The sequence below is a fragment of the Periplaneta americana genome, chromosome 4, assembly GCF_040183065.1.
Source record: "Periplaneta americana isolate PAMFEO1 chromosome 4, P.americana_PAMFEO1_priV1, whole genome shotgun sequence".
NCBI classification, from domain to species: Eukaryota; Metazoa; Arthropoda; class Insecta; order Blattodea; family Blattidae; genus Periplaneta; species Periplaneta americana.
The window spans coordinates 41,406,557-41,475,716 of NC_091120.1; the positions used below are offsets into that span (position 1 = coordinate 41,406,557).

Sequence of the window (69,160 nt, forward strand, 5' to 3'; positions counted from 1 at the left end):
TAAATAATTTGGGAACCTATAACGAGTAGCGAAATCCGATTTCATATGTCAGCTACAACGGCTCTGGGATCGTGCTTACCACACGTTACCCGTACTGACGTGATGATCTTTTATAGCAGCCGACAGAGCTGTCGCCATGGATTTAGATTAGAGAATGCCTTTCATGAATGCAGTCCAGAAAACAAAACTGTATCTTCTTATTTTGTTACACAGTAAATTATATCACATACGAATGTCCTTTGAATAATTGTACTAGAAAAGAAATTGCAAATTGTAATTTCATTACCGAAATTATAAACGAACTGAATTACTGCGAAATGCATAAAGCGTATAATGAGAAAATACGAAGTGGGTCAAAAGTCGCTTTCACCAAACACTTCCTTACATTTAATTACATTCAATTTACATTTGACTATACATTCCTTTACAGATTTTGTTCAAAATGGAGGCCCTGTTTCTCGATACACAATTGACAACGTTTAATCACTGATTTATAGTTGGTAGAACATAACTCACGATTTTCACGAATGACTGTTCGATTATTTGTCGCAACTGATTCAGATCCTACGGTTTCTGAGCACCAAAAAAAAAAAAAAATTTCAACGAAAAATCATATGGCGTCAGGTCGCATGATCAGGATGGCCATTCTGTTGTGCCACGACTGCCAATCCATTCATGGAATTGCTGGTTCAAGAAGTCCCTCACTCCTACACCAAAATGAGGTGGTGCTCCATACTGTTGCCATATTAACTGCATTTCGGCAAAACGAGGGCTGTTTTCGAGGCATAGGATAACATCGGAAAAACAGTTGAAGCACGAACAAGGGTTGTCAACCCACCACTTAATACACCAGCTATTAGTTTATTCAAGTTATGACATCTGTATATGTGTACAAGTATGACACCTAACAACGAATATTGGGGAAAGCGACTTTTGACCCACTTTGTATGTATCATTTTCGCCTATATTAAAGATTTCTGACTAAATTCGATAAAATTTTAAAAGTAAAGAAAAATGTATATTGGCTTTTTATGCATATTTTACAGTTTCTTCGACAGAAAACAAGCAAATCTGTAGATAGAAGATATAGAAGTAAATTTTGGCGATGATCGTTTTAAAAAGCTTGGCCATTGAAAATTGGGGCACACTGTAGCCTAAGCTGGGTGGGGTCGGATGGATGAACGGGTAACTCGCGGGACCGTCAAGAGTTTTCATGGTTAGAGAAAGGCGGCGTGGCTTACAGATATGGCTTGGCAATAAGGCCTGTGGCAGACAAGGTTGAGGCAGCGGGCAGCGCTAATCGCTTCGACCTGCAGACGGGGTTACGGAAGTTCTATTCATGTGCCGCAATAGTTACACTCAGTGTAGCGCCGGTAGAAAAAATGCCCCCAAGAGTTTCTACACCGATAATTAGGCCTATATTCGTTAGGGCTGCAAATTGAGTGCGGAGGTTTACTGTGAATATTGTTTCCATAATCAATTCATAGTGTCGTACGATGTCTTCCGATATAAAAACTATTCTTCAGCTTGTTATTCAATTCTCACAAATGAGTTCCCGGAAACATCTGACTTATATACAAGAGAATAGAGTGATCACAGTCTAGTATATACAGTCACGAAGCTCAATACGTAGTAAATATTCATCCATAGATAGTTGCTAACCACTAGGATCGCTAATATCGCCTTATTACAGACAATTCGAAGTAGTACCGGCACAGTCAATTGTTCCTAGCACCCTCACAACTCAAGCTTCGTGACTGAATATACTAGACTGTGGTGATACTACACGAAAAAGAAAGTAATACATCACATCACATTGCGTGGAATCGTGTCAGATCAAGTCAGGTACATAACATCACATCAGTCATGAGTCATATCACATCAACTCACTTCAATCACATAAAATTACATCACGTCAACCACGTAATATATGCCATATAAACATCAAATTAATTGCATATCACTTCAATCATATCAAGTCAATCTCATCACAACGCATCAATCACATCACGTATCATTTAACATACATAACCTTAAACACATACGCTAGGTAATCTCGGAGCTGATACACCGTCGTTAAATAACTAATTAAAAACTTCAGTCATATAATTATATCATTCATGTTACATTTAGGTGTGTCTTTACCTCAATCACATACGTTACTTCACTCACATGCCATCATGTTAACTATCATATTTTCTGTCATCGAACATATTAAATTAATCATATTATCAGCAAACAGAGCATATTATTCGCTACAAACTATATTTAGATCCAAAAATATCCACAGAAATAATAAAATAGGGCCTACAGTTGTATAAAACCCGTTCTATGCTATGGATGTGAAACTTGGACATCGACGCAAACATTGGAGGAAACACGCAATGCATTCGAAAGGAAAGTCCTGAGAAGGATTTATCGACCAGTACTAGATAATGGACGCTGGCGTCTAAAATACAACAAGGAACTGTATGATTTGTACAAGGACATAAATATAGTCGATGACATAAAAATCAGAAGACTAAGATGGGCAGGTCATGTTGTAAGAATGGATGAAGAAAGAATACCAAGGAAGACAGTAAATGGGAAATTTTATAACACCAGATCAGTAGGCCGACCAAACGCAAGATGGGAGGATGCAGTCCAAAAGGACACAAGAGAACTGTTGGGAGTACGGGGATGGAGACGTCAGGCTGGAGACAGAGAAGAATGGAGGCGACTTCTAAAGGAGGCCAAGGCCCAGTAGGGGCTGTAGCGTCATATGGATGGATGGATATTAAATTAATCACTTAGATCACATCAAATATATAACATCATATCAATCACATTTCACATTACCTCATGTCAATCAAAACAACTTACATTAATCAGATGACATCAAACACATCATGCATTAATCATGTCACATCACATTGTTATCACATCAATTTTACCATAACACATCACATCACATTACTTGACATCAGTTATACCAATGATTCAAATCACACAAAATACTTAACATCACATCAATCATGTCACATACTGTAACATCACATTACATCAGTAATATTTTACACCAATACAACAACCGCATAGCATCACATGAGACCACTTCGTATCATGTCAACCATATATTTTTACATCACGTCGATCTCATCGCATTGCGTCATATAATCACGTCATTTAATATTAATCATACATTACCTCATAATCACATTAATACACTTACATCATATCACATCGCATCACTTCAATCACATAACATCACATCAGCGTTGACAGAAATGTGTAGAATCAGACATGGCTGCCCGGAGATTGAAACTTTAGCACATGTCTTGGGATTCTGTGAACAGGGATTGCTCTTGAGGAACTCTAGACATCATCTTGTAAGATCCAAAATTGCTGCCGCATTAAGAAATAAGGGCTGGATAGTAGAAGAAGAAATCTCCTGTCTAGCTGAAAATGGGTCAACGAGACGAGTAGATATTTTAGCGCACAATGTTGACACTAAACAGGGCATCATTGTGGACCCCACGATACCGGTACGTTTTCAAGTAGAATGTCATCTGTCAGCCGAGGTCCACCTTGAGAAGAAGTCGATCTATGAGCCTACAGTCAACTATTTCAAGCTGAAATATGCCATAATTCACGTTGAGGTATTCGGCTTGCTCATAGGTGCTCGAGGGACTATACCAGGTTTTTTCGAAGAATTTCGACGGCAGTTTGCTCTGCCAACATCTCTGAGAGATGACATTGTGATAACTGTGTTAAAAAAAATCCTGCCAAATCCTAATTAATCACATGGTGTCTCATTAATAGCAATTGTAATTTTATTTTTCAAGCCCTTTTCTTTGTTTCCCTTCTTTAAAATTTATTATCTATGTTTACATATGTATAATAATTTTTTTTTGAGGATATACTGAGTCTCCGTAAGGGCTACCCTCAATGGGGGACAGTTTAATATTATTATTATTATTATTATTATTATTATTATTATTATTATTATGTTAAGCAAAAATGATTGTGTTGAAATCTTCCGAATTCCCTGTCATTATTCCATAACTCTTTTATATCTTTTTTCAATCATTCCAATCAGTTATGCAAAAAAGAACAGGAAACTGCTTACTGTATCATTTTTTCCAAGTTCATCGGCATAGAGTTCCTCAAGTTAACTTATTCAAACCGATTAATTCTTTTAAAACAGGTTGATAAGAGCAGTGCCACTATCATAAATATAGAGCTTCTTAATTAACAACAGCGAATGGAAATTTCATTTGTGATGAAACCTCAACCTTTGTCTGGAATTGACACTTAAATTTATTCTGGAGAAAGTAATGTCGCCACAGCACCATATTTGATAATTTTTATTCTTCGCAAGACTTTTACTGCAGTCTGTTCCACATAAGTGGATCCTTTTAAAGAAACATTTACCTTCAGAATGGAAAACACCCGCATTTCACTGTACAAATTACTTAGGACGTAGGACAAAAGAAGGCCGAAAACTTGAAAGAAAGAAATGTTAATTAAGTTGGAATTGAGAGTCTCTCCTGTGTAATCCATGAAATTATGACGATGATGGTGATAATGACGACTATGAAGATAGTGGTATAACTGTTAAGATTGAAGGAGGCAATAGAATACATTAGAATAAATGAAAGTCTTATTATGCGTTTGTAATTAAGATCATGATTAAGTAGAAAATTAGGCTGAATGTCTACGTAGTTTTGCAACAGCGCTTCGCCGCTCACGTACGAAAGCGCACACGCAAACGTCTGAACAAAAGAGTTCCGTCCCTTAGTCACTACACTAGGTTTTCCGGACTTCCTAATGGCAGGAAAGAACGATAGGTGCTAATCCAATTTGCAAGAAAACCGTCAATTTTATTGAAAAACTGCAAAAGAATCATTCCTTATCAGTTTCTCTAATGATAAGAGAAAAAAATCAGGTAACGTCACCTATGCTACCTAATACTGCATATCGAATAGCCATCACGACCAAGTTTCGAAGAAAGTTGTCTCAGGAATTGTTCTTCTTCATGACAATCTAGGTCCCATATTTGCGACTGCCACGATCACAACTCTGCGAAAATTTAGATGGAATACTTTCGAACATCCCCCTTACAGTCCCGATTTGCCACCCTGTGGCTTCTATATCTTTGGATCAATGAAAAAGTGTTTGAAGGAACGTCGGTTCAAGTCCAATCATGAAGTGAAAGATGCGGTGGAACAGTAGCAACTGGCAAGGTTCTTCGCAGCTGGTATAAAAAAACTATTACATCTTTGGAACCATTACCTTAATGATGAAGGGAACTATTTCTAGATCCAGCTGTGTATGTGTACTAACATGTTCTAACAAAAGATATATAAAAGTCTGAGTCTATGTTTCATTTAAAGGAACTATTAGGTTTCATTCTCCTAGCTTGTACCGTTCCTGAGTTATTAAGCTTTGGACAACACTTACAGTGCAGCGTTTTCATCGTGGTTTTACCCAGAAATATACATTGTATGTACCTCGCAGATACAGTAGACTATTCGCGTCAAAAACTTTCATCCTGTTGAAGGCAATGAGGATCGTAAATTGCAATAATTTTACTTTCAAATCCCAAGAAATGTTCAGATATCTGGACATTACAATGTGATTAAATTTAAACCTTAATTACCACATCAATGTATTCTGTTAACTTATTTCTATACTAACCAGAAATAAAATAAAAACATATTAACACGATGTAGAAAGATATAAACATATTACAAAGCGAATTTAAGAACATGGTCGTACACTTGCAATTAAAGCATAAACTCGTGTACCTTTTATTACAATTAAAAAACTGGCCTATCTACATTCATGTTGACCAGTAAACGGGTTACTTTTTATGTAGCGGCTTTGAAACTGTATTCAGGGCCGATTTCACCAACATGTTACTAATACACAATTAACTAATTATGATTTAACGTAAATACTGAAGTTAAATCATATTTAATTCATTTGCATTTTACCAAACTTTAAAGTCAATTAATTTAATTCCCAATTAAATCATCACGGCCTTCCGAATCATAGTAAAGTAGTAATTTCGAACGCCATGTGCCTTGTTATTGCAAGCAGTGGCCTTCATAGTGAGTTCATTTGTTATATTACGACTATAAAATGACGTCATAAACAGAGGTAATCTCAAAACCTATTAAAATCATCGGAAACAAAAAGGATAGGTAGAATTTAGAAGAAAAGAAGTAAGATTTGTTTGAAAATATGTATACATCAATTTGGGACACTCTGTATGATTTAGGAGAATATACAAATAGAAAATTCGATCAGTCACATGACAAAAACTGCTATTAAATAAGATATGATGAAAATATTATTATCATGAAAATCTGGAAATCTGTGTTTTACAGTGTCGGATGATTTTTATACTCAGCACGTAGGAAGTAAAAGTGATTGTGCATTGGCATTGCAAGTCTTAAAACAAAATATATATCTTACAATTGAAAGAAGGACCTAAGCAAGAACCATAATGTTTCTCTTGTTAATTAATACCGATGCTATCTACAACATCGTAAGCTATACATGGTTGTGCGGAACGAAACGGCTCGGCCTCCTACATAAATTACTGCAGCCCAGCAGATCTATTAACAATTAGCGAGGTATCCCGTGACAAATTTGAATTCGCAGCTTCTGGTGGCTTACATGATTCATGAAGGCGACACTGTGGTACCGTGACGCTAGTTAATTGATGGGGCTTTGGACAGACCGCCCTCCCACGTGGCTGGCAGGCTAACAGGAGCGACAACTTCCGTTTCCACGTCCGCACGAACTATTGAAAGACAGGGTTACACATTCTCGCAATCAGGCACTTGATTTGCTGCAGATTGTGACCAGATATGATGAAACATATATATGAAATGCATTACAATGTTAGTTGGAATAGTTGATATCTCGTTTATGTCATTTAGAATTTTATCCAATAGGCTACTGTTGTTTAGAACTTACGCAAAATAGGCTATATCTTGAAAAAAGGAAAATATTTGTGTAAAACATTTGCCAATAAAAGTGGGTTTTGTAAGTCGCTGATAATTGATCTTATCTTGTGAATGCATTATTTCCCTGGTGATAATGATAATAATATTATTAGAACATTAATAATTTTGTACAAGACACAGGTTAGATGATTCAGATCTCCATCCATCTATTCTCCGTTAGTCTCAGCTGTTGTAAAAAAAGGAGTTCGTTATTCATGTATTACGGTCTTCAGTGCACTGCCTAATTGTATTAGAACTTTGAAGTACTGACAGTAAAAGTTTAGAATAGAATTAACCAAATTTCTCCATAGTAATATATTTTTCTTAACTGATTAATTTTTACGCTTGTAAATTTAGTTAATCTATTTGTTATGTAGGCCTATTGAGTATTTTTGTATAACTTTTGGCTTGAAAAACATCTAAAACCTGCAATGCTGATATAAGATCTGTGGAATGAATGAATGAATGTTAGCCATGATGTCCCATGTTGGGCACAGGCCTCCTGTGATGGGGTTAGAACCCCTCGACAGGGATGGCTCAAGTGTACTCGCTTGGTGAGCCAATCCAGGCGAGCTTGTCGTGTATACTACTTTTGTGACATGGTTAATAACCCTGTTAGACTTTAACTAGTCTCAGCACTCTGTTCTTTATTCATTTTTTCTTGCACTACACACATTATACTAACGCCAGCACTTTGACAAACACTGACTGCTATTTACACTATTTAACTGACACTTTCTCAACACTGACTTTACTATTTACAAAATTTATCTCACACTTTCACTAATACTGACTTTACTATTTACAATATCTTAACACTGATTACGTTATCTATTTACAATGACCTTCCCTAGTTCTTTCCACAAAACTCTGCTCTTTGCTGTCCTCGACCATTGTTCCCCCGCCTCTTTGGTAAACATGTCAGACCATCTGAGCCGTGGTCTTCCCTGTCCTCTCTTTCATACGTAGGGGTCCCACATCGTGACTGCATGGGTCCATCTTGTCTGATGTAGTCTCGCCACATGTCCCCCCAGGTCCACTTCGTTGCCGTGGCTCGTTCTGCTGCGTCAGTAGTGTTCGTCAGTCTTTGTAGTGTTTCGTTTGTCATTCTGTCTCGTAGCGTGGTGCCCAGTATTTTTCTTTATGGAATACAATAAATAAAATGAAAAGTGTATTCCCTTGTTCTTCTTATAGTCCCCTTGTTCTCCTTGTTTTCCTTGGCTTGTTCTTGTATTCCTCTTGTTTTACTTTTATTCACCTTGTTATAATTGTATTCTCTCTTTTCTCCTTGTATTCCGTTTTTTCTCCTTGTATTTCATTTGTCCCCTTTCGTTGCCTTGTGTTGTCGTCCCCTTTTTCTCCTGTATTACCCGTTCCTCCTTGTATTCCCTCTTCTTCCCCTTGTATTTCTCTTGTTCTTCTTGTATTCACCTTGTTGTCTTTGCATTCCACATGTCCTATTTTTATTCATCTTGTTCTCATTGTATTCCCCTTGTATTCATCTTTTACTCCTCGTATTCCCCCAGTTCTCATTGTCTTCCCCTTGTTGTCATTGTATTTTCCGTGTTCTGCTTATATTTCACTTGTTCTCCTTCTAGGTTTATTCCTCTTCTTCTCTTTTTGTATTCTCTCTCTCCTCTTGTCCTCCTTGTCGTCCCTTTGGTCCCTTTGTATTCTCCTTGTTATCCCTATGTTTCTATTATTATTGTATTCCCCTAGTCCTTCTTCCCGTTCCTTTGGTTCCTTTGCATTTTCCTTGTTCTTCTCGTATTTCCCCTTTTTTCTTTGTATTCCCTCTGCTCCCCCTTGCATTTTCCTTGTTCTTCTCGTATTTCCCCTTTTCTCTTTGTATTCCCTCTGCTCCCCCTTGCATTTTCCTTGTTCTTCTCGTATTTCCCCTTTTCTCTTTGTATTCCCTCTGCTCCCCTTGCATTTCCCTTGTTCTCCTTGTATTCCCCTACCACTGCTTGTCGTAATCTCCTTGCTCCTTGATTTTTATTATATTTGTAAGTTTAATATCAATTTATTGTAATTATAATTGTAATTGTATTCTTAATATTGTAGTTGTACTCCCCTGGTAGAGGAGAAGAGAAGGCCTGATGGCCTTATCTCTACCAGGTTAAATGAATTTATATACTATACTTCTACTGCTCTATTTTTATTCACCTTGTTCTATTGTATTCCACTTTTTCTCCTTGTATTCCACTTATTCTCCTTTTCGTCATCTTGTCCTTGCTGTCCCTTGTTGCTCTTGTCTTCTTCTTCTCCTTGTATTCCACTTATTCTCTTTTTCGTCCTCTTGTTGTCCTTGTCCCCTTCTCCTTGTATTCTTTCTGGCTCCCCTTATATTCTCATTGTATTCTCCTTATCCTTGAATTTCCCTCGTTCTACTTTTATTCACCTTATTTTGATTGTATTCTCCCTTATCTCCTTGTATAGCTCTTGCTTTCCTTGAATTCCCTTGTCCTCCTTATATTCGCCTTCGTTCTTGTATTCCCCTTGTTCTCCTTATCTTTCCTTGTTTTCTTTGTCTTCTCCTTATCCTCCTTGTATTACCCTGGTTCTCCATGTCGTCCCCTTGTTTTTGTTCCCGCATTGTTCCATTAATCACGTAAAGACGCCCGGAGACCTTTCCACTGACAACAGACCAAATCATAACCAAAACGGGATGTTTAACAGTCTATATATTACACAATCTGGCTGATATTTTTCACCACGGCGCCTTTGTACTAACTGCGATTTGTTTGCTAAGATTTCAAATGTGGACTCATCACTAAAACATACCTGAAAAGAAATGGAGAATCATTATATAATTCAGTTTAAGAGTATACTAACTAAAAATAGACAAAAATATACTGTAATTAAATTTACCGATTTCCAGAATTCCAAGTTATTGTATTTCCGTTCTTATTGTTTTCTCCTTGTTATCCGCATCCATACGTAATTCTACGTAAAGTTATGAAGCATCGGAAAGCAATGAAGTATGCACCTTTTTTGTTGGTCTGGAGACGAAGGTAGAATCAACCTTTTAATCGCATCATTTCATCATCAGCAATGAAAAATCGATATTACGCTTCTTCTGAATAAAAGCCATTATATTTTTGTCATATTTACAATGATTTTGTTTGTCACTAAACAATACCGAACTATTTATAAACTCTGATACCTTTTGAGCAAGTTTCATGTAGGTCAGTACTTAATTATACAGTACTGAAGTTCAAGTATTGTATTATTATCTAAGAAAGGGTAACAAGTTACTAACTGCTGCCAAAACGGATGCCGATCCAGTTTGTCTCCTATTAAACAAAGCCGTCAAGCTTCCCACGTAGAACATGAATATTTAAATACAGTATATTGCGGTGATTCATGTACTAAGATATTGTTTTGGATGTGGTCATGGTTCGATCGGAAGGAGAACTTCTACTAAAGATGTTCGTCATCTGTTTGACGAAGACTGCCTTACTGTTCTAAATAATTTCCATTTCCTTTCAAAATTTGCCTCGTCTGTGTTCTAGCGCTGGCTCCCTGATCTTACATCTACGCAATCCGAGTTCGATTCCCGGCTTGGCCCGGGTTAAATTTGTAGTGGACAAAGCACAAGTTGCAGAAGGTTTTCTTGAGGTACTCCTGTTTTCCTTCCTCCAGCGGCACTAACCACTGCCCCTCATTTCATCTATCATCTGCAGTAGTTATTCGTAAAAATTGGCTGAAAGTAAAGTGTAGGTGATCTCCGATGCTGATGTAGGATTTAATGCAGGGACTTATTACTTACTCGTCTGGGGATAGGATCTAGCTTTGTCAGATCAATCTGTCTGCATCGTATTAACGAATGCTTACTAGACTCTCTTAATTCGAACAATCTAGGACGCACAAAGGACCAACAATTGCCTAGATGCCATGGTCCGACCCTCAAAAAGCCAAATCAAGTCAAGGCAAGCCTGCATAAACATTTTTTATTACTGAAAATTCAGCATTTGAATAGTGTTTCTTGAAATTCCTTTCTTTCAAATGTCTTTATAGAATGTTATTCTAAAATACAGATATTTCTAGTTATATTTTCCTAATTTATTTCATAATTGAAGACTTCCCTGGAAGAAGGTATTTGATATTTGATATTTATTTGTCAGCCAACTTTACAATTCGTAATTACGGTAGACCTTTACATTTCTGCTTTTCGATTGACCATCCCTTTAATATATACCACCCTTTTATGTTAATATATTCCTTTGCCAAGAATTTCCTGGTTATTTCCTATTCTTCTGTTTTAACTGAATTGCTATCTATCCTTCCCTATCTATCCTCTTCTATTCTCTCTCATACCTAGATGTCTCCTTTCCATTTCTCGCTTTTCTATTTAATATTACATATTCCTCTCCTTAATAATTTTCATTATTTATTTTTTTTCATACTCTATTTTCAAATCCACCTACTCTTAATCATTCTTTTCCATCTATTTTCTCCAAAATTATTTGTCTACATTTCCATTTTCTCTGTTCTCTAACACATCACGTATTATTTCCCTATTATTCTATTCTCTATTTATTTAAGTACCGGTAATTAGCTATTTCTCCTCTCTTCACTCCTAAATTTCTATTTTATTGCCTGTTTTCGTAAATTTATATATATATATATATATATATATATATATATATATATATATATATATATATATATATACTACTCTTATAGTTATAATACCCCTGATGCTACTCTCAGCCCACAACAATGAATCACATAAAAGTGTGTACTTTGTAAATTTGTAGTTTTGTAACGCAGTTTTACTCCTGGTTGAGTGTTAGAGAAGGCCTTATGGCCTTAACTCTGCCAGGTTAAATAAACCATTATTATTATTATTATTATTATTATTATTATTATTATTATTATTACTATTATAAAATATCTAATTTACTTAATTACACTTTCAATTTCTCTCTCTTCCACTTCTTATTTGTGCAAATGTTCTTTCGCTTTAATTCTGGAAGAAGGATCTAACATCAAATTATGGAAACACGTGATGTACGTGGAAAAGGTATAATTTTTAAGCATTTATATACATCTTGATTACACAACTTTTAACACTATATCACTTCGGAATATATATTATATGTCTTTCTCATGTTAAATATTATCGTACCTGGTTAACATGTTTCGGTCTGTTATTGACATTTTTCAGAACTGGTTGTTGCTGATCTTGGCGCCCTTTGTTTTGTTTCCTGTGGGGGTGTGTTTGTGTAGTGTAATGTGGGGTCAAAGTGTGTGTGTGTGTGTTCTGAAATTGAGTTGTGTGTTGAGAATTTCATTTGGATGTGTTTTGTGTGTCTGTATAACACAGGAAACAAAACAAAAGGTGCCAAGACCAGCAACAACCAGTTCTGAAGAAGGTCAATATCAGACCGAAACATGTTAACCAGGTACAGTAATATTTAACACGAGAAAGACATATAATACATATTCCGAAATTTATTTATAACAATAAATTATTGCGTTCCAGGCTGAATAATCTTGTAAGCTTGTTTAGTCAAATGACTATGAGAGTAAATATAGGCCCAATGAAATATGCCCCTGAAATAACTTTTATTTTCCTTAAAACGTGAATTACAGTTTTGTTGGTTACATCCTTATTTCGGGGAGGTCTTCAATATATTAAAGACACTTAAGGAATAAAATGATTTTATTAATCTTGTTTATATACCCGTAATTATCAAAGTAGATATCTCAATTCGTTTATTAAAATCAGGATTTACCAGTGGCGTAGCCAGCGAGTGGGCCGATGGGCCCAGGTCCACCCAAAAAATTTTGCGAATTTTTGCATTTTTTTTAGGAAAAACACTCAACATTAAAAATAAGCCACATATCCAGAGCAATAGTTACAATCGATAGAATTAAGATAAGAAGTCAAAAATGCGTTCATTTCTTCAAGAATCAATTTAACTGTATTAGATTGGGCCTAAAAATTTGTCTGGCAGCGATAAAAAGAAGGAAGCTGTGGAGACTACTGGATTGTTACATCAGCTAGAAAAATCTGACACCGTATTTTAGGCTATTTGGTATGTTTAGACGGTATTCTTGCTCTTGCAAAGTCATTATCGGAAGCACTTCAGTCTCCAAAAATGAATATTAGTAAATGTTCGTCCCTCATCAAGACAGCGATAGATAGTTTTCCAAAGCTCCGAAACGAAGAAAAATTCGAAGAATTTCATTACAGTGCTGCATCCGCAAATAGGACTTTTTCTGCTTTACGACGAATAAAAACTTACACCAGGACAACCATGTCAAACACAAGGCTTTGTAATCTAGCAATTTTATCCATCAAGAAGGAGAAAAGTTGTGATTTGTTGAAGGGCTCATCATCAGTGATCGACAGATTCGTTGCTAGGAAATCTCGACTACTCCAGCTTCACCTTATGAAGAGTTTGTATAGATATGCTTTGCGTGATTGTTTATCATAATTTTACCTGTTATTAAATAAGACTTCCGAGAATGAGTTTCAAGAGAGTTGACGGCAGCGGCGTTTTCAGGAGATGGGTCAGGTACTTTCTAAACCCTGCATATCTGGCCCACCCAAAATAATTAGTCTGGCTACGCCACTGGGCCATGTATTGTGGGTCGCTATCACCACGGCATGGCGCGTCCTCAGGTTGCGGATTGAGGAGACGGCCTCCAGATATCGAGGGTAGCTGTGAATATATTGAATAAGCAGTCACGGACAGCCGATGAGGGGTGGTCCTCCAGCTTGGGGGTTGGGCGAAGGGCTAACAACCCATCACCGTAAAAAACAGCTTGTTACGAATCTTTCAAATAAGGTCTGCTGTCAAAAAATCTTAAAGTTAGAATTTATAAAACAATTATATTACCGGTTGTTCTTTATGGTTGTGAAACTTGGACTCTCACGTTGAGAGAGGAACATAGGTTAAGAGTGTTTGAGAATAAGGTTCTCAGGAAAATATTTGGGGCTAAGAGGGATGAAGTTACAGGAGAATGGAGAAAGTTACACAACACAGAACTGCACGCATTGTATTCTTCACCTGACATAATTAGGAACATTAAATCCAGACGTTTGAGATGGGCTGGGCATATAGCACGTATGGGCGAATTCAGAAATGCATATAGAGTGTTAGTTGGGAGGCCGGAGGGAAAAAGACCTTTAGGGAGGCCGAGACGTAGATGGGAAGATAATATTAATGTGGATTTGAGGGAGGTGGGATGTGATGATAGAGAATGGATTAATCTTGCTCAGGATAGGGACCAATGGCGGGCTTATGTGAGACGGCAATGAACCTCCGGGTTCCTTAAAAGCCAGTAAGTAAGTACGCCACTGGGATTTACGGAACATTAAAAATAATGAGTCTTCTTTGTTGTAAAATCAGAATGACGTAAACTTACTGAAACAACAGAAGACAGACATAAGTAGGAAGATAAATCTGTCGAACGCGAGTTCGTTGAATTTGTAGCCGAGGAATACTTCGCAGTATTTCAGATCGACTACGTGTTTTACTTAAAGAGTAGCATAAAGATTCTGGAAACCTAGAAGAGCAAAGCACGCTCTGATAATTGGTTGACTCACTTGCAAATAGATTCGTTAGTTGCCTTGGTGGCTACTACAGGAAGTCGTACTCAAGACATAAAGCCACACACTGATAATTGGACCTGTCATGATGCCGGAGTTCCACACGTCAGCTACGAAACATTATTGCCCTCACTGTGTAACTAACTACATGATACGTTCAGTCACAAACAGGTACTAGCAGCCGGCGACGGCAGAACAGGGCTAATAACGACAGCGAATTATTGGGCAGCAAGCGTGCTAGGTTTACCCACAGCCGAGCATGGCTTCAACGCTATTCCGAGCACTTAATTTGTGTGGCGAAGATTAAAGTGATAACTAGAGCCCGGATGTTTGGCAAAATGCCTTTTTTACTCGGTGGAAGTAAATCATTATTTGCATAGATTTATTTTATTTTATTGGGTTATTTTATGACGCTGTATCAACATCTCAGGTTATTTAGCGTCTAAATGAAATGAAGGTGATAATGACGAGTATCATCACTCCAGCCGAGGTCCAGCACCGAAAGTTACCCAGCATTTGCTCGTAATGGATTGAGGGAAAACCCCGGGAAAAACCTCAACCAGGTAACTTGCCCCGACCGGGATTCGAACCCGCGCCACCTGGTTTCGCGGCCAGACCGTTACTCCACAGGTGTGGACTTATTTGCATAGATATAAATGTGATTTGGAGTACATCAAAGTGATAGGGCCAATTTTTATTTTGCCTGTTTTGCCTTTTTAATGTGTTTCTTACTAATAAATGCCTTTTTTGTCATTTTAAAGCAATATTTCTTGTTTATTTGCAATTTTCTAATTAAGTGTAATGTAATGTGTATGAAATTGAAATATTTGAAACAATGACTAACTTTACTAACAATATTAAATAAAAGTAATTTATTTCGGTGCTTAATCTGCTAATAATCATGCTTTAATACTATTGATGTAATATGAATAATGATCGACAATCCACAGTTACAAATATAATATTGCTCGGGCGCGGGTTCGATCCCCGCTTGGGCTGATTACCTGTTTTTTTTTTTTTAGGTTTTCCCCAACCGTAAGGTGAATGCCAGGTAATCTATGGCGAATCCTCGGCCTCATCTCGCCAAATACCATTTCACTATAACCAATCTCATCGACGCTAAATAACCTCGTAGTTGATACAGCGTCGTTAAATAACCAACTAAAAAAATATAGGCCTATATAATATTGTCATGTCTTCACGATACCAACAATCAGCTTTATAATTTTAAATATTAAGCTCGTTCTCATGGAAGTTGTCACGTAGCATTTCCAATTGTTTGCTTTCGTATTTTCAAATCTTAGTTACAATTTTGTGTTACACGTGTTTATTATTGTTGGAGAAAGAAATTTGAGTGAGGAACAGTCAGTTACTGTCGGGTGACAGAAACTATAAGATCGGTAGCTAGAATGCCTAAATTCAGTAAACCGCTGATTCATGCTTACGTTAGTGAATTTGGTGCCCATGTATTTTCAATCGATGGAACAGTTTTGTTATGTAAGGTTCGTGAAAACACAGTTAATCACGAAAAAAAAATTATTTTATAAGTCAACATGTGTCACCTACGAAGTAAATAGGCCTATGTGAGTTATATTGACATAATTTACATTTATTGTCTTATGCCTTTTTAAAATTTATAATGCCTTTTCCAAAGATTATTGTGCCTTTTTTACGTTTTATTGCCTTTTTCCCTGCTTATTTTAACTGTTATAAATGCCTAAACATCCGGGCTCTAGTGATAAGATACCATGACGTAGAAGAAAAGTGTAGTATGTTACTAAATATGTAAAAATTAGGAACTAACTTAGCAAGTTTAAATAAATAATTACATAAGCAAGAAGGCGGCCATGAGCTCAGTTTGTATAACAACTGGCTTCGAATTTCAAGGTCCCGGATTGAATCCCAGATTGTGGCAGTATTTCTTTCGTTCCTAAAACTTCCAGAACGTCCCCGAGGTTCACTCAGCCCCTTATTAAATTCATTACTGGGTCTTTCCGGGGCAGAAAGGTGGTCGGAGCGTAGTACCGACCCTACCACCTCATTCTAATGTCATTATGTATCGGATTTCTTTGCTTCGGAACCAAATCCTTGTCAGCTAAGCCAGAACTTATAAAAACATGTACTGTAAACCAAGGTGCATTTTAAAATACATTTTACTAGTATTGACTTGAGAAGTATATTAATTTATCAACGCCTGCTTCGAGAATTGACAAGTTCACCCGTCCTCATAGGAGTTAGCGGATAGTATGTAAGCCATGCACCTGAGGTTTGCTGGTTCAAAGCCAATCGAGGGTCTTTAATTTTAAAAGACGATATAATCCGTTTCATAGAAATATATAGGGTCTCGTTTCGTACTTTCACGGCACATTAACGAGAGCTATCAGTTACAGGGAGCTGTAGGAAAAATAGAGCATGTTTGCCTTATCTTGTCTACGTTGAATTTCAATACTGAATAACATCTGCTCTCGTGATCCGATGCTGTACTTTGTCGTGGGACCGCTTGGACTGATTAGCCTACCTGGGTTGTTTTTTTTTCGAGGTTTTTCCCAATGTAAGGCGGAAGTAAGGTAATCTTTGGCGAATCCTCTATGTATCTCATCTCTCCAAAATACCATCTTACTATCACAGATTCCACCGACTCTAAGTAATAAAACGTCGTTAAATTGTCATTAAAATAATTGCAAATAAACTATTACCACTGTTACCATTGTCACTGCTGCCACTACTACTATTATCTACCACTACAAACACCAGTACTACTGCTATTACTACTACTTCTGCTACTACTACTGTCACCGCCAATACTACTGCTGCTACCACTACCACTACTACTGCCAGTATTACTGCTGCTACCACTACTATTACTACTACTGCTATTACCACTACCACTACTACTGTCAATACTACTGCTGCTACCACTACTACTGTCACTACTACCACCAATATTACTGCTGCTCCCACTACTATTACTACCACTACTATTACTACTACTGCTATTACTACTATCACTACTACCGCCAATACTACTTCTGCTACCACTGCTACTGCTACTACCGCCAATATTACTGCTGCTACCACTACTACTACCACTACTATTACTACTACTGCTATTACCACTACCACTACTACCGTCAATACTACTGCCGCTACCACTACTACCACCAATATTACTGCTGCTCCCACTACTATTACTACCACTACTATTACTACTACTGCTATTACCACTACCACTACTACCGTCAATACTACTACTGCTACCACTACTACCACCAATATTACTGCTGCTACCACTACTACTACTACTACTATTACTACTACTGCTATTACTACTACCACTGCTACCGCCAATACTACTGCTACTACTACTACTATTGCTGCTACTACTATCGCCAATACTACATACTGCTGCTACCACTATCATTACCAATACTACTGCTGCTACCACTACTATTACTACTACCACTACTACTGTTGCTAATACCACCACCATTGATAATGCTGCTACTGCTACTACTACTACTACTACTAATACTACTGCTAATACTACTGTTACTATCATCACTAATATTACTACTACTGCTACTGGCACCACTGCTACTACCACTATTACTATTAAGTACTGCTACTACTACCACAACTACTGCTGTTACTACCACCACTACTACTACCACCAGCACTGCTATATTACTGCAACCAATACTACTATTACCACTACTACTACTGCTGCTGATACTACCATTACTACTACTACTAATACTACCATTGTTAAAGCTACGACTTTCTACCAGTACTGCTATTACTACTACTACTACTACCACCACTACTACTACTACTACTATCACTAATATAACTACTACTACCACTACTACTACTACTGCTACTATTACTACTGCTACTACTACTGCTACTGCTATTACTATTGCTACCACTACTACTGCTACTAATATCATCACTACTACAACAGTGCTGCTACTATTGCTCGTACTTCTGATAATACTGCTTCTCTGCTACTACTGCTACCATTGCTACTATTACTGCCACTACTACTGCTGGTGTTGCTACTGCTACTATCGCTACTACTACCAGCACTACTATTATTACTACTGCCTGTATCACTACTACTATGACGACAATTAAATACAAGTACTACATTAAAATTATCGGATGTTTGCTTTTCTGCTGTTCTTATCTAGTATTTCTGTCGATCTGACGTTAGATGTACACATGGTTGAACTCATTTACGTGGGACCGGTGCGACGCCTGGCATCTGCATACTATAGTTCACTGCCTTGGTTAGGAATATATGTCAATACCTATGCAGAATTCGAACCGATTGAAGTTGTTTTACTCAGCTTTGCGTATATCGCTGTTGGCATCTGCATGGCTATTAAATCGAATCATGTACTAGATGTAAAATGCACTACATCTTTGATACAATACTCTCGCTTCAGCCTAATGTGATCAGTCCAACTCCTGAAGACTCCGTGAGGCATATTTCGTAAAGATTTTGTGTCGTTCACACGAAGGAAGCCTCAGAAAGACAGGTGGTAATAAAGCAGCCTACCCCGACTTCGATCACCGATACGCGCAAACCTGAGACACCGAGTCGATGGTGATATAGAATTACAGCCGGATATACGACTGGCGTGTAGAGGAATTCCTAACCTACGCACGCACCACTGTCCGCCTCTAGTGGGCAGCCCTGTCTCGGCCCGGCCCGAGGGGGGGGCCACGGCCCGCACCCCGGAGCTCGGTCTAGGTCACGGTTAACGTCTCCCCCACCTCCCTGCCATTCCAATGAGAAACGAAAAGAACGGCCACTTCAATTATTGAAAGTGCAAAGTTAAAAAAAGGCCTGTGTCCAGGGAATGGGTATATAAGGTGCTTAGATTGGGCTATTCGGTCACAGTCGCTCCTAACTTTCGCTGAGGATTAGCTACCAGCTAACGCAACAACAATGAAGTGTCTGGTGAGTTGGACTGAGGAGTCTTGGAGCTTCAGTGGTTTGCATTTAACTTTCGGACATGGGGACCTAAAAATTATTGTAAAATTCGGAGAAAAGCAAAGCTCCTGTAATTAAAATCACATCTTTTGTTAATATAATTTATACTAGATTTATATTTAATGTTATCTAGTTGTATATAAATCTTTTTAGTATTCTTAACATAAATTACAGCAGTTTAATATTAAAAACGAAAAGATTTTGGAGACATGTCGATTCAAAATTTTTGGTAACACAGCTTTCCATTGGAAGGTTTAACGATATACCCGCCGGCCTGCATGAACGAGATGCATAATTTGAAAATTAATAGATGTAATTTAAGCCCAGACCACCTAGTGGTTTAATTTTGTCAAATTTCTGGGTGTTTGCAGTGTATTATAGATCTAAAAATATGGGCTTCATTATCGGGGAAGGCAGAGTTAAGAGAAATATTCTCTTGTACCTCTTATCAATTGTTATTCTCCAGGATTACCAAATTAAATATCAAATCTCAGATTTTAGATTTATTTCTTTTAATTACTGGAAATTGGGATCCAACCAAAGTATAATTCCAAAAAATGAAATAAATATTAAAAATCTTTGTACGCCGTAATTCTTAAGACTTCTCTCAATATTCCTTTGAATGCTTAATGTCTGTTTTATAGGATAGCTTAAATTTCATTCCTATTACATGCACATTAAAATTTTGGGCCTTATAAACCGTTCCTCATTTAAAGTTCAAATCTTACCAGACCATCTTTACTCCGGCCTTTCACTACTTCTCTTGTTAATCTTGTCTGAATCATTTTACATAATTTTACATCTTAAATGGTTCTAGTTTCTTGTAATTTTTCTGAATAATATGTATATGTATTTCATTAGCGTAAAACTGCTGAAGATCTGAGAAATTCCATTTATTGAGCTTGCAACTCTGCAGTTTCTCTTGTCGAACCAAAGCTCCTGAATCATAGCGCTTAAACTTCATAATATATTTTACGCTGGACCATGCCGAAATGTAGTAATTATACACCTGGTAGCAGCCCTTTAATAGACCTCATTAAAGTACACCTATTCATTAAAGTTCACGTGTTCCACCAATCAGAAAATACCATTGTAGCAATATGAAAGCGCAAGTATCGATTATTCTCGGATAAGCAATCGAAAGACAACTAGCGCGAGATTAGACAAAGTAAAAATGGCGGACACTAGTGATAACGAGTTGTAACTTACACCGTCGGAAATTTCGACAAAAGCACTCGATGTGACTAATAACTTATTAACTTATGGTCGAGCATAAAAAGTCGTATGGAACTTGACTATAATGGTAATTAAGACGCTCGTATGAAAATTATGGAACTCGCGCTCGTTTCATAAACATACTCGCGTCTTAATTACTACCATTATAGGCTCGTTGCATAATGTACTATTCTAGTTTATAGTAAGATCTTATAATGATAAGAAAAAAATAGTATACATTGAAATCAGAGCAAACCGGAGCACTATGAAAAAACCTACTCTTCAGTTGCATTAAGTATCATAAATCCCACAATATGTATCAAGTTCGAGCCAGAACTTTGGCTCAAAATCTCAAATTGACTGAACTACAAATTAAACTGCTGGCGACTAGTTTATTAAGTCATAAAAGTTTACTGTCAGTGTTTAACAAATAACGATTCTATCCGCAGCTCATATTTGGGGCCTGCTTTCCTTACTTGAAAAATGATTGAAGTAAACAATGTTAACGCAGAGTTACATCTGAAGGTCCGCTTTTCTATAAGCACAACGTGCTATTACGATCTTATTCTCGAAACATGATCCGCTTTGTTTCCAGTTCCGCTAAGCAACATACAATACCCCACCTTAATTACACGAAATTGACCTTCAGAGTGATTAAATTTGTTTTACATCTCCAATAAGATTCTTACAGTTCCTTCCCCTCAGACGAGCCACACCCTATCCAGATGGCGTTGTAAACACTGCATTACGTTAATAATCTACTTCCGGCATCGAAGGTGCCAAGAACTTAGGTGGGAGTAGAAAAGATAAAACAACTGCGTTGACAGAAAAGTGACAAAAACAAGTATCGTAAACAAAATTTATGCCGCTGTTTTCACTTAGAGGTAATATTAATTCTTATGTTGAATAATAAGTGATCGCTATTAGAAATTTTATTCAGTGGAAATAAAATTCTCTACTTTTTCGTTACCCGAAGAAATGCAAATGAGTGAATGATTTGAAAAGCAGTAATTCAAATTATCTAAGGAAAAAATGTGCATGAATTTCACTCATTAATAAAGATATAATGCACTTTTATCAAAATTGTTAGGTTGCTTCGAGAAACTGTGAATACAAAACTGTAACTAAAAATATTTTTGACCGTAAATAACTTATAAATTCGAAATTAAAGCAACTCACTGCAAATATCGCATTAGAAGCTAGAGATTCAAATATTAAATTTATCCTCTTCGTCAGATCTGTAAAACTAAGATAGTAAAGTCGACTATTTTAATAAGATTGTATCCTTAGTTCTCTTTTCCTCCTGCATTTGTCTGTATCGAATTCACAGTAAAGGTTTACATTACATATTTCCACCTCTTTTATGGTATTTCTACTTGTGTTATTTCTCTAAGACTGTACCGATATCTGTATTATTTGAACTATTACATCTTGAATTTTGTCGGTGTACGGTATATCTTTACTGAGCTCTGGAGATTAAAGGCTAGTTTTCCTAACAAATTTACATCGTTCTTAGAAAGTAGGGCCCATAGAGATTAAAAGCTATTTTTTGTCATATGGCATGTTATTTTCAGCTATTTTGAAGTGAAGTATTTTTCTTCTCCTTAGGGATAGAATTACATAGGTAGTTTCCTATTTTACTATAGATGATAATAATAGCTGAAATTATGGAATTCAAAGAAAACTATTCCCACGCTGCAAATGCTCAAAATCTCCCTGTCCTCCAGACTAACAAAATGAACTTTTATGAAATCTGATGGAGTACCGTGAGAAATTATGATTAATTAAATATCAGTTAATGGCAATTCTCTTATTAACATAAATTCAGATCGTGGAGTTATAATACTAACCTGCAAATTACTCCTTTCTTTAAAGAGTACCTTCAAAGCCTTGGTTTTTCTGAACCGACGCATGCGACGGTTCAGAAAAACCAAGGCTTAACAGTGTACTTGTACTGCAGACGTTGTTCTTATTCGGTGCTTTAGTAAAATGAAAATATCGAGATAACTTATATACTTTACGTTCAAGAAAAATGTACCACACCGCAAATCTTTACGAATCTTTTTGGTGAAAAGTAAACTGCCCCTTCTAGGATTGGAACACGGGAAGGCCAGGTGCTAGGGTGACAGATTTGACGTGCGCGTATGTTCTCTGTACAGGTGATCGTCTCCTGCCTTGTGGCTCTGGCTGCCGCCAAGCCCGGCTTACTGGGTGCCGTGCCCTATGCCGCCGGTCCCGCCGTCGTAGCCGCCCCCATTGGTGTGGCCACCTCCGTGTCCAGCCAGTACCACGCCCAGGACACACTGGGACAGTACAGCTACGGCTACTCCGGCGGCCCATCTGCCAAGACCGAGACCCGCACCGCTGACGGCATCACTCGCGGAGGCTACTCCTACATCGATGGACACGGCCTCGTGCAGAGCGCCAGCTACGTCTCCGATCCCGTCAACGGCTTCCGTGTGGCTGCCACAAATCTTCCCGTCGGTCCTTCCGCTCCTGCTGCCCCCGTTGCTCCCGTCGTCCACGCCGCCCCCGCCGTCGTGGCCGCTCCAGCTCACTACGCCGCAGCCTACGCCGCTCCCTACGCCATCCCCGCCGTTCACGCTGGAGTGCCCCTCGACACCCCCGAAGTAGCTGCCGCCAAGGCCGCCCACTTCGCCGCCCACGCCGAGGCTCTTGCTCTTCAGGGCCGCAAGAAGCGTAGCGTTGCCGCTTATGCCGCCCCTGCCGCCGTTGCCACTTATGCCGCCCCTGCCGCTGTTGCCACTTATGCCGCCCCTGCCGCCGTCGCCGTTGCCGCTCCCAGCTTCGGCTACTCCACCGTCTCTGCCCACGCCGCTCCCGTTGCCGTCGCCGCCCCTGCCCCCGTCGCCGTCGTTGAGCCCGTGAGGAGTTTCGGCTACTCCACCGTCTCCGCCCACGCCGACCCCGTCGTCGTTGCCGCCCCCGCTCCCGCTCCTGTCGCCGTCGCCCACGCCGCTCCCGCCGTGGTCGCCGCTCCCGCCCCCGTCGCCGTTGTTGAGCCCGTCAGGAGCTTCGGCTACTCCACCGTCTCCGCCCACGCCGACCCCGTCGTCGTTGCCGCCCCTGCTCCCGCCGTCGCTGTTGCTCGCGCCGCTCCCGCCGTCGTAGCAGCTCACGCCGCCCCCGCCGTCGCTGTTGCCCACGCAGCTCCCTACGCCGTCGCCGCTCCCTACGCCGTTGCCGCCCCCGCGGTGTCCGGCTCCAGCCAGTACCAGGCTCAGGACACCCTGGGACAGTACAGCTACGGATACGCCGACAGCAACTCCCAGAAGCAGGAGGTGCGCACCGCTGACGGCATCACCCACGGCGGCTACTCCTACGTGGACGGCCATGGTCTCGTGCAGAGCGTCAAGTACCACGCTGACGCCCTCGGCTTCCGCGTGGCTGCCACCAACCTGCCCGTCGGCCCCGCCGCCCCCTAAATCTCCGTTCCTACCCCGGCTAGACCTGTCATTAACAGTACCTGCTGCAGTCTCGGCAAGATTGATCCACATTGAAGAATAACTACTAAAAGACAAACCAACTCTTACGTGCAGCTCACTGCGGCACTCAGCAAGCCGCCCTCCTTGGTGAGTGTCCAGGTCTCACACTTAAGAGTTGTCTCAGGTTTTTAGGCTGATTACAAGAGCCAGTCAACAGGACAATTGAACCAAAGTTCCAAAGTGCGATAGTGTCAGAGTTTCAATGTGAATCGGACTTAGAACCGACGCGACGCAACTAAGGGAGACGATCACATCAGCCCATTCTGGAGCCCTAAGGGAGTCCAGAACGTAAGGGCGACTCTGTAGAATATCCGGAAGGGATTTCCACCAGAGGCCACCATTAGCAAGTTAGCGAGCACTGTGCCCGGTGGCCATCAGCTGGGCGGACTAGCCTGCCAGAGCTATGGCCACCACCTTTAGGTTCTAAGATTTATTTAGTCAAAATGAGTGAAAAAGTATTGTTCTGTTCTTGTACATCTTCGTGAACACAAATTGTCAGGGCCCTCTATACACTCTTCTCTCTTAGACTCAGTTCTTCTTCAGTGTTATTGTTTTCGGGATCCCAACTGTGAAAATGATAGTCATCTATTGCCCAATAAAAATGTCTAATTTCAAGTCTTTCTCGTTGAGTGTGTACATATAGTTATAATACAATTTATTCTTATTTTGCAGCATTATGTATTACAAAGAAACAAAAATGTAAAAAAAAAGTATGGAATATACATGCAATAAAATTGTTGTGCTATAAAAAGAGAAAAAGGGTGTTCCTTAATTATTATCTTTACCTTCCCATTGTTGGCTTTAAAACTGCATATGCATATATACATACTGGTACGTACATACATACATGCATCATCTAATACATTACATACATAAATATGGACACACAAGTCCGTTTTATATAAGTTAAATGTATAAGTAACTGCTATATAGGGTGCAAGTGAAATAACCTTTCAGATTGAAAGAGACGATAGGGTACACGTAAATGAATATAAAATATAAAACCTATATTACGTTTTGTGATTAAATGCACGGTTAATTAGAAAATTAAGTTTGAAGTTTCAGCAGTCCGGCTACATAGTCGCTAAACACTCTACTCGTATACAGATGTAAGAGGTCAACGAACTCGGCGACTCTCCCTACGTAAGGTGCCAAGACGTTTCCACGCGTTCGCTTCGTGCAATGGCTTGAATTTAGAGGTTTTTAATATTAAATTTATACGAAAACCGTTCACGCTATTGAAATACTCCAAAAGGATAAATTATTCTTTATTAGATTTCCTATCGATATGGACAAATATCACGATCGTACTCGCAATAGTTACCGAACAAGAGATTGTTAAACATTTGGGAAAACATTTTTTATGAAAAAAAAAAACTATGAATTTCTACTAATATGATATAGTTTTTCGTTACGTACAACATTACCGATTCGCTCTGGAAATATGCAAGACTATTTCACTTCAACTTGTATGTATTTATTATGTTATATATATATATATATATATATATATATATAAACCAGCATATATGCATACACTTACATAAATACACTTACAGTATAATTATATAAGTAACCATATTTAATATATACTTACACCATGATTCATCAGTCATCAATATCATAAACATTAATCAAAATCTAAAAAATCAGTTACATGAACACAAGCTATCTACAATACACAATAGAAACAGGAACTCAATAATAGTGATTAAAAAAGGCCTACTAGTACGTATACTCACAGATTCTTAAATAACACACAAAGCTTGTATAAATAAACAACCCAAAAAAGTGCATATCCATATACCAAATACATGTAAACATATGTTCGTATTTACACGTTCAGACATTCAATTGCAAGTAGTTTTGAAATTTTGCAGATATTAATTTCAAATGCAAGATGTGTCAAACTCAAAAGTTCCATTCTGAACAAAATCGTATTGACACGCTATGTACAGCTGAGGAGGCAAGATCTGGTATGTGAGCTTGGCGAGAGGGGAGAGAATGAGCTATCAGAAAAAGAGTTTATTTCATGATGCTTAATATTACACGAATCTACCGACATGGAAGTTCATCTCAGACTAAAACTTATATTCCCGCTCCATACCAATTGGTGGTATAGCCACGGCACATGGTAAGGTCACAGGACAGGTGTTGCCTCCCCTACTGTACACCCGTATGTACACACAAAAACATACTTGCATGCAATATATACAGAAGAACGTATACATACATACATACATACATACATACATACATACATACATACATACATTAATCACTCACTCACTTACTCACCTACTCATTTATTCACTCACTTGTTCTAATGTAATGGAAGTATAGGCCTAATAGAGTTTATTTTGTATAAAAAATATTTCAGATATTTGAACTACGTTATTATCTTAAACAGCTATATGTAATTCAATCCTGCTATGGAGTAACGGTTAGCATGAAACGAGCGGACCCGGGTTAAAATCCTGGTTGGGACAGGTTACCAGGTTGAGGTTTGTCCGGAGTTTTCGCTCAACCCTTTAAGAGCAAATGCTGGGTAACTTTCGGCGCTAGAACCTAGATTCATTTTGCTGGCATTATCACCTTCATGTCATTCAGATGCTATATAACCATAGTAGTTGATAAAGCGTCGTACAATAAACCAGTAAAAAATGCATTTCTAATGACAGTGCATGATGAGGAAATCATACAATTACGATCCTGGATGTTTTCTATTACTATTTATGCTTTTGAATATCAGTCACGTCTTGATAATAGGATGTACACTAGTACGCTGATGTTCATTTTGTAATTTTTGTAGAGTAATGTAGACAGGAATGAAAAAAATATGTACCTAGGCCTGATACAGCCTACAATATGTGATGTTGTAGTTAAATGAAGTTTTGTTATATTCTACCTTACGTTTTCCATATTAACCATTTGTACTAAATGAGTTGCTTTTACTATATTCCAATGTATTTTACTTTCTTTTTTCTATTATTGTATTATTTTTCATGTTGTTTAGTGTCGATTTTATTATGCTATTATTATTATTTTTTTTGTGATATGTTAGTATTCTGTTCTTTAACTTTTTGTTAAATTTTAACTGTTTGTATACTTTGTGACCTGGTAGAGTGTAAGAGAAGGCCCTATGGCCTTAACTCTGCCAGTATAAATAAAGAATTATTATTATTATTTATTATTATTATTATTATTATTATTATTATTATTATTATTATTATATACTGTATATATTTTCACAAACATAATATGTACATGTAAGCTTATTATATATGTATGGAATGCAGATAGGGTATACATACTCTACATGTTTATAAATACACAGTTAACACATTATGTAGTGGCCTAAGTGTAAATTTTCATGCGTGCACATACGAACACTGACTGCCAATTCTAAAGTGACGAGTAGGATTTTAAAGATTTTTTTGTACGTTCTGTAGTCTGAAGCATGAGTTTCAGAATATTTGTTGTTATGTCCAAGTTGCACAAATTGCTGAAAATCTCACAATTTTTGTGCAGCTAACTTTACTACTGTTTGTCGAACACACAAGCGCTCCTTAAGCTTGAAATTGGTTCGAATTGTCATGAATGTGTGGTGATGCAGTAATTATTCTTTCCTTGACTGGAGGTCGGGTGTGTCGTCAGTTACACGACGCTATACTATATAGTTTGTAGGAAGAACGCAATGCTTTTAGTAAGTGTAAGATAAAAAAGCGTGATTTGTGACTTTGAGCAAGGCCAGACTCAAATGAAGGCCGGCAGTCCAATTATATCAACCGACCGAATTCTACTCTTTGACAGTCTTTCTCTTCTAAAATAAAAGAAATCTGTCTACGTTATTAACATTTTTAACTAAAAGAAGAGGAGAATTTAGCAGTGTAATCAGTGGGAAAGAAAGCCGGTCGTAAAGGACAGTAGAAATACGTTTGCAAGGTTACATGTTCATGAGAAAACAGCATTGCTAGATTATTATACACAATACATAGGCCTACCGGTACGTCTAACAGCTGTGACATGATGTTTTCGTTGTCTTACAGGCCTATACTACGACGCTAAGACTATAGTGTTCAAGTGTGGTATAGTTAACGTTTTGAACTTAATTCATTTTTTATAGGTCTGTAAGATAATCCTTTATTGGATTTAACATTACGTGAAAGCACAGCCGTGGATTAAATCTCGCACTGGGGATCAATGTTTGGCATTAATCAATACAGCCGAGTAATTGCACATACTCGTCTAGCGTTAAGTCGAAAATGCCCAAAAATGGGTTAACAAGGGTAGACCTAACTTTTAGAATCACGAAATCACTAAGTCAAGTCGCTTAAGAATTCTTAGGGGTAGAGACTGAAAAGAAAAGCTTAAAGACGAAATAATTAGCTACCAATAAGACCTGTATGTAAGAAATAGAAACATTTAAAAATACCTTAAAATCTGTATTGTATTAGCCTTTTATAACATTGTTAGAGCATAGCAGAAACCGGATAAGTTCCAATTTTGAGCATAGTACAGTTCTCTTCACTTCATTTCAAGCGGCTTCTTTTGACATAACATGTTTCTACAAAAATCGGATTTGTGCCATTGAAATGAATGTTTGAAAATGTAGCGTTTCTGCAAAAAGCGGCTTAGTCCAACGTCTTTCTAGCAAATGACGAACAAGTTACAAACTTAACCGGTTCTTGTTAGAAAATATCATGAAAATGGCATTAGTGTTGTCTTCGATTGTTTCATCGCCATACTAGCTGTTATTGTCGGTGTTATTGGTTAAATATTTCGTTTTACAAATGAATGATCATCAAAATGAACCAGATCCAAAGAAAGAAAGTCATCAGTATGAGGAGAATGTTGAGGTGATAGAAGATGACAATAGCAGTGGGTGTGATGAGTGAAAACAGCTATAATAATAATAATAATAATAATAATAATAATAATAATAATAATAATAATAATAATAATAATATATTTTTGTGATTGAGCATAATTTATTGTGTTGTTATTAAAATAATAATTTTTCGATACTTGATATACCTCACGTGCCAAGAATTCAAAGTCTGAACGACACAAATTAGAAAGAGAAAAATATTAACATAACAGTATTATTTTTCTTGTTCAGGAAATCATTCTAACGTTGTTTATAATTTAATAAAGCACTTATAATTTATGTGTATGTTGACAATATGAATTAAACATGATTTCACTTACTTTTTGTCAATTAATGTGTGTATATCTAAACTTTTCTGCAAAAAGTGGATGTCCAAATGTTTTTTTTTTTCAAGAACCCATATAAAAGAGAACAGTGAAACGTTTTACCAAAGATGGTAGATATTTATGAAATACTTATATAAGATATGTCAGATTATTTTATTTTACGAGAAACGTGAGGGACAGTCTTTCGTTTTCTGAAAAATTAATATTTTGAACTTGTCCGGTTTTTGCTTTCAACCCTTCAATTCTTAATTTGTCATCTGCTACAACTTTAGACCAAATAAAAACATTCTTTTTTTGACCTTCTTGATCATACTCTTACTCAGTGATCTAATGGTTGCCATGCTAGGGTACCGACAATTCGTACCTGAAATAATTAGTTCCCGAATAAAATTTATGCCGTTTATTAATTCCTGATTAATAATCACTACATATGTAATGTGTAACAATGCAACTGTTACACAGATGCGTCATAGTTTCGTCATTACTTTATTACGAAAGGTAATAGAATAACTGAAATTCTTTATTTCATCCTATAGTGTGCGCTAGTATGCCGCGCTAAGTATCGATAGTGAAACTGGACCTGATCGATTACCGCGCTGTATCTTGTTCAGAGAATACACCTACAGCAATATTATCCTGTGCTCTTTGTTTCGTTCTTCTGTTGTTACAAGACAATCATCATCATGAAATGACAATCGATATGAACAGCTGTTAAAAGGCGGCCACTTTTTTCTCTATTTACAATACTTAAACAAAGGGTTTCGTGTATAACTACTGCAAAGCAGTTCCCATGTATAGTTACACGCTCTTACATACTCATCGCTTATGCATGGTTTATGCCAGCGTTTCTCAAACTATGGTCCGCGGACCACCTGTGATCCTCGAGGTCTGCCCTTGTGGTCCTTCAAAAAAGACAGAAGAAAAAATAAAATTCAAACGACTATAGCTGAAAATCTCAGAGTTTGGAAATGACACTGACAATCGAATTTCACTTTTTCTCCCAGTACAGATATTTTATGAAATTTATTATCCTACCCATCTGTCGACTTCCCACTCTACTATCAGCAACAAAGGAGGGATTTAAAGCACTATACACGTGGTGTTTCTCGACATCTTTTCCCTGCACATCTGGCGCCGCGCCTGTAACCCTGCCAGGGGCCACCCGAATTCATAACAGAGGATCGAAGTACCGAACCTTAATTCGATTTTAAAATGTAGGTATACTGGTATTAAAATATGCTACGAAAATGATAAATTTTCTTTCGAAGGGAACAAGAGTAAGGTGGTCCGCGAAACTGTTCTGACTTTAAAAAGTGGTCCCCACATCAAAAAGTTTGAGAAACGCTGGTTTATGCTATTAGTAACGTTTTATATCCAACTCTGCATAAGTCTTGTATAAAAATTATACACGGTTTATTAGTAAGACCGTTAGTGTTTATCCACATTGATTTTTTAACACTAGGCTATGTCAAGGCAACTGACTACAAGCACGGAATACAATTTTATTATTACATAAACAAAGAACTGAATTAGTTCGGAAAGCATAAAATTGGGCTACATAAAGAGAAAGTGTGTGTCATATTAGTGACACCGGTATTTTTCTTTTATGGTAACATTTAATGTTTATTTTTGCTCAGTACACAATAGACACACCCAGATAATACACCACGATGTTAAAAATAAATCCCACTTACACTGGAATATCTCGAAGCAAAGCAGTAGGAGTAGTAGAACAAGGAAAGTGACTCAGCTGCTTCTAGACGGACATGATAATGTGGCAGGATAACAAATTGGAAAAATTCTTAAGTGAGCTGAAATAAAATTTATCTTGACAAATATTGCGCACTGACGGTTCAGTTAATAAAATGCACCTACCTTGACCGGGCGACATACAACTGCATAGCATTATTCCAGCCTTGGAAGCGTACTGACATTCCTCACTGACAAGGAGCTCGACAGGATCAAGGTGATGTGCATGTGAAAGGATTGTCAGCAACAATAATTGTCAATCTTACGGGAGATTCATAAACAAGATCGGTTTGTGCAGTTTTTGGTAGTTCTTATGTTGACATTCTATTTTTAATACAGAGAATCGATCAGAAGTCGCGATATATTTTGGCGAAAAAATTAGTTTCTCATCAGAGAGAGAGAGAGAGAGAGAGAAATATTGTGATGTCTGTTACATTTTTACTACGTCATACTACTTTTGACCAATAAAACGGTACGGAACGGCGTGTTACAACTAATCTTGGCTGCTTATCCTACAATGTTTACCACATCCTTAGCATTAGTTTTTTATCATCTTCCTAGCATTTGTTTATTTTTATCACCTCCCTAGCATTTGTTTCTTTGTTTGCCAGTATTTTATTTTCAATATTTTTACCTTTTAAAATAATTCATGTTTATTTCATCATCCTTAATTAAAACTTATCTATTATTTATCTTGTTTATTTTATTTTAGTAGGTTATTTTACGACGCTTTATCAACAGCTTAGGTTATTTAGCGTCTGAATGAGATGAAGGTGATAATGCCGGTGAAATGATTCCGGAGTCCAACACCGAAAGTTACCCAGCATTTGCTCATATTGGATTGAGGGAAAACTCCGGAAAAAACCTCAACCAGGTAACTTGCCCCGACCGGGAATCGAACCCGGGCCACCTGGTTTCGCGGCTAGACGTGCTAACCGTTACTCCACAGGTGTGGACTATCTTGTTTATATTATTTAGGTTATGTTATAGCTTCTGCTGTATGAGATTCTGGATAGTCACGTATCAGAAATTATTTAATATATATTGATAATTGAAGTGGAATGCAACTGTTTTAAGGGGTTAGGTATAGCTTACAGCAGTAAAATTTTTGGAAATACTGAACTTTTTTTTCCTCCATTTCTATATCTTGTAAAATAATGAAAATTGATATGTGTAAAACACTATTCTTCTGCTATGTGAAAAAAAATATTTTTACTATTTAAAAAAATATAGGCTATTTATTTTATTTATTTATTTATTTATTTATTTTCAAAATTCAAAGTTCACTGTGCATTGATGAAGCTTTTCCCTCATAACTCATAAACTTGTTAACTTTTTCATGTCCTCTCTCTTTTATTTTATTGCTGAAACTCATGTTTACAATATCATTCTTTTTCAACTACATTTCTTAATAAATATTTTTTTTTTATTTTGTGTTAGATATTTGACCATTTTTTTAAATGAATTTATTTTTTATCAGACAATCTATGAAAGGTAGAGAAGTGATTTTGCATCATATTGTAGATATGACATGCATAAATAAACACAAAAAATTTCATCACAGAATGTTGGACACTTTTTGAGTTAGGAGGGAAACGCTTCATCACTGCACAGTGAACTTTGAATTTTGAAAAAAAATATATATAATTTTTTTAATCGTAAAAACATTTTTATCACATAGCAGAAGGACAGTGTTTTACACGTATACTAATTTTCATTATTGTACAAGATACAGTAATGGAGGAAAAAAAAAAGTTGAATATTTCCAAAATTGTACTCCTTTAAGCTGTACCTAACCCCTCAATAAAAATGAAACTGAATCAACAAAGCCTTCTTGACTAGTAATCGTCCATAGAGTTCAATGAAGATTGCTGATAACTGGAGAACAGCGCCAAAGAATCAGTCCCATTCCGAGGCTTCTGTTAGGGTTTCTCAACAACTGTTTTTTACGTGATGGGTTGTTAGCCCTTCGCCCAACCCCCAAAAGCTGGAGGACCACCCCTTATCGGCTGTCTGCCATTGCTTCAGATATTTCCCTCCCCAATATTCCGCTAGTAAGACCAGCACAATACGCAGACGACGTCGCCTATTGGATCACCTACTCTCGACACCCTTCCTCTAGGAAGTTTCTAAATTGAACCAATAAGTAACATCCCACATATCCAGAAATATTCCTCGCCCCCTAGGCCTCCTGGTACATACGCAATATCTGTTGGATGGCTGATTCGATTCCTATCCATATACACTTCAACTTCCCTACATAAACCCCTCCCACGATCCAATCAAAATTCGAAGCTCGTAAGAGAATAATCCTCCGCCAAATCTTACACCTACTCAGATGCACCAGGAACAACTTAGCCACCGGAACAATACGCAGACGACGTCGCCTATTGGGTCAGCCACCCCCGACACCCCTCCTCTAGGAAGTGTCTAAATTGAACCAGTAAGTGGCTGATAACAGTCTACACAAGTGACATCCCACATATACAGAAATATTCCTCGCCACGTATGTCTCCTGCAACGATTACCGAAAAGCAATGGTGGCGTTGCTGTCTGTTTTGACATGTGTATGTAGGCACGCCAAGGGGGGGGGCGAGAGGTGCGGGCCAATGGAAGTACTGTCTCTTCCTCAAGAAGATGAACAAATGAGGACATCGCTGCAGAAATAAAGAACGTAGCAAGAGAAAAATTTGAAGCCAATTAAACGCGCAACATATGTTTACAAGGTTAAGTGAGTTATGGTCCACTTTGCAATAGGTCCTTTCTACGAAAATGTCCAACGTTTACAAATGTCCACATAGAAAATTCGTCCATGCCTTAAAAATATCCTTACCTGAAAATTCCAATGTCAGCAAGTTCTCTTCTCAAAAATGTCCACAAATAAATTCGTCCATTTCGCTCAAATGTCCGACAAGGAAAATTGCAAGGAAAGTGCCGAGAAATTTATTGTCATTTCAATTATGTTATACATATTACATGTGTAATACAAAAGCTACATCTATTGTTAAAAAAATTATCTCATTATATATAGTGCGGTAAGTATTTTCAGTGTTATTTGCAGTTAGGTAATATACTAAAACTACAAACTACAAAACTTCCAACAATCCCATGCACTGTGAAAAGCTGAAAGAATTGATTTGGTACAGTCTTGAACGTACCATCACTGAAAATCGTGTCACTGGCAGCGAAAAGTTCTAAATTTCTATCGGTGGCAAACATTAACACTCGTCCATCATTAACACCTGAATCAAAGAACATAAAATTTTGTCCCCTCAATGTTTTTTTGTAGGGTTCAACAATGTCAATTTCTCTTATTGATTGAGGAAGTAGAGGACGATTTAGCTTCTGCTGATAAGACTGACAACAGAGCCGGGAGGTTAGTAATTCATCTCTGTTGAACAACCTTGTATGTTGGACCTTTTTGTATGGACCTTTCGTATGATGGACCTTTTCGTATGATGGGCTTTATAATAAGGTGGACCACATAGATGTCCGACTTTTTCACACCATGGACAAATTGTATGTAGGACTTGAAATGTTGGACTATTTAGTTTGTGGACATTTTTTTGTGGACATTTTGTTATGGACCTTATAACCTGGAAGCGTTTACAAATGAAATAATAATACCGTGCGATACAAGACACATATTCACATGCAATGGAACAAACTAAAGTCGTAATGTAACTATCACAACGCGACTGATTCCATCGATGTCCTTTTTCTTCCGACTGTACTCTTGAATATCGTTCAAGCTATCTCGTGACCTTTCTTGTCGCACTGCGGAGGGACTTTTTGATCGCTCTGTATAACTGTTTTATAAATTCTAACTTTCAGCGATTTTTGGGAGGAGACTGGATGAAAAAGCTTCTCAACCGAGTAATAACAAGCATTTCCCATAATATTTATTCTGCATTTAATTTTCTCCCGAGTGTAATTCTTATTTGTTACTGTTGCTCCAAGGTACCGGTATTTGAATTTTTCCACCTCTTCAATTTACAATTTTTATATTTTCGTTTCGTTACTATGTTCTCGTCACGAGACATAATCATATAGGCCTACTTTGCTTTTCGGAATTTACTTCCACTTGCTTCAAGTAAAATTCCCGCGTTTTCCCTAATAGTTTGTGGATTTTCTCCTAACATATTCATGTCATCAGCATAACTACATGATAAAAAATATGCATAGGCCTATTTAGTGGGACTCAAGAGTAAGAGAACTTACAAAATCCATCGTACCAGTTACTGTTCTCCAACCAGGAGATCAACCGTGAAAAGAATGTGCTTACTATTGCCTCATCTATTGGAACGAAGTAGATAAATAATATTACCGTTATAACGTCAGTTTAAAAACCATGCGCTCTCCTGCATATGTTATTTCCTGTATGAAGAGTTTAAAAGACCAGGAAATTAACTGTGACCTAATTTTGTAAATAGGGTAGTATCAATATGTCTGTATCAATGTTATGGGTTGTACTGTGAGAGCTAGCCAATAGAGATATGAGTACCCACGTGTGTGCCTTATGACATCTTATGACATCAACATTCATTCACAGCATTACCCCCCTTCGTCTCATCCGGCGGAGACTTTCTCGTGGTTGGAACACAGTACTCTTTTGTTAACTTTTAGGTGGCAAAAAAGCAAATCGAAAATAATGTCTTATAAGATGTTCCGCACCCAATGTTCTAGATCAGCATAATGACGAAACATTATTGACACATTCGTCATACGATCAGCGGTATAGCATTCATTTAAAGTAGCACAACTAAGAAAAGGCCAAGGTCCCTGTGTTGACGCGTAACTTGCACTCTCGGTAGGAAGCTGGGCCTGTTCCAGCCGTTCATTACTGATTCCACGCGAGTCTGCATCAACATTGAAATGATTTATGAACAGCCAAGCTATTGCTACTGAAGTTGCTAATATAGGAAATCTTCAAGATAAATCTAAGCGACTTCTTAAATCAGGGCTCTGGCAAAGCTTCGCCTATATTTCAACTGTAATTAGATAAATTGTATACCTCATCCTGTACACGTGTCGATCGTTTATTTGCTTGTACGGGGCTTACACGTAATAGGGTCATGTTTATGAATATAGAGTAGTGGATCATTAAAAACTAGTTTTTATACAGTGTTTGAAATACTTGGGGGTCACAGCATCAATTAATTTTCTTGCACTTTATGATTTATGTTACTATCGTGCTTTGCAAATTCTCGAAACATAATATACTAATAGCAAAATATATATTTTACAATTCATTTTTATATTTCAATATGCCTGGTGAATTATTAAATAAGTATATAATAAATTTTCAATCTTAAGACATATCAACTTGCAAATGTTTATTTGCTATTTAATAAATATATGAACGTTTTCGCCGTTTGGGGCATCTTCAGATATAACAAAAACATATAATCTGGACCTATAATAGTAAATTATGCAAATAACAAAGAATAAAGAACAATGTATGTATGCAATACATGAGATTCATGAGCTTTATATAAAATATGACATAATACAGGATAATTATTGATATAATCTTTGGATTTTGAAATTGAATTGGACGGATATTTTATACATATAGCTCATGTTACAAATAAAATATACAATTATGATTAAAATTTGTCAATAATGTTAAAATTTTAAAATTTATAATGATAATTGATAAAATAGATATTTTAAGAGTAATCATTAGCTGAGGATTGTCGTAGGATATAAGATAGTTTGTGTAGCTGATGTTCGTGTGTTATGTATGTGTTTCATCTGAAACTTGAGATGGAGAAATGATAATAAGTGCAAAAATATATACGAGTTATTATATAGAGACGCAGATAATTATTATTATAAGACTACTTACTGAAAAAAAACTTTCGCTAATGAACTAATGTTGTTTTATATTGGAGATTGCTGTTACGTGTAATCAGATTTGTTGAGATATTTGAATGAATGCTCGTTGGTTATGGATGTCGTGGAGTATACGGTGATTTCGTAATAGATAAATCATAAGTTAGGTATGAATTTCAATCATTCACTGAAAGTTAAGTAAAGAAAATCAACATTATAATTCGTAGTAATTAGTAATAATTAGATGAGCTATAATACCAAATATATGTAAGTGATTTAAGGCAGCGATAATAATTATTATAAGATTACTTACAGAGATCGTTGGCTTATGAAATGGATGTTGTTTGACGTTGGTGATTACTCTAATTTGATGACATCCTATTACGTGTCATCAGGTTTATTGAAGTGTATAAATGAAGATATTCTATAAATAAATAAGAATATTAATCCTACGACAATCCTCAGCTAATGATTACTCTTAAAATATCTATTTTATCAATCATCATTATAAATTTTAAAATGTTAACATTATTGACAAATTTTAATCGTAATTGTATATTTTATTTGTAACATGAGCTATATGTATAAAATATCCGTCCAATTCAATTTCAAAATCCAAAGATTATATCAATAATTATCCTGTATTATGTCATATTTTACATAAAGCTCATGAATCTCATGTATTGCATACATACATTGTTCTTTATTCTTTGTTATTTGCATAATTTACTATTTTAGGTCCAGATTATATGTTTTTTGTTATATCTGAAGATGCCCCAAACGGCGAAAACGTTCATATATTTATTAAATAGCAAACAAACATTTGCAAGTTGATATGTCTTAAGATTGAAAATTTATTATATACTTATTTAATAAAGTATATATTGCATATACCGGGTTTATATATAATAAAGAAATGGATATTATAATACAGTACTATATGACAGATATTGTGTATACAAAGGAATGGCGGATCAAATAATGCTTCTATGACATCATCTTATTTTACATGTCAAGGTTTAGGTCCCCAACACCTGCTTCGAGACTTAGAATAATTGGTGCAATAATCGCTTTTTAGGTTTTCTCATACCTCTGCTACCCTTTGGGCTTCCTTTACTATATTATACAGTACCTACATATATTCCCAAGTCTTTTGTAATCTTTTGCTGGGCACTTATCTCTCCTCGTGGAAATTGTTGGTGATCTGAGAAACCTCGTTTCTTAAGTCTCCACTCTTTTTCTATAATAAATGCTTTCTTACGGTCCATGTTTCTAAACCAGATATGAGTAGTATTGGTTTGGTTATAATTTTATACAATCTATGGAAATCCCTTGGCATAATTTTACCAGAACGCACTCTGTTAACCTCACTGACATTATTATGTTATTAAAATCATTCGTCTCCAAAAGTTGAGATTGTTGTGTCAAGATAATAATTAAATCGAAAACTTGCTCTATAATCTACAATTTAGCTCTTATCAGCTCTTTTTCTTAGGCCTACATTGTCACATTTTTTTCCAGTAGATGGTCATATATTTTCCCCATATTGCAAAAGAATATGTCCTGTCCTCTGCAGATTGTTCTCAGAATCGCTAATCGCATCTTGCTTTTTCGAGTGTGACCCAGTGACAATTTTATTTATACAGGATGTTTCCGGGCTGGTGTTACAAACTTTCAGGGATGATGGGGAAGGGCACATGTATCAATTTGAGATAAGGAACCCAGGTCCGGAAATGACTGAGTCGAAAGTTATAAGCAAAAATAGTTGTGTGGAAATGAAATTGTAATTTGGCACCACGTGCCCTCCTTCCCTTAACCTTTGGAACAGTCGTGGAAAGATGGTATGGGCCGGATGTCTCCTGCGTGGGTACTTGCCCCGATGCAATCTGTGTGCTTGTCTACGGTTCCCATTTGCTCATCCGTATTCGAAAATCAGGTCTGCATATTTCGCTCTTGTGAACTCCTCCATTTCACTAGCACTGATCGACTGGACACTGCAACTTGTACACATACACTGCTGTCTACAGACGTGCATATCAGGACCGACCATATCCGTTACACATTACGCTATCTGCATTGCTTTAGTGTAGTTTCCTGTCCCCACCCCTCAGACAGCACACTGAATGGAATACTGTAAGTAGACAACGTAAATCACGTCAGATGAATACAGTATGTGTAAGATGTACAGATAAATACACATAAATAAGGTGTACAGAGGAATAAAATTATTTCATTTCCACACAACTATTTTTGCTTATTACTTTCGACTCAGTCATTTCCGGACTGGGGTTCCTTATCTCAAATTGGTACATGTGCCCTTCCCCATCATCCCTGAAAGTTTGTAACACTAGCCCGGAAACACCCTCTATAACAATTTCTAATATGTATTTGAATATGAGATTGGTAAGCAATTTTTGAATTTTAAAAAATATTCATATGCGAGTATTATTATAATATTGTAAAATCTTTGTTAATGTATGTAATTTTTGTTTGCAGAAATAAACATGAAATAATACTAATGTAAAAAAATGACTTGGTTCTTCTACAGTATCTATCAGGACCGCTTAGACCGGACTTTCATCTCTTCCCACAATAATCCATACAAGTTAGATCGGGCGCCCCTACTCAAAAAACAGCGCACCTGCCAGATTGTATCTGATGAGACGTTTTTGTTTACATTCTCCTGTCATAAGTCTTGTGTAGTGGAGTTTTACTCACCCACCGCGGAGCAATGATTTTTCAGGAGCACTGCTACTGTATGCAGCGTTGTAACACGTTGCATTTCGTATTCTTTAAACTATTGGACTATCAGAAAACTTAGGCCTATTTGACAATTTTTTTTTCGTATTGACTTGATCTATAACCTCTGTAAATTAATGTAATAGGTTCCCTTCCACCCTGTATATGAAGAAAACCTGACCAGTAGTTTAGGAGAAATCGCTGTATACATTCATTCAGTGAGTAAGTCAGATAGACAAACGGCATATCCGAAAGTACTTTTTACTTAGCTTGATTGCTGAACACTTGCATTTCCATGAAAATATCAAGATCTGTATTTTTACATCGTACAACTGGAAAGTAAGAATCGTTAACAAGTTATCCGTTTTGGGTTGTAGACGCAGGTTTTCCATAGTGTCTCATATTAGTGCACAGATTTAAATATTATAATTGAATAAGTTTTTACCATTAGTTTATATATCTTAATTATTTTAATATTTCCTGTGCCAGAAATGAAGTTGTCTCCAGTAGAATAAATGAAAATACAAACTGTTCTTAAGGTACGGTCACGCTTCGCTACCTTTTTGCTGCGCAACTTTTATCCTGCAACTGCAAAAGTTGCGTCTCGTGTTCACCATAAGTCAAAAGTAACGCGCTGCACGCTACTTTTCGTACAGCTAAAGTTGCGACTAGAGGTTGCGAGTCTGTTCACACACAAGGCGCCACTTTTGCAGCCGCAGTTTAGCATCTCCGTGTTGTTTCTTCAATAAATTTTGCAGTTATGTTCGCATTAGGGTTTCAGATTATGAAACTCGTGCTATAGCTTATTTATTTATTTATTTATGTACTTACTTACTTATTTATTTATTTATTTACTTATTTATTTACTTATTTATTTATTTGTTTACGTACTTAGGGCCTACTTATTTATTTATTTATTTATTTATTTATTTATTTATTTATTTATTTATTTATTTATTTATTTATTTATTTATTTATTTATTTATTTATTTATTTATTTATTTCTTGACGTACTTAGGGCCTACATATTTATTTATTTATTTACTTATTTACGTACTTACTTATTTACTTATTTATTTATTTATTTATGTACTTATTTATTTATTTATTTACTTATTTATTTACTTATTTATTTATTTATTTATTTATTTACGTACTTAGGGCCTACTTATTTATTTATTTATTTATTTATTTATTTATTTATTTATTTATTTATTTATTTATTTATTTATTTATTTCTTGACGTACTTAGGGCCTACATATTTATTTATTTATTTACTTATTTACGTACTTACTTATTTACTTACTTATTTATTTATGTACTTACTTATTTATTTATTTATTTACTTATTTATTTACTTATTTATTTATTTTTTCTTTCTTTCTTTCTTTACGTACTTAGGGCCTACATATTTATTTATTTATTTACTTATTTACGTACTTATTTATTTATTTATTTAATCTGACAGGATTAAGGCCATAAGGCCTTCTCTTCCATCCTACCAGATAGCACATATAAATAAAAAAGAAATACAGACGCTGATGAAAATAATACAAATTAAATTAAAGCTCTATATAGGGTCAACAGGGTTAAAAGAACACTACAGAACTCTCACCTCCTTATTACTCATTACCTCCTTTAATAAAATTATAAAATTGAGAACAAAATGTTAAACTACAAAAAGCAGACGATGATTTGTGTTCCAGTTACATTTAGTTGCTATTCGATGTTTCTATATTGCTTTCATAATTAGGCCTATAGGCCTATATATATATATATATATATATATATTTATTTATTTCAGATATTTGTACCCCTTTTACGATTTTTTCATGATCCTTTCAGATGTTTTTTTGTCCGTGTATATATATACTCCTTTCAGTGATATTTACCTTCTTATTAGATTATTATAATATCTTCTCCTAGGGAAAACATCTTCCTAGTGAAATAACTTCGATAAGAAGTACTTTATCCTTCAGGTCAGAAGTTGAAAGAAGACCGAAGAACTTTTTCTTGTAAAAGTTATTAAAATTATAAGTTCCGTACAAATAAAATTCACGTTTCGTTTCTTGATGTTAGATAATACTTGTATCGATTAGGGAAAACATGGGAATTTTACTGGAAGCAAGTAAAGAGATAGGTTTGGAAGTAAATCCCGAAAAGAGAAAATATAGGATTATGTCTCGTGACGAGAATACTGTACGAAATGGAAATATAAAAATTGGAAATTTATCTTTTGAAGAGGTGAAGAAGTTCAAATATCTTGGAGAAACAGTAACAAATATAAATGATACTCGGGAGGAAATTAAACGCGGAATAAATATGGGAAATGCCTGTTATTATTCGGTTGAGAAGCTTTTATCATCCAGTCTGCTGTCCAAAAATCTGAAAGTTAGAATTTATAAAACAGTTATATTACCGGTTGTTCTTTATGGTTGTGAAACTTGGACTCCCACTTTGAGAGAGGAACATAGGTTAAGTGTGTTTGAGAATAAGGTTCTTAGGAAAATATTTGGGGCTAAGAGGAATGAAGTTACAGGAGAATGGAGAAAGTTACACAACAGAGAACTGCATGCATTGTATTCTCCACCTGACATAATTAGGAGCATTAAATCCAGACGTTTGAGATGGGCAGGGCATGTAGCACGTATGGGCGAATCAAGAAATGCATATAGAGTGTTAGTTGGGAGGCCGGAGGGAAAAAGACCTTTAGGGAGGCCGAGACGTAGATGGGAAGATAATATTAAAATGGATTTGAGGGAGGTGGGATATGATGATAGAGAATGGATTAATCATGCTCAGGATAGGGACCAATGGCGGGCTTATGTGAGGGCGGCAATGAACCTGCGGGTTCCTTAAAAGCCAGTAAGTAAGTAAGATAATACTTGTATATGTCTCAATGAAATTGAATACAATCCACTACAGATCGAGACTCGTCCCAGTGTAGCTTGAACACAACAGCAGTATTTCATGACTGATCAATAAGTCATAAACAAACAAGAACCCAAAAAACGGCTTAAATGTCAGTAATAAAAGTTGAACTTACGATTAAAACTACCTTTTGAGAAGGAAAAATCTTGCGCCTATTGTGAACAGAGCTCATTCGGATCACGAAGGTCGCGTCGCCATATTGCGCAACAGCAAAGAACTAATTGACTAAATATAGATAGGTAATATGAATAAAAACTTGAGCCGGAGCATTCTTTCCCGCCCTTAAAGTTTCAACCCAAGATCAAATGGCAGATCCAAGCAGCAGGAAATGTTCAACAAACCAAAAAGTACCTCATTATGTATTTATAAATATTCAATAAACGTTCCGACAATAATTATGATTTGCAAGTCTAAACATGGGTGACAGCCCAACCTCTCGCAGTCTATCGCGGAAGGAATGGAGTGATTATGTCTTTCTGTCGAACACATGTACAACTTCCACACGTTAAGGTTGTCCAACAAGTGGAAAAATTGCAAGAACTCTGCATACAGTAAAATTTTGACTATAGACTGTTATTAAACTGTTATTTTTAAGCAACACAAGTTTATAAGCAAACAACGAGCATCTTCCTCGGTTGTCTGACAGTTATCGTGCTGGCCGCGAGTTCAAACCGTGTCATAGATGTATTGCACGTGAAAGAACGATGTCCGAGCAAAATTCGTTGGGAGTATCTCTCCCGTGTTGATATTCGGTGTGGCAATGGCCCACACGCATAAGTGCACATAGGATTGCCCCATCTTCCACCTCTAGTACATAACTTACCATAATAGCAACCCATTTTGAATCTTGCGTACACTACTTTTAACACTTGAATATAAGTAATTGATTAACTAGCGAACTTACTCGTGTTAATTATGTAAGTCTGTGCGGCTTACAGCTGTTTCGGTGCTTCATCACACCATCCTCAGAGCCTACTAGATCTCGCCGTCATATCGAACTTCTCTGCCTGTTGTGTGGGTGCGTTTGATTGTTGAAAAGTGTTGAAAAGTGGAGTCAAATAGTGTGTGAGTACTGAAATTGATCTGTGTGTTGAGAACACAAGAACACAAGAAATACATCACACTGACATATGAAAACAAAAGCACACATAAGATCGTATCTTCATTCAGAAAGCAGAAATACAACATAGCATACAGAACAGAAAACACACTACAAAGACATCTCAACACACAAAAAACACAAACAAATAAATACGACCACACGATGTATACAAACATGTAATATTTGCGACAAGTTCTACATTGCACAGACAGGCAGATCATTCCAAACACGCTACAAAGAACACAATGAAGCAATAACCAGAGGACACAATACATCTACGTACGCCGATCACATAACCAATGCTAACCACACATACAATAATATAAAGGCGGACATGGAAATCCTACACATACAACCCAAGAACTAAAAACTCAACACACTAGAACAATACGAAATATACAAACACACTAAAACACACCCCGATCAAATTCTCAACACACAGATCAATTTCAGTACACACACACTATTTGACTCCACTTTTCAACAATTTTCAACAATCAAACGCACCCACACAACAGGCAGATAAGCTCGAGATGACGCCGAGATCTAGTAGGCTCTGAGGATGGTGTGATGAAGCACCGAAACAACTGTAAGCCGCAAAGACTTACATAATTAACACGAGTAAGTCCGCTAGTTAATCAATTATTTATAATAGCAACGAACAGTGGTATTCACCCATTGCATAGCATATACAATAAATATTTTCTCCCAGTATCTGGATGTAACTGACAGCCCCATAAAACGTTGAAATTACATGATAAAGGTCTTGACGGCTTGTGAGAGAAGCTTTTCATCATCAGGTGAAGACTGGGTTTGAGTCATTCTGAAGTTTGTGCCAACTACTAGGTTATTTAGCGTTGATGAATTTGATGATAACGAGATGGTATTTGGCGAGATGAGGCCAATTATTCGCAATAGATTACCTGACATTCGTCTAACAGTTGTAAAAAACCGAATCTTGTAATCAACCCAAGCGGGCATCGAACCCACACCCGAGCAAATCTCTGGCTTAGCCTGGCCTACACTTGTGGCCTTTTCTAGGCTAGATATCTACATCTAGGTAAGATGTTCTCTTATATGAGATTTTAGACCTTGTTGGTGATGCCTACTTTTAATTGTTTTAAAGAAAAAACAACAAATTGAACATGTCTGACTACCTTTAAGGTCTCATTGGGAGTGGGAAGTTAACAATTTTCTTCTTCAGAGGATATTACCAATCTCTTGCAAGACTTCTACTAATTAAGCAACTGCAATTACTGCAGCAAATAAAAGCTCCGTGACTTGCAGAATGTTGTGTTTTGATATCCTAATAGAGTCCCTAATATGGGGTGACTACCTTGATTTTACAAGAAAGTCATCTGTATGTTCTTGTTGTAAAGTGACAAAAAAGTCAAGAGAGGACATAGACATAGCTGTCACAGAGGTAATCAGGGCTCTCAGTCGAACTGTGGGGAATATGTCATCTCTGCCATTCTTCTGAATTCAACTGGAACTAGAACCGAGAACAATTTTTTCAATGGGGAGTCAGGAGAGAACTTAGACATAACTACAGGTTTTTAAAATAATTGAAACAATTGCTCGTTGTTTGATTGTATTTGTTCAGAAAACCTTGTGCACATTTTCAATTCATTAATCAATTTATTATTATTATTATTATTACTATTATTATTATTATTATTATTATCATCATCATCATCATCATTTTTTAGGCTTTGAATTATTTGAGTATCGCAAACATGATAATAGACCTTAGAGTCACGCCATCTGTGAGGTATAAGAATAGAGAGCGGGACTTGTGCTTCTATAATACAGGATTAAAGTCGAGTCTGCTTATGATTGTACAGAGTGCAAGGGAATGTATTACATTTATTGTCAGATATGAGTCTAAAGTATGACGAATAAAAAGTATGATTATTTTGTTCTTTGCGGACGGCTTTCGGAAAAAGAAAATATTTTTTGTTAAAATTTGGTTGCGGATTCCAGTAGAATTGTTTAAAACTAGACTTCCTGTGTAGGTTAGTATATTTTTGACCATTCTATAGTAATTTTGTAATAAGAAGTACATATTTCTATTAATCACAAAGAACTGAAAATGTCACTCATCAACTGCAGTAAGGTGGTAGTAGAAAGTCAACAACGCTGCAGTCAGAGTACCTCAGGTAGAATTGAAGGACTGAACCGTAAGTTCATTCATTTAGGGTTCTGCCCAGAGGCAGGTCTTTCACTGGAAACCTAGCTTTCTCCAGTCTTTCCTATTTTCTGCCATCCTTTTTGTTTCCTCACATGATCCATATATCTTAATGTCGTCTATTATCTGATACCTTCTTCTACCCCGAACTCTTCTCCCGTTCACGATTCCTTCCAGTGCATCCTTCAGTAGGCAGTTTCTTCTTAGCCAGTGACCCAACCAATTCCTTTTTCTATTCCTTATCAGTTGCAGCATCATTCTTTCTTCACCCACTCTTTCCAACACAGTTTCACTTCTTATTCTATCTGTCCACTTCACACGCTCCATTCTTCCCCATATCCACATTTCAAATGCTTCTAGTCGCTTCTCTTCACTTCGTCGTAATGTCCATGTTTCTGCCCCATACAGTGCCACACTCCATACAGAGCACTTCAATAGTCTCTTCCTTGTTCTTTTTCCAGAGGTCCGCAGAAGATGTTTCTTTTTCTATTAAAGGCTTCCTTGGCCATTACTATCCTCATTTTGACTTCTTGGCAGCAAGTCATGTTACTGCTTATAGCACACCCTGAGTATCTGAAGTTGTCCACTTGCTGTACTGCCTCATTTAGAATTCGCAATCGCAAGTTTATCCTCTGTATTTTTCTTCCTATGACCATGCTCTTCATTTTATTTGCATTTATTTTCATCTTGCAGTGAAAGATCTGCACTTAGATAGAACACTGACTCGAATGAATGAATGAATGAATGAATGAATGAATGAATGAATGAATGAATGAATGAATGAATGTACTCGTATGTATGTATGTATGTATGTATGTATGTATGTATGTATGTATGTATGTATGTATGTATGTATAAGTCGTTTAGATAATAATAGAGAAACAATATTGCACATATAATTTGCACAGGACCCTGAATGGTGGTATGCTTTAGGCGACTTTTTTTTTTTTTGCAATAGAAAGTTCTTGAAATTAGAGAGCGAAAAAGTTGTCTAATTTTTTTCGCAAACTCAGAATATATCACGTAATGGAAATTCTTTTACACATATAGAATATGCAGTTCCTGTAATATGTGACTTCACAGGTTACCATAAGTATGTATCGGAGCTTATGTTGAAGTTAATAATTATGCTAATCAAGATCAAGAGGTAATTTTAAAATTACAGCAAGTTTAACATTTCTACAAAAAAAATATGAATTTGAGACAGTGTGGAAGAAAACAGAGACATGTTATGGGTGTCGCCTCGGTCGACCCTGAATGCAACACCTGTGATTGGAATAAAATGCTTAAATCTGTGTAATAACATTATCATGTGGACTCCACGTGGTGCCACGGGAAGGGAGGCTCACGGCCACGGCGGGGCGGAGCGAGGAGGGGCATCAGGCACGGAGCAATCCGGATGCAAGGCGAAATAAGTGCGTTCCTTAAACGGACTCTTCTAAGCGCGCGGTGTGAAGTGGGGAATGAGCAATAACTCACGAAAGCCAAGAGAAAGAGAGAGAAAAACAGAAAGATAAGAAGGAAAGTGCAATTTGGAAGTGCGGGATGCTCGAAGAGGACATGTGGGAGTTACAGTGTGAGCTTCGATTCCCGGTCAGGACGAGTTGCCTGGGTGAGGTTTATTCGGGGGTTTTCCCTCACTGCTACGGATGAATGCCAGGTAACTTTATCAGGCCATTGGAACCCCACTCATCTTCGCCACTTCCTTTCCGCCTCCATCATCATTTCCTCATCATCCCGTTTCTGGATTTTTAAGATTACTCTACAGGAGCCATTCCGAAGCTACTGACTCTCTCGACCGGCCTCCGTGGAATGTAATTAAGCGACGTTGGATGGCTTCTGCAACGAGCACTCGAGGTGGACCTACTCGGGAGAGGAGTTTCGCCTCGGAAGTTTGGAGAAGTTGCCGAAATGGTATATTATTTCTGTCGGCTTTAGGGACCGATCGTTAAGGGAGTCATGTTGTTAGGTCGGTGCGCGTAGGGGATCTGTGGCACGCAACTCATTCCATATCGAGGGTTAGCGCAATAGATCTCAACAGGTCGCAGTGCTGGGCCATCCGTGCCTCCCTCAGTTAAATTCCATTCCATTCCATGTAGTCTGAGCTTAAACATGTGCATACAGAAGCGTTTCCCACGGAAATAATACTTGTCCCATCAGACATTTGGGGAAAATTTCAAGATAAACATTGGTTCCTATCTTATTTATGCATGTTTTGATGTTGTCTGTTACGGCCTGGCCTTTGAAGATGATATTTAGTATTTACTCTGTATAGTCTATACTCGTAGTAGAAAATTTATCAAAATACTTTTGACTGGAAATTTCACTAGAGGAATTCAAAACAATGACATTTTTGAAACGGGATCTAATTCAAAACAAAATTAAGTCAATATTAACACGTATACAATTTTAATTACTAGTACTGTGATATGTCTTGGGAAGATTAACAAAGATGCTTATAAAAATTACAATGCACACATAAAAATATTGGAAATGTTGACCAACACTCTAACGTAAGTCTGATCTTCTGCAATAAAGGTAAACACTACACTAGCCCTTCACAGTCTGATGTATGGCAATGCAATTTGGATTTTGAAACCAAAAGAGAAAAGCAGGCTGAAAACACTTGTGATTACCTACGTCCTTCAGGAAAACAGCAATATAAACGCCTTTGGACAAGGAGATAGATTAGGAAATTTTAATAATAATAACAACAATAATAATAATAATAATAATATACACACTATTAGATTTCTTGGCTGCTCTTTGTTTCAAGGATGTCTTAGTAAACAGTTTTCCAGTTCTATAACTTCGAGAAATTTTTTATCTTCTTCTGAACTGTCTCTGTATCGTACTGTTAGTCTTGACCTGCCTAAGTTTTCTTGCTGTTGCAGATTCTTGACGTACTCATTCAATTCTCTATCTGGAGCTCTAATAACATTTTTGCGATGTACCTGAATCACGTATTAATTTGAGAAACTATGTTAATATACTGATGTAATGCATTTATTTATTTCATTTTCTTTATTCCAATATGATTGCATTCTGATCCAGTCCGATATTTTCCGTGATATATTATATTGTTGAGGAAAAAGAAATTAGTAAATAATAATGATTCATGGTCTACTTTACTGCCAGAAGAAAAGGGAATAAATGACTAACCGTATTTACGCTTTTGAGTCACTTTAATATGTATTTATTTGTAATGTCATTTTTTAAATATCTTGCCATGGAAGGTGTTCGAATTTTTATATGAATACATGTTACCTCGTCATATATTGTACTCGCAACTTGGATAATTTAAAGACACAATTTCTGTTGCAGAAACTTAAAAAAACTGGATTTGTGATTAGCTTAAACCAGTTGCATGGCCTTGCTGAATGTCTTAATAATGTGAATACCGTAAGCAAATTACTTTTCTTCTGGATACTTAGTGAACACCATACATGATATTATCTAATTAAAATGGAGTTTCGAAAAAAAAAAGCTTTATGGGAAAAATATCATCATTTGTTCATGGATTAGACATTTCTTCCTGTTTGTTTCATAAGTCTACTGCTTTTCGATCGTCCCATGCCTTTTCTTCCATTTGGTTGATAGTGAAAGGCTAGCTTTTGCAAGTAGGTGTCCCATTCCATAGCACATGTTGATGATATCTTCTTAATTTACGGCAAGTGCCTACAGTACTTCTCCGATTGTCAATTTCTTATGAGATCTGATCTTACGCATCCTGTAACTCCTCTGAACAACGTAATTTCATCCGCCTGGATTCTACTATTGTTATTGGTTTTCGGGATACACATTTCACTGCAATAAAAAAAGAATAGGTATGCCCATCGTTTCGTAGAATTTCATTATTATATCTTTTCTGCAGTGACTCCAAAACTCTGGTCCTCCAATTGGGGTGTTGTGCTAGAAATCTGTAACTTCTCCATGTGAAAATATTAACTATTCACACGTGCAAAGGTAGTCTTGGAACGGAAATTACCTTTGTGGTAAGAATCGTTTATATTTTATGCTGTTCCATTAGAAGAGCACAGGGCAGGTTTTGGTGCAAAACTAAGGTTCAAATAAAAAAAAAATAGTATTTGTAATGTACGTACATTATTAGGTTTCAGGGAGTTACATGTCAGCATTTTTACCTCAAATAAATTTATACGGTACTTACAAACAAGCAATACAAATAAAAAAAACAATTTAGCACTCTAGAAGGGTTGGTATAACTTCATGATAGTTTTACAAGGGTATTTTCGTAATGGTCCTTAAATTCAAAATATTTAGGCATATTCAATCAAATTTTAAATTCTTCAGTCAGATTCATACCTACAATACAAACAATTAAAGTTCTTTCGACATTTTGAAAGAACTTGACACGTTTCATAAAACCACTGATCACAACTGAGGATCTGAACCCATCTTTCACGATGCTTGCAGTCCTCTTTGTTTGGTTCCTGAAGATGATGCTCTTTTGTTGTCTACCACGTTTAACTCACTTGAGAAGCTAGAAATATCATTCTCCTTGACTGCTGCTTTGGTCCCTTCTGGTTCTCATCGAACTTGCCAAGAAAAAGACAAGGTTTCTCTGCGTCAATTTTTCTTTGTTTCAGACACAATCTATTGCCTCTTTCATATCATTTTCAGTATATTGCATTTCTTTCCATATTTGATTATCTGCCATCTGCAATATTCACAAAATGCTTAATATATCAGGGATGCTTTGAATATACACACTAATATTGTACGTTTCATGCATTTGAGTCCACACCTGTGGAGTAACTGTCAGCGCGTCTGGCCGCGAAACCAGGTGGCCCGGGTTCGAATCCCGGTCGGGGCAAGTTACCTGGTTGAAGTTTTTTCTGGGGTTTTCCCTCAACCCAATACGAGCAAATTCTGGGTAACTTTCGGTGCTGGACCCCGGACTCATTTCACCGGCATTATCACTTTCATTTCATTCAGACGCTAAATAACCTAAGATGTTGATACAGCGTCGTAAAATAACCCAATAAGATAAAAATAAATTCATGCATTTGATATTTCTTCCACTAGAGAGTGTTGTTATAGCATAGAAAAAAATTTAAACATAAAAAAGGCCTCGTGGAATGAGAAAAACGCCAAGAAAATATCCTCCCAAGATAAGGCTGTGTTACATAATCAGTGCATTGATAAACATGTATTTTTCATCAAGAAGTAGGCTATACAATGTCAGTACACCACTGAAAACAACAAAAAACTCTTCATTTAACAAAGGAAATCGGACGGTGTATTCACTCACAAATTCAAAGCTGTAGATCTCACAACTCTTCAAGTAGTTTCCAAAAAAAAAAAAAAAAAAAAAAAAAAAAAAAAAAAAAAAAAAAAAAAAAAAAAAACGCTCACGTTACTGTATGTTATAGTACAACTTCTGCCAATTACACTATACCATCAAAGTTACATTAGTCGCTGGTATAATTTCGTGGTGAAATTAAAAAAAAGTCACGAAATTAGCCGAGTTTGCTCTAATATTTTATAGAGTTAACAATTTTAATTACTGTAATTGAATTATCATGTTATCATCAATAGGCGCGTCCACACCTGTGGAGTAACGGCTAGCGCGTCTGGCCGCGAAACCAGGTGGCCCGGGTTCGATTCCCGGTCGGGGCAAGTTACCTGGTTGAGGTCTTTTCCGGGGTTTTCCCTCACCCCAACATGAGCAAATGCTGGGTAACTTTCGGTGCTGGACCCCGGACTCATTTCACCGGCATTATCACCTTCATCTCATTCAGACGCTAAATAACCTGAGATGTTGATACAGCGTCGTAAAATAACCCAATAAAATAAAAATAAATTCATGTATTTGATATTTCTCCCACTAGATAGTGTTGTTATAGCATAGAAAAAATTTAAAGATTAAAAAGGCCTCGTGGAATGAGAAAAACGCTAAGAAAATAACCTCCCAAGATAAGGCTGTGTTACATAATCAGCGTATTGATAAACATGTATTTTTTGTCAAGGAGTAGGCTATACAATGTCAGTACTACCACTGAAAACAACTTGGACCACAAGACACAGCAAAAAACTCTTCAATTAACAAAGGAAATCGGACGGTGTATTCACTCACAAATTCAAAGCTGTAGATCTCACAACTCTTCAAGTTGTTTCAAAAAAAAAAAAAAAAATCCGCTCACGTCACTGCAAGAGCGCAGTGAACAAAATCTATGTTATAGTACAACTTCTGCCAATTACACTATACCATCAAAATTACATTTGTCGCTGGTATAATTTCGTGGTGAATTTAAAAAGAAATATCACAAAATTAGCCGATTTTGCTCTAATATTTTATAGAGTTATCAACAATTTTAATTACTGTAATTGAATTATCATATTATCGTCAATAGGTTATCAGAATCTCGTAAAGCAATCTATTGAGACAACACAGGACAAATAAACTATAGGAGACAATTATATAGACGCGGACCATAATTTTTACTGTGTAGTAAAGCAGCAGATGTGAAACATTTAGGTTCAACTAATTTAAGAATTTCACTTCGTCTTGTATTATGATCACGTGGCTGAGCTACAAAATTCATAAAAATAGAATGAATTTTGTAGCTCAGCCACATGATCATAATAAATTAGTTGAACCTAAATGTTTCACATCTGCTGCTTTACTACACAGTACAAATTATGGTCCACGGCTATATAATTCGATAATAAAATTTCATCCAGAATTGACTACTTTAAGCAATGCAATTTTCAGATCCAGAATTAAAAAAATTATATGACAGACTTCCCTGTATTTATATTATGTACCATGTATTGTAAAACAAGTTTATTTCCATCCTAAGTATATTTTTTCTATCTTATCTTGGTTACTATATCAACATGACCTGTACTAATTATACTACTAGTAACAATTTAATATTAATCCACCAATCTCAACATCGTCCCTTTTTTCACTCAGTTATTACTAGCATTATTATTTACTAATTTTATTATCATCTTTATGTGACCTTTTTTCTTAAGTATTTTGTCTACAAAGTATGTATATTTATGTAACGGAACAGTCCCCGAACACGAGCTTTGCTCTTTCGGGGTATTTTAATGTAACGTTTTTATGTATATGTTATTATTAAATAAATAGTGTACCTGCTGTAAAAAAATACTGAATCTCGAGGGGACAGAAATTATATTAATTTTGCTACCAGAAATCAAACTCTGGTCTGTTTATTTTGTACTCGTAAGTAGGCGAGGTTCATATCCGCTGCTAAATTTCTTTGATAGTAACACTTGTAAGTACTTACTTACTTACAAATGGCTTTTAAGGAACCCGAAGGTTCATTGCCGCCCTCACATAAGCCCGCCATCGGTCCCTATCCTGTGCAAGATTAATCCAGTCTCTATCATCATACCCCACCTCTCTCAAATCCATTTTAATATTATCCTCCCATCTACGTCTCGGCCTTCCTAAAGGTCTTTTTCCCTCCGGTCTCCCAACTAACACTCTATATGCATTTCTGGATTCGCCCATACGTGCTACATGCCCTGCCCATCTCAAACGTCTGGATTTAATGTTCCTAATTATGTCGGGTGAAGAATACAATGCGTGCAGTTCCGTGTTGTGTAACTTTCTCCATTCTCCTGTAACTTCATCCCGCTTAGCCCCAAATATTTTCCTAAGCACCTTATTCTCAAACACCCTTAACCTATGTTCCTCTCTCAGAGTGAGAGTCCAAGTTTCACAACCATACAGAACAACCGGTAAAATATCTGTTTTATAAATTCTAACTTTCAGATTTTTGGACAGCAGACTGGATGATAAGAGCTTCTCAACTGAATAATAACACGCATTTCCCATATTTATTCTGCGTTTAATTTCCTCCCGAGTGTCATTTATATTTGTTACTGTTGCTCCAAGATATTTGAATTTTTCCACCTCTTCGAAGGATAAATCTCCAATTTTTATATTTCCATTTCGTACAATATTCTGGTCATGAGACATAATCATATAATTTGTCTTTTCGGGATTTACTTCCAAACCGATAGCTTTACTTGCTTCAAGTAAAATTTCCGTATTTTCCCTAATCGTTTGTGTATTACAAGTATTCGAATTTACTCATAATGTTCAACCACGGAATTTAGGCCTATGCACTCTTATCATAAAGTAATGATCGATATTTGGTGAATGCAAACCGAGAACTTTAGAACCTTTCTTCCAGGTATCAAGAAAACGGTAAAACCTCGTGTGACCAATCAGAGATTACGAAATCGGTTCTGAGTGGGCTAGTAACCACATCCTTTCATTGCAGCCGTCGGATGACCCGTGACATTCATCGAATTGGAGGTCGCGCGCCTTTTTACGAGCTCCGTATTCAGGAAGCCTGTCCAAGGTGCCCTGCCCGTGTTAACGCCTCTGTCGAGCTTTACGGAATTTCTATGCAAGGAAAAAAGTTGCACTTTACCAGAAGGGACCTATATTTACAATGAAAGTGAGAGTGTGTGGCGGGTTGCCACAACCGGGGGTCGAACTACACTAGAAGGCAAGGTGATCATCATACCCGACACAGATGCTCCTCCCTCCGGCCCGGGTGGGTATATAAAACGGCGTCGCTCTGAAGATCCATCATCACACTCCTTAGCGAGTACTGGAGTATACCAGCAGCGCTAGGATTATCAACATGAGTAAGGGACTGCAGGTAAGAACCTACTGCCATGGACCATCACCTCTTAACCGCACTCTGGACTATTAGAAATACACAAAATTTAAGAAATTTGTTTTGAAAGACACTTCAATTGCTGCGAAGTGACTCGCCTACATCCTCATTAATACAGGGACATCATTTTATTTTTACTTCAATTTCTATTGGACCTGAGTTTTTGAATATACTTCACTCCCACCCCTTCTACTAATGAAGTTCAACCGTCCTCCACACAGATCCAAGACCGCCTTACGGTCATAGCAAACAGTACGTTCCAAAAATATGTTCGCATTTTCCAGTGACGAAAGAGCTTTCAACATTGAATCATTTTCGCACAGGTACTGTCGTCCATTTGCCTACGTCGTATTCCGGTTTCCCCCACCAGCTTTTATTCGCTAGCTAGTGGCTGGGCTGTCGTCTTAGCTCTTTTGTGAGAATATTAATTTCTGTTAGGAATTGGACGTCTACGTAATATTATACAACTGTTTAAAATACTTAAATAAAAGGGCCTCGTTAAGTAATTAACTGTCACGTGATTTCCTCCCTTTTTACGACCCTACGATATAACCAATTGCACGGACAGTAGATAGTATGTCTGAATAATTTTATCTTTTCGGATCGGGCGGAAGTGAAGATTGAATTTACAGTATGTACAGAGTAGGTACAGAATTATTTCAACATGAGTTACTAGTTACGAAGGACGAAACTGGTAATTCGGATTAGGTACAATAGTCTATAGTGCGATAATATGCACATTAGAACTGAAGCCTGTATCGAAATGATCGGCCACCATTTTAAAAAATGTGTTTAAATATCCATATTTATTTATTTTTCAATTTAACTTCATTCTCTATATTGCACGCTAATGTACTGTAGACAGTATAATATACACTACATAATGAATACCTCCACACGGACAGCTCAGTTTGTGAGTAAAAACACTCGCTGTTAATACTATACTGTATTTTGATTAAACAAAAACCTAATTAAACTTATCAAACTCAAAAGCGCGATATTTCCTAGTTTACGTAAATGGATGAACTACTTTTCTTCCCTCCTATACTTAGTAAAGTGATTTGTTTGTATATTACGCCAGTATCATCGAACTCCAGTCGTGGAAGGGGGTAGCAAACGGCGTTGTCCCAAAGGTATAGCCAGATTAATATTAAAAATGTTAGTAAAAATAAAATGATGTCCCTGTACAATATGTCCGGGTATTAGTAACCAATCACACTACACCAACAGAAATCTTTGGACCGTGCATCTCAAGATATCTGCGATAGGTATCGGAGGATTTGAAACGTCCAATAAAGTTTATCTACGAAACTGGGCTAGAAACAAAATGTAATTGCTTAACATCGTTGATGCCAATAGCTCTGTACTAGTAAAAAACAGACAATGTAAATCTATAAAGATATAAAATAGCTTTCAATTGATACGGGATAGTTCAGGAACCATTAAATTTAGAACAATTAAACGTATTGTGTAAATGAAACAATACGAGTAAATGAAGGAGTTTAATTATATGCAACCTTAAATTGCAAATAAAATATTTTATAAGTTATATTGTGACTATGGAAATGTTTTCTAGGTGCTAAAAGAACTAGAGTTTTAGGATTCTATAAAATCCAATTTAGGACTTTTGGGAGTTTACATAAAATTAATAATTAATAATTTCAATTTGAGTGAATATTCCATTTTAGAAGAAATTTATGTACAGACTTAGAAACAAAATTTGGGCCACCTGAATTTTCCAAGTTCCAGTTATAACATACTGCGCATGCTCAGTGCTTCCAAGTTCACCTTGTAACATACTGCGCATGTTCAGTGCTTCCAAGTTCATCTTGTAACATACTGCGCATGCTCAGTGCTTCCAAGTTCATCTTGTAACATACTGCGCATGCTCAGTGCTTCCAAGTTCATCTTGTAACATACTGCGCATGCTCAGTGCTTCCAAGTTCATCTTGTAACATACTGCGCATGCTCAGTGCTTCCAAGTTCATCTTGTAACATACTGCGCATGCTCAGTGCTTCCAAGTTCATCTTGTAACATACTGCGCATACTCAGTGCTTCCAAGTTCATCTTGTAACATACTGCGCATGCTCAGTACTTCCAAGTTCATCTTGTAACATACTGAGCATGCTCAGTGCTTCCAAGTTCATCTTGTAACATACTGCGCATGCTCAGTGCTTCGAAGTTCATCTTGTAACATACTGCGCATGCTCAGTGCTCCCAAGTTCATCTTGTAACATACTGCGCATGCTCAGTGCTTCCAAGTTCATCTTGTAACATACTGCGCATGCTCAGTGCTTCCATGTTCAACTTGTAACATACTGCGCATGCTCAGTGCTTCCAAGTTCAACTTGTAACATACTGCGCATGCTCAGTAAGCACTGAGCATGCGCAGTATGTTATAACTGGAACTAGGAAATTCAGGTGGCCCAAACTTTTGTTTCTGGGTCTGTACAAAGGCTGGTGCTGATAATGAGTGCTACTGAATTGAAGACACAAATTGTATCAGTGAAAGAGACTGATTGCTGATTGCACAGCTTCATTTCGTATAACGGGGGCGCATTGACGCGAAAAATAATTTGTAATCTTTCGCCTAACCAGATTAACCTACCACCTCATTTATGCTGCGATAAACTTTTCCAAACAAACTTCAGTTCCAGGAAATTAGGTAAAATCTTCTTCCCTCCCATTCTAAGACCAGTATGGAACTAATTTGCCAGACCAGTGTTTATCTGTAAGAGGATTTTATTTTTTGCATTTAAAATAACATTTTTGTAGTTTGTTTGGGCATTTTTGCATTTTTCTACCGGTATTTTTATTTTAAATAAACGCGAAATACTAAAAAGGCGTTTCTCAGTCACAAATATAGTTTTAGGCATTTTGGGAATTTATTGTTTATTTAGGCGTTTTAGGTCCTATAGAATTTTAATAGAGCCATCCTGTGTACATGAAACATGGAGATATCTGAATAACATACGTCTAGGACGTATCAAACGTAATAGATACGGAACTAGAAAGACGTTCTCTACTTATAACATGTTTAAGGAATGCTTACAACAATTCATGATTGTTTTACTTCTTTCATTACCTTCCAATTCTAAATTATCCCGCACCGTAGCGTCGTAGTCTAAGCCCAAAGCCATCATGCCTGAACTCGCGTTACGGAATACGCGCTGATTCTAGTCCTTATGGGAAGGAAATTTTCTCGGGACATTTCGGCCAGAGTATGGAACCGATGCGCAACCAGCATCGTGATGAATTTGGGAAGCTACAATAGGTAGCGAAATCGGGTTACGGAAACCAGCTATAACGTCTGGGAGATCATCGTGCTAACCACACGATACCCATGTACTCTTTGGAGGATCATTCACTTAGTTGTACGAAATTACTAGCTTTTTGTATCGTCTCATAGTTTTAGAACATCCAGCTCTTCGAGAATATGTGTCGGTTCAGTCTTGGAGAACAGCTTTTGGTAACTAATTCAACAGATGGTTCCATTACCCTTGTCTTTCTTGATGATTAGGGCCGTAAAAGGCTCTTAAACGTTGGCTTTTTCTAAACCGTGGCACTGTCAGTAACTAATACAGTTGGTTTCGAACATATCGGTATAGGTAACAATGCCCGCCGACGAACTTATAGACCCTACCCCAGTACTTAAAATGGACATCGATTAAACCGTTACTTCTCGATGAATACATGACTCACTTGTAAACGGCCCGGCATTGAAATTAATCAGCTAAGAAATTTGTTTGCAGGTGTTTCTCTGTGCCTTGGCCATCGGCGTGGCTCACGCCAAGCCCGGCTTTCTCCACGGTGGCTTGCACGGTCTGGCCTACTCTGCCCCTGCAGCCGTAGTGGCACCCGCCGCCGCCGTTGTCGCCCCCGCCGTGTCCGTGTCCAACCAGTACCACGCCCAGGACTCCCTGGGACAGTACAGCTACGGATACTCCGGCGGCCCATCTTCCAAGGCTGAGACAAAGACAGCTGACGGCGTGACCCGCGGTGGATATTCCTACCTCGACTCCAACGGCATCGTCCAGAGCGCCAGCTACGTGTCAGACCCCGTCAACGGCTTCCGTGTGGCTGCCACAAACCTTCCAGTCCACGTCCCCACCCCCGTCCACGATACCCCCGACGTCGTCGCCGCCAAGGCCGCCCACGCTGTCGCCTACAATGAGGCTGCTGCCGCCGCCGCTGCCGCCCCCGACGTGTCTGAAGTAGTGTCCGTTGCTGCCGCCCCCGCCGTGTACGCCGCCGCTGCTCCTGCAGTGTACGCCGCCGCCCCTGCAGTGTACGCCGCCGCCCCCGCCGTCGTGGCCAGCCACGGATACACCGCCCCCGGTATCGTTTCCAGCGCCAACACAGCCGGTGGGTTCGCCTACTCCACCCAGTCTGTGGGTCCCGCTTACGCACCTCACTACTACAACGCTGTGTTGCCCGCCGCTGTGCCCGCCGCCGTTCATGCCTACCACGGCGTTCACGCCGCCCCCGTGCTCGTGAACGGAGTCCCCGCCGACACCCCCGAAGTCGCCGCCGCCAAGGCTGCCCACTACGTGGCACACATCGAGGAGAAGGCGAGGCACTTCGGCTGAACTGTGGACTGAGCCGTGACTTCCCTAGTCTCTATCCCACTAACTCTAGTTTTGAGCCCATCTTCACCCTCGCACCTCAGTCATAAGGCAGTTTCCTATTGAAAACCTGGCGTGTTTACTGTGATCGAGATGACGGCCTATTACCGTTATATTTTTGTACAAAGAATTTAAATAAAGCACGTTTTTTCGCAGTATTCTGATGTCGTTATTACACTCCACATTCTTCGAAGATGTCACATTTCCTTCCTTACCTGTAGTCCCAAGTTTAATTTCACTGATGCCTGCTTTGAACTTGAATGTCAAAGTAAATGGAATCTTTATTTTTAATATAAACATTAATACCTATAGTAAGTTGATTTAGAAGGAATTTCGATTTAACTATTTCCAAGGAAAGCGAAAGTTCAAAACGTGTTCGAAGGTTTGATGTAGCTGTTTTCAGGTACGAAAAGGGCAGAATAAGAGGAAAGGTACCTTTTAATTGCTGATGTTACAAATGATTAATCCATGTACTGGCAGATCGGACCTTTAAATTTCTGTAAACTTGTTTATTTTTAGTTGTCTCACCAGAAATTAAGAATGCCTAATAATATTTATATCTATTCTGCTCTACCACTGTTTTATCCTTCTTTTAGAAGTTCAAGTTTTGAACATTTTTCCTTTTCGTCGTTAAATCAGCAGTCCGAAGACTGGTTGAAAACTCATAAGTGACACCAATAAAGCGTCACTCGTGAGGCAACTATGCAATGAGTTTATGGAGTAGGGTGACCAGTTCCTTCATCCTCGATTTTCGATGTAGTACTACCAACCAGTTTCTTAGCCACCAAACAGGATCAAATAACCCTACAGACTTAAATAGAAATATTGATAAAATTCCATTCCACCCATATTTTACAATTAAAGATGTTTGTAAGCAGCGATTTCAGCTAATCTGTTGGGTTGATTTTGTTCATATTTAGATAGTAAAGTTATCAATGTTACAGCCTTGGAGTCTTGCGGGATAGCGTGATGATAAGACTCCCACATTTGCAAACAATCGGCATTAGTAGCAGTAGGATATCAGTCCTACATACTCGCCGCCTTATCTCCGGGTAAAACTTCCTGATGGTGGTGGGCACGTAGGATTGATAGCCCTCATACCATTAAGACCTATTGTCTATGCAGGTGGTAGCCTTAACCTCTCGATACCGTGGACCTGTTTGATCTATGATGGGAGTGACTTTACCCTCTCTTATTATTATTATTATTATTATTATTATTATTATTATTATTATTATTATTATTATTATTATTATTATTATTATTATTATTAATTATTATTATTACTCCTGGAAACCTCCAAAACCCAAGCAGCTCATCATCTCAATCAGAATTCGAACTTACAACCCGGTGAATCCTTGGTTTACTTACTTATAAATGGCTTTTAATTAACCACAGGTTCATTGCCGCCCTCACATAAGCCCGCCATCGGTCCCTATCCTGTGCAAGATTAATCCAATCTATATCATCATATCCCACCTCCCTCAAATCCATTTTAATATTATCCTTCCACCAGCGTCTCGGCATCGCCAAAGCTCTTATTCCCTCCGGCCTCCCAACTAACACTCTATACGTATTTCTGGATTCGCCCATACGTACTATATGCCCTGCCCATCTCAAACGTCTGGATATAATGTTCCTAATTATGTCAGGTAAAGAATACAATGCATGCAGTTCTGCGTTGTGTAACTTTCTCCATTCTCCTGTAACTTCATCCCTCTTAGCTCCAAATATTTTCCTAAGAACTTTATTCTCAAACACCCTTAATCTCTGTTCTTCTCTCAAAGTGAGAGTCCAAGTTTCACAACCATTCAGAACAACTGATAATATAACTGTTTTATAAATACTAACTCTAAGATTTTTTGACAGCAGACTAGATGACGTACCACTTCGGTGGCGCAACTCCTTGCGACATTTATGTGCTGCCTGAATATTCTACGTTTCTTATCATAGTAGATATCACGGCCATTTGTACGCAGAAGATTTTGAATTTTACGCAACTAAAATAGATAGTATTCACTTTCTGCATCTCTTCGAACTTGTAAGACTAAAAATTAGATGCTAAAATATTACAGAAATTCAAAATTTATTAAAACTACGAAATTAAACATGTTTAAAGAAACGTTGTTTGGAATGTCAACAGTATTTTATTATGAAAACATCAAGGCTAAAGAGTGTTTCCATGAAGTGAGGCTACCACGCCAAGCTGCCTCTTTCGGCAGCTTCGTTTGTTGTTTGCCTCGCGGTTTTGTTCTTTTGGTAGTGAGACAAGAATACATAGCAGCGTGAGTTACCAGTTAATCCACACGGAGCGAGTTAATCGCTCTGAGACACTTTTTGATCGCATCCAAAACCGACTGGAATTGGCTCACGGGTGAGGTAACCTCATACTTGAGAGGCAAGTTATCCATTGAGGGAAGCAGCATCACGAGGCAGCCTCGCTTTAACGCGCAACGTCCAGCTATTCACTTAATTTTACGAGAAAACAGAGACAGTAATACTCGTTGGGGAGGTTATAAAAATCAACAAGCGTTGTAACTGGATCCTATTTTAATAAATACAACGTCATCAACATCTACTATATGTCGAACTTGAACTTAAATATAGGACTCGTGTCTTTCTTCTAGCGGAGAGGTGTTAGTTGCGTCCCCGTACAGATGTTAACGAAAAATTAATACGTCAGTTGCGTCCGGGGTTTTTAAAATGTATACGTCAGTTGGGTCCCAGGTTTTTGAAATATATACTCGTACTTCAGTTGCGTTCACAGCTACCTGTCGGTTTAGGACGTTGTGTTAACTTCTTAAAACTAATATAGTCCAAGAATTCGTTGTGCGACAAGACAGGACAAAACCTGTGTATAGAATGCGTTCTCCCACGTCATGTACAAAGTAAAGGTTAAATTGGAAACATGTAAGAGTTATGCACGAGCCATGGAGTCAATGACAAGTGAGACCTTTATTTGTGATCGATGGATTCAAATTTAGACATCACAAGGATCTACAGAAAAATATTTCGCGTTGGGCATGTTGCATGAAATCTTGTAAATGTTTGATAAAATTAACTGTTAAAAATGAAATCATTGAAAGCAATCAAGAACACAACCACAACAAATCAGACCAAGTGTTAATCAACAGAATGGGCAGAATTAACAGCAACAACAATGAGAACGACTAATGACTGCAAGTCACTTCATTCAAAACTTAATAGTCTATTATTTTATACTACTCACCCAAACAGTTACTATTTTATAGAAGTTATGAAAGAAATACAAAGCGAAACAGCTTTGCTATTTTCACAGAATGTAGATGCATCCTTTAGGAACAAAATGTCACTTTTCCACATAATCCCCGTCCCTTTCAACTGCCTTACGTACCTAGGAACGAGGGCCTGTAGACCAGCACGGTAAAAGTCTGGACCAACATGTCTGAGCCACTCTTTAGCAGCGTGCACAAGGGAGTCATCTTCGAACCTCGTTCCGCGAAGGGATCCTTCAGTTTACCAAAGAGATGGTAATCGCACTGTGCCAGTTCAGGACTGTAAGGCGGATTGTTTCAGTGTTGTCTATCCGAATTTTCTGATCTGGTCTGTGGTCTTGTGACTGACATATGGCTGTGCGTTGTCGTGCAATAGCAGAACATCCTGGTTCTTCCGATGTCGTCGAACACGACTCAGTCGAGCTTGAAGTTTCTTGAGAGTTGCCACATACGCGTCAGAATTAATGGTGGTTCCGTGTGGCATGATGGCCATAAGCAAGATTCCTTCTGAATCGAAAAACACAGTAGCCATAACTTTTCCTGCCAAAGATGCATTTTTGAATTTCTATTTCTTTGGTGAATTTGCATGATACCACTCCATTGTCTGTCTCTGTCTCCGATCCAAAATTGTGGAGCCATGTTTCATCTTCTGTCACAATTCTTGCAAGTAAGTCATCTAGCACTTATCATTGACACTTAGCATGATAACAAATCAAACAGAAGCTACACTGAACCCATTGCATCCCCTTTTCTTTTTGATTATCACATTTTATCTTCAGATTTCTAAAATTCATATTGTAATACAGTTTTTAAAATAGTATAAAATGTAACGCTTAATACTCAACAAAATTTCGCCTCAAACAGCTAAGATTTCTATCAGTAAAGCTAAGCCTATATGGCGACTACAGATGTATCTAAAATTCCAAATACATTTCCTAAAATTTCATTAAGATATAATAAATCTTTGTACGAAATATCATATGCTTACCTTTAGTAATAAGCTTGTAATGTAATTACAAACCCACAAAATTTGTACGCCTGAGAAGTCGACGCTAACTTGCTCTCTCCAAACATAAAAGCTCAATGAAGCAGCTACAATAGTCACACAAAGCGTAGCTGTATGTTTCTGGAAACTGGATAACATATGCAATCCCTTGGCGGAAATTTGAATCTCGTAACATCATTGGTTAGTTCACGAAAGAGCAAAGAAAAAGTATAACGAAATGACCACTGCCACGAAATTACAAATGTTTACTCTATAACAAGATTGGATTTCATCCGGAATCTGTCATTTAGGTTTCAACCAATACGGTTGTAATTTTATGGCGAAAATTCAAGTCATGAATTTTAACACATTTTATGGTGAAAAATGACACTACCAACACTGTATGGTGAAGATGCCACAAACAGTATTTTTAACCTACCTGTAACGTTTAAATTGGTGATGTTACAGCCAGTCCTAAGTTTTTAAAATGGGAAAGGACGCAGCTGACGTATGATCCAAAAAATATAGGGACGCAACTGACGTATAAAACTGACCGCGGGCCTTAATCGCCTGTCCCCGTCTCAAACTTATTAGCACTAAGCTTATGTACCTCCTTTCCATAGATCAGTATCTTCGCGGACCCCTTCAAAGTCGTCAATGGAATGATGGGTAGATTCGATTTTGAGGTTAATATTAAGTAAATATGAGTAGTGATATTTCCGTTATATTTTCCAGAATTGGATCAATATTAACTATATATATTTGAATTAAACAAAACGTAAATATAATACATGGATCATTCAGGCAACAATGTATGTGGCACTGTCAGCTGTAAGTAATGCAAGCTGATAACACTGAGAAAGAAGAGCATCTGATGTGTGTTATCTGTGAGTTTAAAGATAATAATCTCATTTATAAGATATTTGTAGTGAGTTTAATTTGTAGACTGTTATCTGTAGCGCTCTAAAACTTTCCAAGTTGAGATTGTTTTATTTTTTTCCTTCATACAACTATCACTTCAAAACGAAGCATTTCCGGACATTACTTTATTAAAAAATATTCAATTTCATATCTTCTCTCGCATCAGAAAATTAGGAATAGTTATTCTGTTACACTTTGTAAAAAGAAACAAGAAAGAGGTTATTTGCAAATTCATGACGTGCGTTAATAGAGGCTAAGAAATTTGTTGAAACAAGTTTCAATACCGTTTTACCACTATAAAACTCATATATTTTAATCTGAATATCCATGAAATTTCTATGTAGACTATAATATCGTGGGTAGATACCGGCTGACTCAGGAAACTAAACGGTTTATTATCTGAATCCGCTATGTAGTTATTACACCTGAATATATCACCCATCTGTCTTCAACAGCTATCCTTGCAATGAGAAAGCATTTCCGGTCAGAAAAAGAGAAAAAATAAGTTCGTCATTGAGGCAGTTAACTAACCAACACACGCATTAACTCCCACTCTCCACACCGTCTAGACAGATCTGCACTACACTCAATTATGCGAATGCATTTCAAGTTGCAGCATGATACATTCCTGTCAGGTATAAGGCGTGGCTCAATAACTGAGAGCGATCGATATTTCGGCACGTAGGTTCGGAGTAGAGAAAACAAACCAAAGTATGTTATTCGACGTAGAACACATTACAAAAATTAAAATAATAACTGACTGTAAGGTTCAAGTTATTGAGATATTATATCTGCAGTTCTTGGTAAGCAGATTATTGCAGAATTAAACAAAAAATAATAACTGAAACTACAAACGTTGGTAAATGTTGCATTTCCAACATTTAAACCAGTACATTATAAGACGAGTTTAAGGATACAGCAAACGAATCGACTTTAGGGTAAAAAATCCTGATAGAACTTATATTTAACCTTTGCGGTGAATTTCGATGAGTCCGAAGAGCCTAATTAGTCAAATTCACTCTCCTCACCTCCACGTTGGGGCCCCCTGGGATCTTTTAAGATGCGAAAGAGAAAGTGGTGTGCGGAAAGCAACGGAAAGCTACCGCATTAAAATTATCTTTCCCAAGAAAAATTGCAAACATGGTAAAAGATTCCGGACGTTGATAGATGACATTAAGATATATGGATCATATGAAGAAACAAAGAGGAAGGCAGAAAATAGAAAAGACTAGAGAAAGCTGGGTTTGCAGTGAAAGACCTGCCCTTGGGAAGAACACTAAATGAATGAATGAATGTTCATCCTTAATGAATTGAAAAAGTCTGCTTAAAAATAAAAAATATATAGAGCAAATTCTCCATTGGAAGGAAGGAATTTTGCACTGTATGTAGGAAATCGAAACCAGGTCTAATGGATTTGTAGGTAGAATTAGTGTTAGTTGATCCTTAGTGGAGGACAGCTACACAACTCAAGAGAAAGAAATCCAGAATGTTAATGAATTGGAAAAATTCCAGTCTCGTGCAGGTATTTCTCTTGCGTTATTCGAACTTGTAACGTAGCTACATTTCATGTCTGCAACTGTAGTTTTAGGGCGCCGTTATCCTTGAAAAGTTCAATTTTATTTTTCCTCTTTTTTTAAATTAATTTCCCACTACAGATCTAGCTATATTTGTCTTCGCATATAATGCCTTCTAGGATCGCCAGCGGAATAAGTCGATTATGGAATTTATGACGTTTTCTAGTTCTCAAGTGTCGCTAACGTCCTTTCACTTCTATAATCACTCCGCTTAATCTTGAGTCCCTCTGCTTATCTAGTAATGTTCCTGCACTGGCTTCATTCTTCGAAAATCGCGTACAAAAATTGAACTCCAGTTGTTAGATTAATTAAAAAGTTGACTTCTACTAAAACTGTTGTAATATAGTCGATGACAGAACATGACGTCCTTTCCTCATACCATTCCATTACATCCTCATGGATGATTTCACTCGCGATTTACTTCGACGTACATTAGAGTGAATCAGGGGGAGATGACTATCGGGGGAAGATGCTTATTTCTTTGTAGTTTCACATTCTTCCAAGAGAGAACGCCATGCGCATATCTTCATGATTACTGAGACAATTGTATGTCTATCGAATGAAAGCTAACTCATTTTGCCACGTGTTCTTGTTGTGAGGAGAAGAAAAGCAAGAAAACAGCTCATTTTTCTGCTATAAAATAATTGCAAAGGTATGTTAAAATTTTAATACATCCTTGAATTCGTAATAATTGTCAAACCTTTCCAATGGATATTGCAGTAAAGGTTCTAAAGTTTGTATTAACAACTAACGATTTTGTTCCTCCACATCTTACCCCGATATTTGGGGAAGATGATCACTTTTTTTCGGGGTAAGATGGCAACTTGTTGCAAGATATTTAACCCTTTGTTTTATTGCAGGAAATATGTAAACATTATATAAGATCCTCTGATAGAAGTCAGTGGATTGAGGACAGTCTTCAACTTGCGATGGAACATGCTATAACAGAGGGTATGAACTGTTTTAGAGCATTGCAAGCTCTTACCGTACCCTTAAACACCTCCTAAAAAGAAAGATGACAAAAAAAAATGTACTGGATTGAATTCATTGTGTGCATTGTGCAAGAAGTGATTTCACGAGTCTTACACATGGCAATAAAATATGTGCAATGACTGTGTTGCTAAGTAGTGATAAACGAGTGATTGATTTATTGATATTAGTTCACAAAAGTACAAAACCTAATAATTTAACAAAAAGATCTATATACAAAAGTAGTTATACATAATAAATATACAATTTCCTAAACTAATTAATTTATCGCAAATCTCAATAATTATTGGTTCAAACTTGCACTTACGTCTGGTTGATAAACGAGTGAGAAAGTATCCATGAGCTTTAGATTAAGTCATTTTTGTTATTTATATATGTATGTATGTATGTATGTATGTAAGTATGTATGTATGATGTATGTATGCATGCATGCATGTATGTATGTATGTATATATGTATCAAACCAAGTTCAGGTAAAACACATTTATCAGTAAATGTGTTAATTGCATTTGCCATCTTACCCGACTATCGGGGAAAGATGCCTACAGTGCAAGCAAGAAGAAAACCTGTATCTATAAACAAGGTAATTACTGTTTACTGTTTTGTACCAAAAATATAGCTTCAAAATATCTTCCAGACTTTGAATTAATATGAAATTCAAAACTAAATGAACAGTATCTTAAATTTTCAATCGAAGAAAAAGTCAGGCATCTTCCCCCAATCCACTCTATAGTCATTATTTACTTTAACTATGAGCGCGTTGTTGGTTTTTACAACATTTATTCACAACTCCTTAATTTTACTTGGAGAATACGCACAATCTTCTGAAATTCAGCGAAAATCAATAACTGTCGCTCTCGCTCGCTGTGTTCTATCTTTCGAGTCTCGTCTCGTAACTCTCGTGCGCTTCGAGTCTTGTTCATCATTCTCGAAATAGCATTTGGTCGGCGTGGAAAGATTTCGTAACTTTGAATAACATACATAATTGAAATTTAATAAATGATATTGAAGATTAATAATATTAATTGATAAAAAAAGACAAAATAAAATAGTATCATAGCTATCAAAATGTTCTGTTTCTATTATCAGATATTACCTATGGTTATATAAATAGAAAGAAAATCTCAAATAAATTTCCATTCCTAAGAAACATTAGTACATTATGCAACGAGCCTATAATGGTAGTAATTAAGACGCGAGTATGTTTGTATATGGAACGAGCGCAAGCGAGTTTCATAATTTTCATACGAGCGTCTTAATTACCATTATAGGTAAGTTTCATACGACTTTTTATGCTCGACCATATTTCTAACTTGAAATTATCCATAAGTATTCTTGTTATGGTTATGTAAGTGAGGAGCGGAACTGACCTGAATTGTGAGATGTGCGCAGACGCGAAAGTATTGATTTTTCCGAGGCACGAATGCCATTGATATTGATATAATCTAGAGAATAACATGAACATTAGGCTTGATATAACCTAGAAATTGATTTAGAATTGAAAAACGAGATGACAAATTGAATTTATTTGAATATTATTTACAATTAACGCTAATTATTATAGTAACAGAACATAACCTTCTGTGACAGTATTGGACATCCAGCCTCCGTGACGTTTCGCTAGTTGTCTTTCGATTGCATATCCGAGAATAATCGATACTTACGGTTTTATAATGGTACAATAGTGATTTCTCATTGGCTGAACAAGTGAATTATAATGAATAGGCGTACTTTAATGAGGTGCATTAAAGGGCTACTACCAGGTGTATAATTACTACATTTCGGCATGGTTGAGCATAAAAAATATAATGTTAAATAAAGTGTTAATATATTTTTACTTGAGATTGTACATTTGATCTCAAACATACGAAAAAAAATCCTCGCCTTTTAATGAGGTCCTAGTAATTAAATAAAGATTGGGGAACGGATTATCATACACTGAAAAGTAGAGATGATGTTTCAAATAGGCTACTTGATTGTTTATACATATATAACAGATGCCAAAACAGATAAAAGTTCAGTCTGGTATAAACAATTGTGACGATTCAAGGCTGCTTGACGTTCGAG

General features: G+C 37.1%; 1 pseudogene; it reads left to right on the plus strand.

Annotated features, from left to right (window-relative positions):
- The first annotated feature begins 22,911 nt into the window (after nucleotides 1-22,911).
- Nucleotides 22,912-59,527, plus strand: LOC138698904 (calphotin-like; annotated as a pseudogene).
- Nucleotides 59,528-69,160: the final 9,633 nt, after the last annotated feature.